This window comes from Lolium perenne, chromosome 2 (genome assembly GCF_019359855.2).
Source record: "Lolium perenne isolate Kyuss_39 chromosome 2, Kyuss_2.0, whole genome shotgun sequence".
Classification (NCBI taxonomy): domain Eukaryota; kingdom Viridiplantae; phylum Streptophyta; class Magnoliopsida; order Poales; family Poaceae; genus Lolium; species Lolium perenne.
The window spans coordinates 3,796,179-3,867,282 of NC_067245.2; the positions used below are offsets into that span (position 1 = coordinate 3,796,179).

General features: G+C 46.8%; 1 protein-coding gene, 1 long non-coding RNA gene and 1 pseudogene across 2 annotated transcripts; all 3 read left to right on the plus strand.

The window, feature by feature from the left end:
- The first annotated feature begins 31,273 nt into the window (after nt 1–31,273).
- LOC139835117 (uncharacterized) lies at nt 31,274–31,860 on the plus strand. Its single transcript, XR_011750822.1, has 4 exons — nt 31,274–31,387; nt 31,476–31,586; nt 31,675–31,744; nt 31,825–31,860. It is a non-coding gene; the product is annotated as an uncharacterized lncRNA (long non-coding RNA).
- A 1,355-nt stretch (nt 31,861–33,215) lies between these two features.
- On the plus strand, nt 33,216–35,797 carry LOC127328166 (chloride channel protein CLC-b-like; annotated as a pseudogene).
- A 788-nt stretch (nt 35,798–36,585) lies between these two features.
- On the plus strand, nt 36,586–38,108 carry LOC139835104 (uncharacterized). The gene is made up of 2 exons (XM_071825083.1): nt 36,586–36,637; nt 37,543–38,108. Exons 1-2 carry the CDS (start codon nt 36,586–36,588, stop codon nt 38,106–38,108), a joined length of 618 nt encoding a protein of 205 aa, XP_071681184.1.
- The last annotated feature ends 32,996 nt before the right edge of the window (nt 38,109–71,104 follow it).

The following is a 71,104-nucleotide window of genomic DNA, read 5'->3' on the forward strand; positions in this document are numbered from 1 at the left end:
TCTCCCTTATCAGTGATCGTCTCAAGGGCGCCGGCAGGAGGATCCGCGAGTGGCAGTGCTCTGCTGCCCGCGCTGGAGCAGACTCCGCCCTCCGCGTCGCTTGCTCCTGGTACCCGGAGCTTGACCTGGACGCCCTTACCGGCGTGCGTGAAGACGCAGAAACCGATTTGGACCCGATCCTTACCGCTAAGCGGCAGGATCGCGCGTATCATATTGCGGAGTATGCCGACATGCGCACCTTCATCCCTCCCCCTCCTGACGTCAAGGACTATCTCGACGAGGAGGAGGATGAAGCCGAAGAAGAGCTCCTGGACGACGCTGATGCTGGCGATGCTCCTCCGGAAGCCCCTGCTGCGTGATGATTCTCTGTGAAATGTTTGCCTGCTATGTCTGTTGGTCCTGCTTGCTTTAAGACAATGTTTGTTAAATTCTGCCCCGGTATGCCGGGGTCTATGATGTAAAACTTTAAATCTGCTTTTGGTTGTGGTACAACATTCTATGCCGGTAAGTTATACCGGTAGCTAAGTATTTCTAAGTTTGCCTTAGCATATTTGCTCTTGGTTTTGATTTTATCCTGCACTGCAAAGATTCCCAAACTGTTTCCGCATCCAATTTGATGCATACCTGGTTCTTTTGCCTTGGCTCTGCCTGCCTTCTCTGGGCGTTCTTTGGCGTATGAGCACAAGGTTCTTTCACCAAACAAGCATCTTCTTGAACTTAGAAATAACTTTGAAATTTTGCAAAAAACCGGTTTAACCGGGGTTAGTTAAACTTTCCGGATTGTTCTTTCCTGCTCTCCCTTCTCGCAGTTCATGTGCTTATCCCCTACCGGTTTATCTTGCTTGCCATGAAGCCGGTTTGCGGACAGCAGCAGAGTCGAAGACTCCGGTAGGATTTAGCACACTACTAAACCGGAAAGAAAAAACATTCAATAAGCAACCGGTAAACTGAAAAAATAAACAAGTTACATGCAACCTTATAGGGGTAGTCCCCGAGATTCATTCAAGGTTCCGGCATCCTTTACTCATAGCATGTAAGGTACAAAAAGGAACTTCTTACACCACCACTTCAAGAGTAGAAAGGACGCAACAGAGCTACGTTCCATGGACGTTTGCTCTCCTCTCCGGACCTGTCCGCCTTTCCTTTCTTCCACTCCTGCGCATCGATTAAGTAGTATGCATCATTGTGAAGCACCTTGCTTACAATGAAGGGACCTTCCCATGGCGGCAAGAGCTTATGCCGGCCTTCAGTGCGCTGCACTAGGCGAAGCACAAGATCTCCTTCCCGGAAAACTCTCGGGTTAACCTTCCGGTTATGATAGCGTCTTAGGTTTTGCTGATAAATGGCTGTTCTTGCCAAAGCTAGCTCTCTTGCTTCTTCTAGCAAGTCCACATCATTTTCTCTGGCCTCTTTGACCTCTTGCTCAGTATAGAGCTGTACCCTTGGTGAATCATGAAAAATGTCGGTTGGTATGACCGCTTCTGCTCCATAAACCATGAAGAAAGGAGTGTATCCGGTAGACCGGTTTGGAGTTGTTCTTATACTCCACAGTACTGATGGTAGCTCATCGAGCCAACATCCCGGTGACTTTTCCACTGCATCAATGAGTCTAGGTTTGATACCGGAAAGTACCAAAGCATTCATTCTTTCCACTTGGCCATTGCCTTGTGGGTGTGCCACTGAGCACAAATCCAACCGGATGTTGTTGTCCTCACAAAACCTTTTGAACTCACCTTGAGCAAAGTTGGTTCCATTATCAGTGATGATGCTATGCGGGTATCCATACCGCAAAATGACATCTTTTAGGAATTTTACCGCTGTATGCCCATCACACTTTGCGATAGGTTTTACTTCTAGCCATTTGGTGAACTTGTCCACCATAACCAAGATGTGAGTCATGCTGCTTCTTGCAGTTTTGAATGGTCCAACCATGTCAAGGCACCAAACGGCGAATGGCCATGTTAACGGTATTGTCTTTAAACCGGACGCTGGGGTATGATTTTGCTTGGCGTACCTCTGGCAGCCGTTGCATTTTCTTACCAAATCCTCAGCATTCTCCAAAGCAGTGGGCCAATAAAACCCATGCCGGAATACTTTTGCTACTAGCGCCCTTGATGAAGCATGGTGCCCACACTCTCCTTGGTGAATTTCCTCAAGCATTTCTTTCCCTTCCTCCGGTTCCACACATCTTTGAAGGACACCGGTAACGCTTCTCTTGTACACCTCACCGTTGATGAATGTGTATGCTTTAGACCTTCTTTGTATTCTTCTTGATTCATTTTCGTCAGCCGGCAAGGTGCCGTTGATCAGGAATTCCTTAATAGGTTTAACCCATGACGGTATCTCTCGAACCAGAAACACCGGTGCATCTATCTCCATGCTATCCACCAGCATCATTTCTTCCGGTATGGGTACAGCAGTCCCCGAGCTTACCGGAGCAGTCCCCGAGCTTGCCGGAGCAGTCCCCGAGCTTGCCGGAGCAGTCCCCGGGTTCCTTTCATCGATATCCATGGGTACTACGTGTGACTCCGGTACAAAAATTGATTCCGATTCCGGGCTTGGTTTGATCGATGGCGCTCTTAAGTGAGCCAAAGCTATTCCGGGAGGAATTTCTTGCCTGGATGAGCCCAGCTTGGACAAAGCATCCGCGGCTTCATTTTCCGCACGTGGCACATGGTGAAACTCACACCCTTCGAAGAATCCGGCAATCTTTTGCACGTGAAACCGGTACGAGGCCATGTTGGCATCTTTTGCATCCCAATCTCCGGAACACTGCTGTACCACAAGGTCTGAATCTCCATAGCAAATGATCCGGTGTGCACCGATTTCTTTTGCGACCTTAAGCCCATGGATCAAAGATTCATACTCAGCGACATTATTCGATGCCCTGAAATGCACTTGCAAAACATACCGGAGGTGATCTCCTTTTGGTGAAGTAAGCACCACACCGGCACCTAGACCCTCCTTGAGCTTGGATCCATCAAAGTGCATTTTCCAGTATTCTATCCTCTGATCTGGCGGTTTGTATTGCATCTCCGCCCAATCAACAAGGAAATCAGCCAAAGCCTGTGATTTTATGGCATCTCTTCTTTCATATACCGGCACGTATGGTGATATTTGGATTGCCCATTTTGCAATCCGGCCGCTGGCGTCTTTGTTGCACATGATGTCGGAAATTGGTGCTTCACTCACCACCTTCATGGGGTGCTCCTCAAAGTAGTGCTTGAGTTTTGTGGCGGCCATGTATACGCCATAAGTCATTTTCTGGAAGTGAGGGTAGTTTTGTTTCGAGAGGGAGAGCACCTCGCTCAGGTAGTATACCGGCCTCTGGACGGTTTTTCCTTCCTCTTCTCTTTCAACCACAACCACTACACTCACAACCCGGTTTGTTGCCGCTATGTATAATAGCATAGGCTCTCTTTCTAGAGGTGAAGCCAGTATAGGTGCTGTGGCTAGCATTGTTTTTAGCTCTTTAAACGCTGCGTCTGCCTGAGGGGTCCAGACGAACGTGTCAGATTTTTTCATCAGAGCATAGAGTGGTAGAGCTTTTTCTCCCAACCTGCTCACGAACCGGCTTAGCGATGCCAAGCTTCCGGTAAACTTTTGCACATCTTTTAACTCTCGAGGGATAGCCATTCTTTCTATTGCCCGGATTTTTACCGGATTAACTTCTATGCCCCGGCTTGATACCAGGAAACCGAGCAGCTTGCCGGCAGGGACACCGAAGGTGCATTTTGCCGGATTGAGTTTCATCCGGAACCGTCTTAGGTTATCGAATGTTTGCCGGATGTCATCGATTAAGGTGTCCTTTACCTTAGTTTTTATCACAATATCATCCACATAGACTTGCACATTCTTTCCAATTTGATCAAACAAGCATTTTTGCATACAGCGCTGGTACGTTGCACCAGCGTTGCGCAAACCGAAAGGCATAGTAACATAGCAATAAGCCCCGTGCGGGGTAATGAACGCAGTTTTTATTTGATCTTCCTTTTTCAAGGGAATCTGGTGGAAACCGGAATACGCATCCAGAAAGGACAACAACTCACACCCAGCTGTTGAATCAATCACTTGATCGATCCGTGGTAAAGGAAAAGGATCTCTTGGGCAAGCCTTGTTTAGGTTGGTGTAGTCGATGCACATGCGCCACACCTTCGGAGCCTTTGCCTCCAGGTTCTCATCTTTCTTCTTTTCAACCATTACAGGATTGGCCAGCCACTCTGTGTGCGTGACCTCCACAATGAATCCGGCAACAAGCAGTTTGGTCACCTCTTCTCCTATGATCTTTCTTCTATCTTCAGCGAACCGGCGCAGTGGTTGCCGCACCGGCTTGGCATCTTTCCGGACGTTCAAGGAGTGCTCAGCCAGCTCCCTCGGAACACCCACCAAGTCATCAGTTGACCAGGCGAAGATATTCCGATTCTCACGGAGGAAGCTGACGAGCGCGCTTTCCTATGCTTGATCAAGTCCGGCACCGATACGAACGGTGCGCTCTGGGTAAGCCGGATCCAGCACGATGTCCTTTGTTTCATTGGTTGGCTTGAATGCCGGTGAGCCCATGTTTTCACTCATTGCCGCTAAGCTCAATTGTGAGGACTGAGCCAGCGCAACATTGTCTCGCATTCTTTTCTTTTCCTCCGCGATCACCAGCGATTCCGCTAGGTTCGATCCGGCAGATGCAGTTTCCAGTGAGACCTTATAATTTCCCACCACAGTCAATGGTCCACGAGGTGCCGGCATCTTCATCTTGAGGTAAGCCGTATGAGTTGTGGCCATGAAGGCTGCCAATGCCGGTCTCCCCAGCAATGCATGGTAGGGACTATCTAGATCCACCACCTCAAACTCAAGATTTTCAACCCGGCAATTGTCACGTCCTCCAAATGCCACGTCCACCCGAACTTTTCCTATCGGGGCACAGGACAAGCCAGGAACGATCCCATGGAACGTTGTGCGCGTTGGCTGAAGCATGTTTTCTGTTATGCCCAACGTACGCATGGTGTGCTTGTACATGATGTTTATGCTGCTGCCATTGTCTATCAGCACCTTGCTGAACTTCACTCGAGTTTGCGGCCCTTTCTGTAGGATAACGTTGCATAGAAAACAAAAATTTTCCTACCGCGAACACGCAATCCAAGCCAAGATGCAATCTAGAAGACGGTAGCAACGAGGGGGTATCGATTCTCACCCTTGAAGAGATTCCAAAGCCTACAAGATGAGGCTCTTGTTGCTGCGGTAGACGATCACTTGCCGCTTGCAAAAGCGCGTAGAAGATCTTGATCACGATCGGTTCCGGCGCCACGAACGGGCAGCACCTCCGTACTCGGTCACACGTTCGGTTGTTGATGAAGACGACGTCCACCTCCCCGTTCCAGCGGGCAGCGGAAGTAGTAGCTCCTCTTGAATCCGACAGCACGACGGCGTGGTGTCGGTGGCGGTGTAGAAGTCCGGCGGAGCTTCGCTAAGCTACGCGGTAAATATGAAGTGGAGGAGCAAAGCTAGGGTTTGGGAGGGGGTGGCCGGCCACTCAAGGGGGGGCGGCCAAGCTATGGTCTTGGGGTGGCCGGCCCCCTCCCTTGGCCCCTCATTATATAGGTGGATCCCAAGTGTTGGTGTCCAAGTCTTCGAATAAGACCCGAAACCAAAACCTTCCATAGGAGGGGGCAAACCTAGCCCAACTAGGACTCCCACCCAAAGGTGGGATTCCCACCTCCCATGTGGGGGGGTGGCCGGCCCCCTATGGTGGAGTCCACTTGGGACTCCACCCCCACTAGGGCTGGCCGGCCATGGAGGTGGAGTCCCTTGTGGACTCCACCTTCCTTGGTGGTTTCTTCCGGACTTTTCTAGAACCTTCTAGAACCTTCCATAGAACCTTCCGCGACATTTTATTTCACATAAAATGACATCCTATATATGAATCTTATTCTCCGGACCATTCCGGAACTCCTCGTGATGTCCGGGATCTCATCCGGGACTCCGAACAAATATTCGAACTCCATTCCATAATTCAAGTGCTACCATTTCAACATCCAACTTTAAGTGTGTCACCCTACGGTTCGAGAACTATGCGGACATGGTTGAGTACTCACTCCGACCAATAACCAATAGCGGGATCTGGAGATCCATAATGGCTCCCACATATTCAACGATGACTTTAGTGATCGAATGAACCATACACATATATTACCAATTCCCTTTGTCTCGCGATATTTTACTTGTCCGAGGTTTGATCTTCGGTATCACTCTATACCTTGTTCAACCTCGTCTCCTGACAAGTACTCTTTACTATTACCGTGGTATTTGGTCTCTTATGAAATAATTCATATGCTTGCAAGACATTAGACGACATTCCACCGAGAGGGCCCAGAGTATATCTATCCGTCATCGGGATGGACAAATCCCACCGTTGATCCATATGCCTCAACTCATACTTTCCGGATACTTAATCCCACCTTTATAGCCACCCATTTACGCAGTGGTGTTTGGTGTAATCAAAGTACCTTTCCGGTATAAGTGATTTACATGATCTCATGGTCATAAGGACTAGGTAACTATGTATCGAAAGCTTATAGCAAATAACTTAATGACGAGATCTTATGCTACGCTTAATTGGGTGTGTCCATTATATCATTCACACAATGACATAACCTTGTTATTAATAACATCCAATGTTCATGATTATGAAACTAATCATCCATTAATCAACAAGCTAGTTTAAGAGGCATACTAGGGACTTCTTGTTTGTCTACATATCACACATGTACTAATGTTTCGGTTAATACAATTCTAGCATGATATATAAACATTTATCATAAACATAAAGATATAAATAATAACCAATTTATTATTGCCTCTAGGGCATATCTCCTTCAGTCTCCCACTTGCACTAGAGTCAATAATCTAGATTACATTGTAATATACCTAACACCCATTGCATTCGGTGTTGGTCATGCTTTGCCCTAGGGAGAGCTTTAGTCAACGGATCTGCTACATTCAGATCGGTGTGTACTTTGCAAATCTTTACTTCTCCATCTTCGATGTACTCGCGAATCGAGTGGTAACGCAGCTTGATATGCTTCAGCCTCTTGTGTGACCTTGGCTCTTGTGCATTGGCGATGGCACCCATGTTATCACGGTAAATGATTAATGGGTCCAATGCACTAGGAACCACACCGAGCTCTACAATGAACCTCTTCATCCATACCGCTTCGATGAAGCCTCCGAAGCCGCTATGTACTCGATTCTGTTGAAGACTTCGCCACCGTGCACCGCTTCGAGCTTGCCCAGCTTCTGCAGCACCATTCAATATAAACACGTACCCAGATTGTGACTTAGAGTCATCGGGATCGGTGTTCCAACTTGCATCGGTGTAACCGTTTACAACGAGCTCTTGGTCACCTCCATAACAAAGAAACATATCCTTAGTTCTTTTCAAGTACTTCAGGATATTCTTGATCGCTGTCCCGGTGTTCCATTCTGGATCACTTTGATATCTGCTAGTCAAACTAACAGCATGTGCTATATCCTGTCTAGTACATAGCATGGCATACATGATATATCCTACTGCCGAGGAATAGGGGATGTTACAGATCCTTTCTCTTTCTTCTGCCGTAGCCGTTCCTTGAGTTTTACTCAATACCTTGCACAGTAACATAGGTAAGAACCCTTTCTTACTTTCGTCCATTCTAAACTTCTTTAGAATCTTGTCCAGATATGTACTCTGTGATAGCCCTATTAGGCGTCTTGATCTATCTCTATAAATCTTGATGCCTAATATATACGATGCTTCACCAAGGTCTTTCATTGAAAAACTATTATTCAAATAACCCTTAACACTTGCTTAATAGTTCTATATCATTTCCGATCAATAATATGTCATCTACATATAATATCAGGAATGCTACAGAGCTCCCACTCACTTTCTTGTAAATACATGCCTCTCCATGACACTGTATAAACCCGAAGTCTTTGATCACCTTATCAAAGCGTCGGTTCCAACTTCTTGATGCTTGCTTCAGTCCATAGATTGAACGCTGAAGTTTGCATACTTTGTCAGCATTTTTAGGATCGACAAAACCTTTGGGTTGTACCATATACAACTCTTCCTCAATATCTCCATTAAGGAACGCCGTTTTGACATCCATACGCCAAATCTCATAATCGAAAAATGCAGCTATTGCTAACAAAATCCTCACAGATTTTAGCTTCGCTACAGGTGAGAAAGTCTCATCGTAGTCAACTCCTTGAATTTGTCGGAAAACCTTTGCGACAAGTCGAGCTTTATAGACAGTAATATTACCATCAGCATCTGTTTTTCTCTTGAAGATCCATTTATTCTCGACAGCCTTTCGGCTATCAGGTAAGTCTACCAAAGTCCATACTTTGTTATCATACATGGATCCCATTTCGGATTTCATGGCTTCTTGCCATTTGTTGGAATCTGAGCTCATCATCGCTTCTTCATACGTCGCAGGGTCCTCATCATTGTTATCTACAATCATGACATTTAGACAAGGATCATACCAATCAGGAGTGGCACGTTCCCTTGTCGATCTGCGAGGTTCAGTAGTTTCCTCGTTCGAAGTTTCATGATCATTATCATTAGCTTCCTCTATTGCCGGTGTAGGCGGTACAGGTACAACTTCCAGATCGCGCTACTACGATCAACGAGTATAGATTCATCAATCTCATCGAGTTCTACTTTTCTTCCAGTCACTTCTTTAGTGAGAAATTCTTTCTCAAGAAAGGTTCCGTTCTTAGCAACAAAGATTTTGCCTTCGGATTTGTGATAGAAAGTGTACCCTATAGTTTCCTTAGGGTATCCTATGAAGACGCATTTCTCCGCTTTGGGTTCTAGCTTGTCCGGTTGTAACTTCTTTACATAGGCTTCGCAACCCCAAACTTTCAGGAACGACAGCTTAGGTTTCTTATTAAACCATAATTCATACGGTGTCGTTTCTACGGATTTTGATGGTGCTCTATTTAAAGTGAATGCGGCTGTCTCTAATGCATAACTCCAAAATGATAACGGCAAATCAGTAAGAGACATCATACTACGAACCATATCTAAGAGAGTTCGACATTCGACGTTCGGACACACCGTTTCGTTGAGGTGTTCCGGCGGTGTCAATTGTGAAAGTATTCCGCATTTCTTTAAATGCATGCCAAACTCATAACTCAGATATTCACCTCCACGATCAGATCGTAGAAATTTGATCTTCTTGTTACGTTGATTTTCTACTTCACTTTGAAATTCCTTAAACTTCTCGAAAGTTTCGGATTTATGTTTCATGAAATAGATATACCCATATCTACTCAGATCATCTGTGAAGGTTAGAACATAACGATAACCACCGCGCGATGCTACGCTCATTGGTCCACATACATCTGTATGTATGATTTCCAATAAGTCGCAGCTCGCTCCATCATACCGAGAAAATGGAGTCTTTGTCATTTTACCCATTAGACATGCTTCGCATCTATCAAGTGACTCAAAGTCAAGTGATTCAAGTAATCCATCAAGGTATGGAGTTTCTTCATGCGTTTCACTCCAATATGACCAAGACGACGATTGCCACATATAAGTAGAATTATCATTAAGTTTAATTCGCTTAGCATCAATGTTATGTATATGCGTATCACTACTATCGAGATCTAATAGAAATAAGCCATTCTTTTGTGGTGCTTGACCATAAAAGATATTATTCATAAAAATAGAACAACCATTATTCTCAGACTTGAATGAATAACCGTCTTGCATTAAACAAGATCCAGATATAATGTTCATGCTCAACGCATGTACATAATAGCAATTATTTAGGCTTAAAACTAATCCCGAAGGTAGATGTAGAGGAAGTGTGCCGACTGCGATCACATTGACCTTGGATCCATTTCCAACGCGCATCGTCACTTCATCTTTCAGCAATTGTCGTTTATTCTTTAGTTCCTGTTTCGAGTTACAAATATGAGCAACCGAACCAGTATCAAATACCTGTGTACTAGAACGAGAACCGGTGAAATGAACATCTATAACATGTATATCAAATATACCTTCTTACTTATTCTTAACAAGGCCGCTCTTCAGATCAGCCAGATACTTGGAGCAATTACGCTTCAGTGTCCCTTCTCCTTGCAAGAATAGCACTCAGCATCAGGCTTAGGGCCGTTCTTAGGTTTCATAGGAGGCGTGGCAGCTTTCTTGCCACCCTTCTTGAATTTTCCCTTAGACTTGCCCTGTTTCTTGAAACTGGTGGTCTTGTTGACCATCAACACTTGGTGCTCTTTCTTGATCTCAATCTCAGCAGCTTTTAGCATGCCAAAAAGTTCAGGTAACTCCTTGTTCATGTTCTGCATATTGTAGTTCATCACAAAGTTCTTGTAACTTGGTGGCAGTGATTGAAGGACACGATTAATCCCCAGTCTGTTAGGAATCACTATTCCCAAGTCACTGAGTTTCTTCGCATGCCCGGTCATGGCGAGCATGTGCTCACTAACGGAGCTGCCTTCTTCCATCATACAGCTGAAGAAATGTTTCGATGCTTCATAGCATTCCACTGCCGCATGAGTCTCGAATATAGCTTTCAGCTCATTCATCAACTCATGAGGATCATGGTGCTCAAAACGTTTTTGAAGATCGGATTCCAGACTGCACAGATGGCACACCGAACTTGAGAGTACCGAGTTTTCCGAGTCGCGTAAACAGCTTTTACTTCATCGGATTCATCTTGCAGGAGGGTCACCTAGCGGTGCATCAAGCACAAATTGCAGATTTCCGCCGAGAGGAAGATCCTCACATGACGGAACCAGTCGGTGAAGTTGCTACCGTTGCTCTTAAGTTTCTCTTTCTCTAGGAACCGATTAAAATTGATTGGGGACGCCATCTCTACAACATATATTTGCAATAGTTTAGACTAAGTTTATGACAAATTGAGTTCAAATTTTAATTCAACATAATTAAAAACCTAAGTGAACTCCCACTCAAAACAATATCCCTCGCATTGTCTTAGTGATCACACGAACCAAATCCACCGCACCTAAACCCGATCATCACGAGAAAAGGTGTGATTTCAATGGCGAACACTCAAAGTGTTCATCATATCAACCATATGATTCATGCTCTACCTTTCGGTATCACGTGTTCCGAGACCATGTCTGTACATGCTAGGCTCGTCAAGGCCACCTTAGTATCCGCATGTGCAAAACTGTCTTGCACCCGTTATATGTACTTATTGAATCTATCACACCCGATCATCACGAGGTGCTTCGAAACGACAAGACTTGGCAACGGTGCTACTAAGGATGAACACTTTATTATCTTGAGATTTTAGTGAGGGATCATCTTATAATGCTACCGTCGCGATCTAAGCAAAATAAGATGCATAAAAAGGATTAACATCACATGCGGTTCATATGTGATATGATATGGCCCTTTTGTTCTTGCGCCTTTGATCTTCATCTCCAAAGCACGGATATGATCTCCATCATCTTCGGGCATGATCTCCATCATCGTCGGCGTAGCGTCAAGGTCAATGGCGCCGTCTTCATGATTGTCCTCCATGTAGCAACTATTACAACTACTTTGAAATACTACTCAACATGAAATTTAAAGACAACCATAAGGCTCCTGCCGGTTGCCACAATACAATAATGATCATCTCATACATATTCATCATCACATTATGGCCATATCACATCACCAAACCCTGCAAAAACAAGTTAGACGTCTCTAATTTGGTTTGCATATTTTACGTGGTTTAGGGTTTTCGAGAGAGATCTAATCTACCTACGAACATGAACCACAACGTTGATACTAATGTTTTCAATAGAAGAGTAAATTGAATCTTTACTATAGTAGGAGAGACAGACACCCGCAAAGCCTCTTATGCAATACAAGTTGCATGTCGAACGAGGAACAAGTCTCATGAACGCGGTCATGTAAAGTTAGTCCGAGCCGCTTCATCCCACTATGCCATAAAGATGCAAAGTACTCAAACTAAAGATAACAAGAGCATCAACGCCCACAAACCATTGTGTTCTACTCGTGCAACCATCTATGCATAGACACGGCTCGATACCACCGTAGGATAACGTTGCATAGAAAACAAAAATTTTCCTACCGCGAACACGCAATCCAAGCCAAGATGCAATCTAGAAGACGGTAGCAACGAGGGGGTATCGAGTCTCACCCTTGAAGAGATTCCAAAGCCTACAAGATGAGGCTCTTGTTGCTGCGGTAGACGATCACTTGCCGCTTGCAAAAGCGCGTAGAAGATCTTGATCACGATCGGTTCCGGCGCCACGAACGGGCAGCACCTCCGTACTCGGTCACACGTTCGGTTGTTGATGAAGACGACGTCCACCTCCCCGTTCCAGCGGGCAGCGGAAGTAGTAGCTCCTCTTGAATCCGACAGCACGACGGCGTGGTGTCGGTGGCGGTGTAGAAGTCCGGCGGAGCTTCGCTAAGCTACGCGGTAAATATGAAGTGGAGGAGCAAAGCTAGGGTTTGGGAGGGGGTGGCCGGCCACTCAAGGGGGGGCGGCCAAGCTATGGTCTTGGGGTGGCCGGCCCCCTCCCTTGGCCCCTCATTATATAGGTGGATCCCAAGTGTTGGTGTCCAAGTCTTCGAATAAGACCCGAAACCAAAACCTTCCATAGGAGGGGGCAAACCTAGCCCAACTAGGACTCCCACCCAAAGGTGGGATTCCCACCTCCCATGTGGGGGGTGGCGGCCCCTATGGTGGAGTCCACTTGGGACTCCACCCCCACTAGGGCTGGCCGGCCATGGAGGTGGAGTCCCTTGTGGACTCCACCTTCCTTGGTGGTTTCTTCCGGACTTTTCTAGAACCTTCTAGAACCTTCCATAGAACCTTCCGCGACATTTTATTTCACATAAAATGACATCCTATATATGAATCTTATTCTCCGGACCATTCCGGAACTCCTCGTGATGTCCGGGATCTCATCCGGGACTCCGAACAAATATTCGAACTCCATTCCATAATTCAAGTGCTACCATTTCAACATCCAACTTTAAGTGTGTCACCCTACGGTTCGAGAACTATGCGGACATGGTTGAGTACTCACTCCGACCAATAACCAATAGCGGGATCTGGAGATCCATAATGGCTCCCACATATTCAACGATGACTTTAGTGATCGAATGAACCATACACATATATTACCAATTCCCTTTGTCTCGCGATATACTTGTCCGAGGTTTGATCTTCGGTATCACTCTATACCTTGTTCAACCTCGTCTCCTGACAAGTACTCTTTACTCGTACCGTGGTATGTGGTCTCTTATGAACTCATTCATATGCTTGCAAGACATTAGACGACATTCCACCGAGAGGGCCCAGAGTATATCTATCCGTCATCGGGATGGACAAATCCCACTGTTGATCCATATGCCTCAACTCATACTTTCCGGATACTTAATCCCACCTTTATAGCCACCCATTTACGCAGCGGTGTTTGGTGTAATCAAAGTACCTTTCCGGTATAAGTGATTTACATGATCTCATGGTCATAAGGACTAGGTAACTATGTATCGAAAGCTTATAGCAAATAACTTAATGACGAGATCTTATGCTACGCTTAATTGGGTGTGTCCATTATATCATTCACACAATGACATAACCTTGTTATTAATAACATCCAATGTTCATGATTATGAAACTAATCATCCATTAATCAACAAGCTAGTTTAAGAGGCATACTAGGGACTTCTTGTTTGTCTACATATCACACATGTACTAATGTTTCGGTTAATACAATTCTAGCATGATATATAAACATTTATCATAAACATAAAGATATAAATAATAACCAATTTATTATTGCCTCTAGGGCATATCTCCTTCACTTTCATGATTGGGTCCACAACAAGAGCATATCCACCCGGATTCGGCATGATCTTAGGGTGATCCTTAGATGACCAGGTAATTTCCTGATTGGACCACATCATGTATTTGGGAACTGCCGGCATCACAGCATTGACCTCCATGGAGCGGCGGTGTACACTTTGCCTGTCTGTTGGCTCAGTGACAAAGACAACACAGCACAGATGCGGGTCTTCGTAAACATTCCGGCCCAAAGGTGCCGGTGGAGATGGTTGGTTATCGTTTTGCTCCACCCGGTTAACTTGCTGGTATTGCTGCCGGTTTGGCTGCACCGGTAAGGCGTTTGCCCCGGTAAGCGGCGGTGGTGGCGGTAGCTGTTGCTGCCGCGGCATGTCTTGTGGTGGCTGCGCATCTTTTACCGTTCCCTTTTGCATCAAGTACTTGGTCCAGGTGCAATCCTTCGTCAGATGGTTTGATGGGTGTGCCGGATTCGGTGTGTGCCACCGGCAAGGTTGATCCATGGCAGCTTCCATGGTGTATTTTGCGGGTTCTTGCCAGTTTCTTTTCTGGAGCCAGGGCTTCTTTTCCACCCATTGTTTCTTAGGACCCGCCCATGGCTGCGATCCGGTTTTTTGCCTCGATCGCGGCGGCCTCGTAGTTTTCCCCGCACTGAAGAACTTGCTGCGGACCATACCTTCGATCCGGAAAATCTTCCCTTCTTTTGTTATTCCGGTTATCCCGGTGTTGTTCGTGGCGCAGCTGTTCCGGCTCCGGTTGCACTGCCGGCTGCGTTGGGTCTCCCAACGCATAGCTATCCGCCACACGTATCATTTCTGCCAACGTTGTCGGCATGTTGCGCTGCAACTTTTGCCACAACGGTGAACCTCTTCTGCATCCACTGCTAAACCAAGCAATGGCCTGTGCCTCGATCACCCCTTCACAGGAGTTCCTTGTAGTGTTCCACCGGGCCAGATAATCCCGGTCTGTTTCGTTCGGGCGCTGCACGCACAGAGCAAGTTGCTGCGGCCTGTTTGGCCTCTGATAGGTGCTGCTGAAATTGCTCACAAAAGCCTCCTCAAAATCCAGCCAGCCATTTATGCTTCCTGCCGGCAAGTTGTTCAGCCAGATTCTTGCCGGTCCAACCAAAAACGATGGTATGATCCTCACGGCCCAACGCCGGTTTCCTCCTCCTGCTACGGTTCCTCCACCGCCTGCGACGTATACCGCGGTCACGTAATCCGCGAGCCAGTCTTCCGGCTTCGTAGTGCCATCGTATGTTTTTGTGTCACGGGGCAACATAAAGTTGCGAACTGGTGGTTTTTCTTTCATGATCCTTGGGCCAAAGCACTTGGGACCTGGAGGACCTTCCTCCTCGATCATTTCTGACAAGTACACTCTGTCCAGACGATGCCTCGCATCCCGTTCCGGTAAGTATCTTTCCCCCAAGCGTTCTCCCAATGGGTTCCGGTATGCTGCCGGTCTTGCAGAGTCAGCTTCATCGTAACATTCCGGTACCGCGGCCCTTGCCTGCCGGTACCTCGGGGGATCTATTTCCTCCTCATCGTACGCTGCCCTTGCAGCTCGATAGTTTTGCCCGGTCTCATATCTACCGGCATGATTGTTTCCGGCATAGCCTCCTCTGGCGTAGCCTCTCTCTGCCCCTTGGCTTTTTCTACCGGCATCATGTTGCCCGGCTTGTTGTTTTCCGGCAAGAACCGGATCATACACAGTCATCTGCTGCGCATTTACTTCTTTTTCTCTTCTTCTGTCCGGATGGGGGGACGAAGCCTGCCCATGGGACTTGCTACCGGCATTCTTTGTTGAACGCGCGGATTTTGAGGCCGCGGCCTTGTTCAGCTTAGCCAGCTGCTCAGCATTTTGCTGCTCAATAGTTTCCAGCAGCTCTCTAACACGCTCTTGCTGTTTTGCCAAAGCATCTCCGGAAAGCGATTCGCATAGCTCTACTGCAGCCTTAGCAGCTTTTATAGTTTTATCCGGGCTGCTATACTTAGGCTTTTCCACGATGCTAACAGATGCAGAGGTACTCTTGCCGGTAAGAATCTCTTTGCGCAAATCTTGATCTAGGTTGCGAGCTTTTAGCCGGTTTTCCGGCATCCTAGCAGCATGTGCGCTAACAGAAGCAAAGCCATGGGCAGCGTTGTACTCACGTAGGGTAAGGTTCAGCTCGCGCTGCGCCCGGAGGATGTCCTTGCCGCTCTCGAGCACCTTCTGGCGCTGCGCCTCCAGCTCCGCCTGAGCCGCTGCCGGATCGACGTTCTGCGCGATGGGGGTGGCGAGGACGTTCATCGCTGCTTGAAGCGGTGTCTCCGGTGGCGCGGATGATGCTCCCGCTGCGCCTGCGCCGCGCTCCAACGGTGGCTTAGCCGCACGGGTCGAGACCGCGCGACCAGCACCTTCAGCCGCAACCTCCTTTCCTGCACCAGCCACACCGGTCATCATTACCTCGACGCTGCCGGCGGCGCGACCAGCACAGAGCCATCTTGGCGGATCCGGTGCCACCAGCACCGGCGAGAGGCGCTGGCGCACGGGGACGGTGCCGAAGTAGACGCGGTGGCTGCCAAACTCGATGATGCGGCCGTTCTTGGGGAAGACGCCGCCGTTGGCGAAGCAGCCCACGTTGTCGTTGATGAAGTCCATGGCGTAGATGCGCTGCACCAACGCGGACACCGTACGCTCGCCGGAGATCTCGAGGACGCCCGCCCGAATATGAACTCCATCAAGCGCCACTTCATGCCCCACGGTGGGCGCCAACTGTCGTCGTGGTGAACGAGCAGATGCCATAGGATGGCTTAGATTGGGGCCGAATGGACGCAAGAGGATTCGGGGGAGGGTTTGCGATTAGATGGGAAGAACTTCCGGATGCTTTCCTCAAGAACACAGCCAGAGACCGGTATACAAGAAGAGAGACAAGAGGAAGAACTCTTTACTAGATCGCTAGCTTCATTGATCACAACATGGTTACAAGTTCGATTGCCTAAACTCTCCTGTGGTCTCGCGCCTGTAAGAGGCAGTGCCCCCTCTCCTTATATAGGGGAGAGGGTGGCTTATAGAACAAGAAACCCTAATGGCATCTTTGACCGGACAAACTACTTTACAAGGCTACTGTACAAAGTTACTTTAATCACAGATGACGCCGGGGTCTTCTTTAATCAGGGCTGCTGATGTCCTCCGGCTTCTTTGGACGTCATCCCTCTCTTCGGCGCCAGGGCTCTGATTAAAGCCACTTTGCTTAGCTCATCCTTGTCTTCTTGCTCAGAAGAGAATCTTTGACCAGTCCTGCCGACAGGCCCTCCTTTCCGGTACCTTCTTTACCGGGTTCCGGCATACCCCTTTGGGGATACCGGCCTAGCTTTGCTTTCCCAAATTCCTACCAGGCTTCCGGTAAGAACATCAAACCGGTATCTTGATGGCTCAAACCATCCGGTTTGGCATGCCTTTGGCATACCGGGGGTTATCCCCCCAACACTTCTGGAACGTCACAGACTGCGGCCACGGCTACCTTCTCCTCCACAACTGGGAACACAGGCAGTTCGCCGCCTACAACCCGCTCGCCGGCGTGCTGCACCGGATCCCCGCGCCGCCGGACGCCGTCCGGGAGCTCTACATCCTGTCCCCCCCGGAACAACCCCACGGGTCGTTCCGCCTCGTCTGCGTCCACGAGGACGGCCTGCAAGTGCGCGCCGTCGTCTTCTCTTCCGACACCGGGGAGTGGCAGGTTCTGCCGTGGGTGCAGGCTGCGGCGATCAACAAAAACCACCCCGAGGACGACAAGCACTGCCTCCCGCCCAGGACTGGTAAGCTCGTGGATGGGCGCATCTACTGGACAAGGCACGACTACGTGATCGTGCTCGACACCGTGATGCTGCAGTTCTCTTCCATGGATCTGCCGCCATACATGTATGGGCAGAAACCTTTTGTGGTTGGTGAGACCAAAGATGATAAGCTCTGCATGGTTTGCGCGATCGATGAGGAGGACACGGTTGCTGTCTGGGTCTGGAGAGCCGATGCTGACCGTGTCGACAAGTGGATGCTGGACAAGGTGATTGAACTAGAGGATCTGTCCGCGCTCAAGCTGGTGGCGGTTAAGCAGGGCTTTGTGCACTTACACTGGATGGCCGTTGAGGAGCCGGGCATTGTTCCTCTTTGCGACTTCTTCTCCCTCTGCCTGGAAAAACAAGAGATGAAAAAGATCTTTTCTCTCTATGAATACGAACTGGAGTGGTCATATCCCTACATCATGCCGTGGCCTTCTTCCTTGGTGTGCAACAAGGTGAACCCTCAAATTTAAGCTGATGGTCGACCAAGAACAAGGATACTCAATCCATATTATTTTGTTGCATTACACTTAATCGGTATGTTATGTGCTCATGGTTTCTTTCTTTGAGCAATAATAATCTGTGAACTTCTGTATGTCCAAAAATAAGTACCCCATTCTTAGCTTCTTTGATCATTGCCAGCTCTGTGCTAGAGCTTTGAGACCTGTTTGGAAGATCAGTCCTATCCTGGGCTAACCATATTGTACTGCTCAGCCTATATTGACCATGTTGCCGTTGCAAAGACAAATTTGATGATCTTTTAGCCGGTTGCTTCACTTGATCACATTGTTTGCATATAAAACTATATCATTCTTGATCCCATTATATTGTATGCATTTGAGCTGGCACAGGAATTATTGTCATCTATTGACCAGAAGGTTTTTAAATTAACCGAGAGATCACTTTTTTCTGATATACTTGTATGAGCAACATTTGTTGTTCTCTTACCTGTCATGCATACACGTGAATAAGTACCATACATTAGTTTTATTTTCTGTATATAAAGTGTTTGACCTGTAGATGTTGGTTCCAACAACATATGCATTCTTCACTGCCTGAATTAAAAATACTACGAATTACAGAGTTCAGTACAAATAAAGTTGGAAAATGATACAAATTACAGGATTGGATTGTTACTCTCCCATTATTTTTTTAATTGCCTTTCTATTAGCTGAGTACTACAAAATGGTTTCTCAAAGCAACAAGACACATTATCTGAGTACAGGACTAAGAATTTTTCATTCTCAGTAAGGACATTTCCATGGTTTTAAAGGCGCCAAGGCAGGCATTTTTCTAAGGCGGAGGGGGAGCGCCTGGACGCTGAGGCGACGCCTTTAAAACCATTTTCATTTCACTAGCTCTCAACGGTATATTCTGTATATTATATTCACACAACAACAAACAGCCAGCACTCCATTCACTTTAGTGTATTCCCCTTCAGAAAAAAACGAAGGTGCATGTTCTTTTTTCAGTATGATTACTACCCTTATAAGCATTACTAGTTCTTCACACCTTCCGGAAATAACCGTCTATTATTTAGCTAACTGACCGTTCAGACACTGGTGATATGTTGGAGTTACACTATGGCTTTCTTTTGGGCATTTGTTTAGCGTCGTCGATGGCTTCTCTCGAGTGCTTATCAGAACCGCAGCAAGAAAACATTGTAGTGGAATATCACAAAACCTTGCACCAAGACCCATGAACAATTTGTGCCTATTTATACACAGTCATGAAAAGCGAAGACACCTTTCCGACCACATTACTTTAACTGCAGCATTTTGATAGGCTTTTATTAAGCTGAAACAACAATACGGAATGATGCTTTTTTTTTGGGCAACTCAAGCAACTAATTATCAAGCAGATCTCACATCTACTTATTATTAAACCGCTGAATTTTCTTCCAGAAATGTGGGGATGGTCGGGCAAGCAAGTAAGAATCTTGCAGTTTAATTACCTGCTTGTCTCATTGGAAAAACACAGCTGTTGTTGTACTCTTTGAATCAAACTGTGCTCTTCATTGCATTCCTTGGTGTTCATCAGTGTAGCATCACAAATTTTAGGCTGCATTACGGAAGATGGCTCATTTTCTCTCTTTTTGTGGATGATGTTTCTGGATCATCGATAATTACAATTTCTTGACAGTTAGATTTGGACTCCTGGTGACTTTGTTTCCTTGATGGGTAACGCTTCGCATGAGAGTGACTGCGTGGAGGGATCGACCACGGAAGAGTGAATTCGAGTAGGAGCTATCCTTTTAGCTCATATCCTTTCAGATCTTAGGGAAAAGCTAATGTCTTTTGGCCTCACAAACTGTTGCCATTCAACAACTAGCATTTTTCTTTAGATATTTCGGGTATTATAGAAATCTCTTGCACATAGAGAGAACATATAGCCAACTAATTGGGCAATTGCTTGTATATATGAACCAGCTAATTAATAAAATTTTGCGAGACTCCTTTGTCCTGAATGTGTCGTCGAGAAAACAACAGGAAGTTCATCTCTCCGTATGTACGGACAAGAGCTATGCCTTTTGTTTGCACCCATGAGACATGAGATGGTTCCGTACATGGGACGCTCCACATGATCACTAGTAGAAAACCTCACATCCATCTAAGCCATTGGTACCGGTTCCCTTACGAACCGGTACCAATGGGGCCATTTGTACCGGTTTGAGGGCTCAGGTGGGCGAGGAGCTTTGGTACCGGTTTGGGAGGGGCTTTCGTACCGGTTCGTGTTAGGAACCGGTACGAAAGGTCTTCGGCCAAAAATCAGACGCGTGGTGGGGCCCGGGCTGGACCTTTGGTACCGGTTCGTAACACGAACCGGTACCAAAGGGTACCCAGCCATATCAAAATCGCCCAGATCGTCCCGAGCCCCCTGCTGGCTCTCATTTTTCTCTTCTTCCTCACACTCTAAATTTTTCTCCACCTCTCACACTCCAATAATCTTTATTTTTCTCCACCATTTTAACAAGATTAACGGCATACATCTATCCAAGGGTTAGCAATATCATCCTTCCTTCCGGCGTTCCTAATTTAGCTCAGTTCTTTGGTAGTTTTAACTCGTACTATTTTTGTAGTGCAATCAAGGTGTTCGATGAAATGCCTAAGTTAGTGATTTTATTTTTTTATATGCAATTTGAGCTAAAATTATGGTATGTTTTGTAGGTTTTAATTAGTATCATCCCCGTCCTCACCGCCGTCGATCGCTAGAGTCGTCCCCTAGCCGGCACGGTACCACCTCGGTGAGCCCCTCTTCTTTTTTATAAAAAACAATTAGTTTTATGTGATGAACTTGAATATTAATTAAGTTGGTCACTCATATATCCATGATGTTGTGTACTTAATGATTTTTGATATACATATAAAATGCAGATGAGTCGACAATGGATGTACGGTGACCGGTGCCATCCCGAGTTCATTACTGGCATGCATTATTTTCTCAACGTGGCTGAGGCAAACAGGCGGTCGAATGGTTTCATGTATTGTCCATGTAGTTCCTGTAAGAATATGAAGGATTACTCTACCTCGAAGACCCTTCACGTCCACCTGCTGGAGAATGGTTTCATGCCCAGCTATAATTGTTGGACCAAGCACGGAGAAAGAGGGGTTATATTGGAAGACAACGAAGAAGAAGAGGATAGTGACAACTATCCCAGCTTATTCACTGAAGACGGTGGTAGTAGAATGGGGGAAGACGAAGCTGAAGAAGAGCTCATTTTCGATGAGCCGATTTTTGATGACCCGGATGACGATTTGGGTCGGGCCATTCTTGATGCGAAGATGAACTGCGGAAATGAAAAGGAGAGGTTGAAGTTGGAGAAAATGTTAGAGGATCACAACAAACTGTTGTACCCAAATTGCGAAAATGGTCAGAAAAAGCTGGGTACCACGCTGGAATTGCTGCAGTGGAAGGCAGAGAATGGTACTTCTGACAAGGGATTTGAAAAGTTGCTGAAAATAATAAAGAAGATGCTTCCAGGGGAGAACGTGTTGCCCTCTAGCACGTACGAAGCAAAGAAGGTTGTCTGCCCTCTAGGATTAGAGGTGCAGAAGATACATGCATGCATCAATGACTGCATCCTCTACCGCGGGGAGTACGAGAATTTGAATGCATGCCCGGTATGTAGTGCATTGAGGTATAAGATCAGGCGAGATGACCCCGGCGATGTTGAGGGTGAGTCCACCCCCAGGAAGAGGGTTCCTGCGAAGGTGATGTGGTATGCTCCTATAATACCACGGTTGAAACGTTTGTTCCAGAACAAAGAGCATGCCAAGTTGTTGCGATGGCACAAAGAGGACCGTAAGAAAGATGTGATGCTGAGACACCCCGCTGACGGGTCGCAGTGGAGAAAAATCGACAGAGAGTTCAAGTCATTTTCAGATGACGCAAGGAACTTAAGATTTGGTCTAAGTACAGATGGCTTTAATCCTTTCGGGAGCAGAGCTCAGTCCATAGCACCTGGCCAGTGACTCTATGTATCTATAACCTTCCTCCTTGGTTGTGCATGAAGCGGAAGTTCATTATGATGCCAGTGCTCATCCAGGGCCCGAAGCAACCCGGCAACGACATTGATGTGTACCTGAGGCCATTGGTTGAAGAACTTTTAGAGTTGTGGCGTGACGAAGGTGTACCTGTGTGGGATGAGCACGAACAAAAGGAATTTAACCTACGAGCGTTGTTATTTGTAACCATCAATGATTGGCCTGCTCTTGGTAACATTTCAGGGCAGTCAAACAAGGGATACAATGCATGCACACACTGTTTAGGTGAGACTGATAGTAATTATTTGGGAAACAAGAATGTGTACTGGGCATCGTCGATTTCTTCCAAAACAACATCACGTAAGAAAGAGAGGAAAGCATTTCGGAGGTGAGGTAGATAACCGAACGAAGCCTACCCGCCCTAATGGGGAAGTTATATATGATATGGTCAAGGATTTAAAAGTGATCTTTGGAAAGGGTCCCGACGGACAATCTGTTCCGCATGATGTTGACGGACACGTACCCATGTGGAAGAAGAAGTCGATATTTTGGGAGCTACCCTACTGGAAATTGTTAGAGGTTCACTCTGCAATCGACGTGATGCACGTGACGAAAAATCTTTGCGTGAACCTGCTAAACTTCTTGGGCGTGTATGGGAAGACAAAAGATACACCGGATGCACGGCAGGACCAGCAAAGTATCCACGAAGGAAACAACCTGAATCCAGAGAAGTATCAAGGTCCTGCCAGCTATGCTCTTACCAAAGAGGAGAAGGAGATCTTTTTTGAAGTCCTGAGTAGCATCAAGGTCCCGTCTGGCTTCTCGTCGAATATAAAGGGAATAATAAACATGTCGGAGAAAAAGTTTCAAAACCTAAAGTCTCATGACTGCCACGTGATTATGACACAATTACTTCCGGTTGCATTGAGGGGCTTCGCCGGAAAATGTTCGAGTACCCATTGTGAAGCTATGTGCGTTCCTCAATGCAATTTCTCGAGAAGGTGATCAATCCACTTACTCTACAAAATTTACAGAAGGATGTGGTCCAATGTCTAGTCAGCTTCGAGTTGGTGTTCCCACCATCCTTCTTCAATATTATGACACATCTCCTAGTTCACCTGGTCGAAGAGATTGGCGTTCTCGGTCTGTATTTCTACACAACATGTTCCCCTTTGAGAGATTCATGGGAGTCTTAAAGAAGTACGTTCATAACCGTGCTAGGCCAGAAGGAAGCATCTCCAAGGGCTATGGAACAGAGGAGGTCATTGAGTTTTGTGTTGACTTTATTCCTGACCTTAAGCCGATCGGTGTTCCTGAATCGCGCTATGAGGGGAGACTGCGTGGAAAAGGCACGCTAGGAAAGAAATCAGCAACGTGTATGGACGGACATTCTTTCACTCAAGCACACTACACAGTTCTACTTAATTCCATCTTGGTGGCTCCGTACAAAGAGGAACACAAGGAGATCTTACGCTCTAAATACCCGGAGCAACGTGAAGATTGGATTGATGGAGAACACATGAAGACTTTCGGCGGTTGGTTGCAAACACGTCTCATGAATGTCACCGATGACGAGCAGCTGTACTTGTTGGCCAAGCAACCATCTTCTACTATATCGACTTTTCAAGGGTATGAGATTAATGGGAACACATTTTACACTTTCGCCCAAGACAAAAAGAGCACCAACCAAAACAGTGGTGTCCGCTTTGATGCAGAAGATGGCAATGGGAACAAGGTCACATATTATGGGTACATAGAGGAGATATGGGAACTTGACTATGGACCTAATTTCAAGGTCCCTTTGTTCCGGTGTAAATGGTTCAACTTTGAAAGACGGGGTACGGGTAGACCCGCGATGCGGAATGACTACAGTGGATTTCAAGAATCTTGGGTACGACACCGAACCATTCGTCCTAGCCAGTGAAGTGGCTCAGGTTTTTTATGTGAAGGATATGTCTAGCAAACCGAAAAAAAGAAAAGAAAGGCAAGAGGACACATCATACGATGAGCCAAAGCGGCACATAGTTCTTTCAGGAAAAAGAAACATCGTGGGAGTAGAGGACAAGACAGACATGTCGAGGAAGATTATAATAAGTTTGATGATATTCCACCCTTCAAGGTAAAAATTGACCCAAGCATCATCTTAAACAATGAAGATTGTCCATGGTTGCGTCGCGATAAGAAGAAAGGGAAACGAGCGAAGAAAACTCAGAAGACTAGCTAGCTACATATAGGGATCATAACCAATATGGAAATCACTTTTGTGTAATGATGTTACTGTATGTAAGATATTAACAATGGAGATGGTTGGCTTGTTTTACTAGTTAAGTCACGGGCTTGCAGGGAAATTTTTCCGAGGCGGAACTTCCGAATATGCCATATATAGGGCATGTGCACCAAGGGCATATTCGAGAAGTTCCGCCACGGGAGATTTCCCAACCCTTTCCGCAACATTGTTAGAGGAGATGGAGTCTTCCACGGGCTTGCGGGAAAAAATTCCGAGGCGGAACTTCCGAAGATGCCATATGGCGTGTGCACCAAGGGCATCTTCGACAAGTTCCGCCACGGGAGATTTCCCAACCCTTTCCCCAACATTTGTTAGAGGAGATGGAGTCTTCCACGGGCTTGCAGGGAAATTTTTCCGAGGCGGAACTTCCGAAGATGCCATAGGGGCGTGTGCACCAAGGGCATCTTCGACAAGTTCCGCCACGGGAGATTTCCCAACCCTTTCCTCCATCCATGGTGATGAAACTCTCCATCCATGTTGGCTTGTTGAGCTGCTTCCCATGGTGTATCGATGCTCCTTTTATAGGCAGAGCGTCCTTATCCTGCCGACAGCTTTAGTACCGGTTGCACCCACCAACCGGTACTAAAGGTTACCCACGCGTCCTTATCCCACCGACAGGGCGACGTGATCTACATACTGAATCTCATCGAGCGGGCGTCCTTATCCTGCCGACAGCTTTAGCACCGGTTGCACCCACCAACCGGTACTAAAGGTTACCCTCGCGTCCTTATCCCACCGACGGGCGTCGTGCGCTACATACTTTATCTCATCGAGCAGGGCGTCCTTATCCTGCCGACAGCTTTAGCACCGGTTGCACCCACCAACCGGTACTAAAGGTTACCCACGCGTCCTTATCCCACCGACAGGGCGTCGTGCGCTACATACTTTATCTCATCGAGCAGGGCGTCCTTATCCTGCCGACAGCTTTAGCACCGGTTGCACCCACCAACCGGTACTAAAGGTTACCCACGCGTCCTTATCCCACCGACAGGGCGTCGTGCGCTACATACTTTATCTCATCGAGCAGGGCATCCTTATCCTGCCGACAGCTTTAGTACCGGTTGCACCCACCAACCGGTACTAAAGGTTTGCCTCTGTCTTCCCGCCTATTTTCTTCCCACGCTTTTCACCGGTTCCCGCCTTTGTCTTCCCGCCATTTTTCCACTATATATATGTAGGCTTGGCCACCATTTACATATCACATCTAGACTCATATCTGCAAACCTCATCATTCTCTCCCATGGCTTCCATCGCATCTCTAACCCCCCGGGAGGCGGAGGCGCTTTGCGCCTCGAACTACCCCTGCCCGCCGGGCTACCGCGTCCCGACCGGCTGGTTGCTAAGCGTCGGAGGCATACCGGTCCCTCCAGTCCCTCTAGGTGTGGCGCGCGAGATGGCCATCACGAACCACTACTACTTCGAGCTCACGCCAGAGCAGCGGAGGAATCCCCAGTGGCATCCCGACTACAGCCCGACTTGGGAAAGCTTCTTCATCAATCGGCGTGAGAGGGCGCTTTCCAGGCATGAGGAGGGCGGTCCGCCTCCTTCGAACTTCAACGAGGCCGGCCGTCGGCTGTGGTGGCGCGGCCGGACTCTCCAGGGCGTCATGGCCTACCGTGGCCCCCGCCTGCGCTACCCTCAGTCCCAGCCCACGCGTGCTCACCCGCCGACCGGAGAGTACCGCGACCCCGATGCCAGCGACGATGATGACGGCGACTACGACGACTACAGTGGCGAGTACTACAGGGCTAGGCACGAGTATGACTGAATGACTCCAACAGTAGAATTTGGCCATGTATCTTTAATTTTCAGTTAAACTATGTATTTTAATTCGAGTTCAATCGTAATAAAATTTTATTCCCGCCCTTTCTTTCCCGCCTTTTTCCGTCGTACGTGGCGGGAAAGTTTCCTGCAGACGGCGTCGTGGCAAGAGTAAAGAATAGAAATAGATAATATATAGAAAAGAATTAGAAAATATGTAGAAAAGAAATATAAAAAAGGATATAGAAAACAAATAGAAAAGAAAACAAACGGAAATAGAAAAAGAAATAGAAAAGAAATAGAGAAGAAAAGAAACAGAAAATAAAAAGAAAAGAAAAGAAACACAAAAGAAAAGAAAAAAAACATAAAAGAAAAGAAAGAAGAAACAGAAAACAAAATAAATAGAAAAGAAATATAAAAGAAAAGAAACACAAAAGAAAGGGGAACGAAAATGAAAAGAAAAGAAATAGAAAATGAAAAGAAATAGAAAATGAAAAGAAAAGAAATAGAAAATGAAAAGAAATAGAAAATGAAAAGAAAAGAAATAGAAAATGAAAAGAAATAGAAAATGAGAAGAAAAGAAAAGAAACACAAAATAAAAGGAAAAAGAAACAGAAAAGAAAGAAGAAAACAGTAAAAGAAAAAAGAAACAGCAAAAGAAAAGAAAACAGTAAAAGAAAAAAGAAAACAAAAAAAAAACCTTTAGTACCGGTTGGTACCACCAACCGGTACGAAAGGTCTTTCGTACCGGTTGGTGGTACCAACCGGTACTAAAGGCCCATCGCCATGTTTTAGACTTAGCCGCGCGACAGCAGAGCCCCAAATCCTCTTCTTCCCCGCGCGACACAGAGCCCCGACGCCGCCGACGACGCCGACGCACCCACGCCGCCGACGCACCCACGCCGCCGCCGACGAAGCCGCCGCCGCCGCCGACGCAGCCGCCGCCGCCCGCAGGTACCTCCCCGGCCCTCTCCTCCTTTTCCGCCGCCCGCATCCACGCCTCCCGCTCGCGACGCCGACCCTTTCGTGGTCAGCCTCGCGCTCAAGGCCTGCGCCGCGGCCGGCGACGCCGGCCACGCCGCGTCGCTGCACGCCTTCGCCGTCAGGTCCTCGGCCGTCTCCTCCGTCTTCGTCGCCACCGCGCTAGCGCACGCGCTACGCCAAGGCCGGCCGCCTCGCGGCGGCGCTCGGGGTGTGTTCGACGAAATGCCAAGCAAGAACGTGGTCTCGTGGACCACGCTCGTGGCGCGGCGACGCGGGCGGGCCGACGCCACGACGCGCTCCGCCGCTTCGCTGAGACCGGCGGAGCCGAGGCAGGTCGCGCAGTCCGCGGGTGTCAGACCGGCGCCGCCGCTCGCGGCGTGGCCGGAGGCGAACGCGTTCGGGTACGGGGTGATGCTGTAGGCGTCGCGGGCGCGGGACGACGGCGTGGCGGCCAGCAGGTCGGCGAGCACGTAGGCGAGACTCTCCGCGAAGGGTCCCCGGCGCCCGTACACCGCGCCGTTGCACCGCACGGACAGCGGCGTCGTGTTGGGCGCGCCACCGGCGGCCCGCGGGGAGGAGAGGACGAGTAGCAGCGCGACGGCGATGAGGACCTGGTCCTCTCTGTTGTGCGAGGACGCCATGGCTTCGTCGGATCTTGGGCTACGGGTGTGTGTGGTTGTTGGTGCTCGCGGTATGTGATTGCGAACAGCATCTATGCGTGTGAAGATAGGACGGTAAGGCCGGCCGGCTGGCCGGCGGATGGTCGTTTTCACGGGAGACTGCTCGTGTGTCTGTTTGCTTGCCTCTTGTATGACTGACCATGGGCGGACACACAGGGTGGGCCGGGTGGGCCGGGCGCTCCGCCGCTTCGCTGAGAGGTGGCTCCAGGCGGTGAGCATGGCGAGCATCATGAGCTTCTGCAGCGTGTCGGCGGCGATGAAGCGCAGGTTCATGGTGTAGGGGTCGTTGGTGGAGATGAAGTGGAAGGAGAGGAGCGGGACGGCGAAGAGCGCCACGAAGTGTGGTGAAGTGTGGGGGAGTGTTTTATTTAGGCGAGATGGCAGCTCTGGTTGGACCATCCCTTGTTCCGTTGCTGTAGTGCTAGGCGTGTATCCATACGGCGAGGGGTGTACGGTCGATATATAGACAGCCGCCGCGACATAGAGAGAAGAGCGAGAGGACGAGCGCCGAGTGTTAGGGTTAGGGTCTGTAGCGGTGCCGAGTCCGTGGCGGTGCCGCCGCGACATAGAGAGAAGAGCGAGAGGAGGAGGGGGAACACCGTGTCCGTGGCCGTGGCGGTCCGTTAGGGTTTTTTTGCTTTCTTCATTTCAATTGTTATCCATCTAGCAATCTGTTATATGATCATTACATGATGAATGAAATACAATTGCTTTCTTAATTTTGCAGTGACATTGAGGTATGGAGGACGGCACCTTCGTCCGAGATGAGGAGGGGGAAGAAGCGGTGCAGCGATTGATCTATGAGAGTGCCCGTGGTCCGGAACCCGACGATGGAGATGACAACGAGTACCCCGACTTTCTGAATGATTTTGGCGAGGGACTTGAGTCTGAACAAGTTAGAAAAGACAATGAAGTGTCCATCACAAACTCCGGCGAGGTGTATATCTATGTATCAATTAGTCTGTGTTCATCCCTAGATGCATTCATTTATTTGTATTGCACTTATTAACGAATAATTTTTTTCTTTTAGCCTTCTGGATCATCGAGCAAGTCTGTTAGAACAAAACGAGGCCCGACGCGGGTGCTAAAGGGCGAGGGCAGGTTAGCCCTCACGGCATTCAAGGCTAATGGTGAACCAGTGGAGCCCAAGGAGTTTTGCCGCAAATTTACAAGTCAATCCGGAGTTATTGTTAGGGACCATGTACCGATCAGCATTCAAGAGTGGCATAAGCCGAAGAACCCGGAGAGTGGTGCTACTTATGTCAACGACAACATGAAAAAATTTCTTTGGGAAACGCCATGCGACAAAGTTCAGCCTACCGGAAGACATGACGGAAGGCCGAAGGATAAAGTCAAGGAATGGACATGGAAGAAGATGGCCATACAATTCCAGTAGCTTCAAGAAAAATTTATGGGACAAATATAAGAATGAAGATCCGGATTCGATGATAATACCGAAAATCTAGTGAAGATAAAAGATCAACGGCCGCATTTAAGGAGTATAAGAAATCGTCTAAGTTTGTGTCCCGATCGAAGAAAAATACCGAAAATGCTGCAAAGAAGAAACTTCCGCATCATTTGGGGTCAGGTGGCTACAAGAGTGCCATTCCGAAGTGGACAGCGTTTGAGAATAAACTGATGGATCATGGAATCACTCCACGAGACATGGGACCGGCCCGAACGGTCCAAGTTCTGGTTGTTCGCTCATGGGGCAGGGTTGGACCCAAAGACAGGGTTGATCGTTGCGAAGGGAAAATGGAAGGAAAAAATTGAGGCAATTGTACCGAAGCTTGTAGATGCAATTGAAAAGGTCAGAAAGGGAGAGTACATTCCCGATCGAGAGAATGACGAGCTGACACTCGCTACGGGAACCCTGAACATGTTGGACGGGTACGAGCTCGCCCAGGTCTCACCATGAAGGAAGCGTGGCCGGACAGCGCTGACACTTATAGAAGCCGTTCGCGAAAGAAGAAGAAGGACGCCGACATTGTAACGGAGTTGTTATCTAGGGTGGAGGCTCTTGAGAGAAATCAGAGGGCACCCGATCAGCCGGCTGTTTCTACAGGATCCACAAGCCGATGCTGCCCCATCTCAGCGAAGAAGCGGTGTCGGTTCCTCGCATCTTGACGGATGTGGAGGAAGCTACCCCGTGGATTATGTCACGGAGAAGACAGATTGCGTAGCTACATATGTTAATCAGGACCGCGTACGTTAAGGTGGTGGTCGGCTATGTGTACCCAAGTGAAGATGGAGCAATGCACCATCATATGCCCATTCCACCTGGTTGTGTTCGTGTCGGGGTGGATGAAGTTGTTTCGGGGTTTGAAAAAGTGGAGCTTGATATTCCTAGAGGTGAAGATGAGAGGACACTGGGCGATGTCAAGCACGGTTTCGCCCTATGGCCGAAGAAGTACGTCGTCCTTTTGCAAAGGCCACCGACTCCTACACATGAGCAGCAAATGCCATCGACTCCTCCTGGTGGCAGTCCTGGTGAGCAGCCAAGTCCACACCTACCTGAGAGGGACCCCAGCGTGAGTCCACCATCTCGAGATCCTCCGCGTAAGACAGCGTCCGTTAAGCGGAACGGTACGCCGCCTAGGAAGAAAGCTAGAAAGGAGAAACAACTGCCGCCTCTGAGAAGTTACCTTGGGAAAAAACTCCAGAGGAAAACGCGGAGGCCGTTCAGGCCGAGGTGAAGAAATTTTTTGCACCGAAAGTGCCAGAGATACCTTTCGAGAAGACACTAGATCGGGAGAAAGTTGTGCGTACCGTTGACAATCTATATGACCCTGTACCATCGCCGCCATCTGACTATGCGCGTTCTATTGAAAGGTCGTATGACAAGATGATCGAGGCGACAAAACCCGTTAAATCGGGTATCAGGGAGATAAAAGTAATACACAAGTGTCTACCAGCTCGGACAACAACCCGTTCAATCGGTCGCCCCTCTCAAGGTGTTTGACGGGAAGACCGTTCAAAGTTCTCGACAAGACGCAACTGATTATGCCTTAGCTGAACGAGCATATCAGTTTGTTCAAGGGAAAGATTTGGTCGAGAATCTCAGGAAGGTACCAACATGTATGCGTAACTTGCATTCGTGGTACCTTAAGGCCTCAAAGGAAGGGATCGAGACTATCATGGTGCGAGTTAGGGAAGAGCACTACTTCCAGGAATCTTGTGTGAACGTTGACTTCGCCGAACTCTTTCAGTTATATAATCTCCGGGCCCTCGACAAATCAATCATCAGTTGCTATTGTCTGTAAGTGATTTATTTATTTAATTTGAGAAGTCGTTCATTGTCTGCAGATTATAATCTTTTGTGCGCTATATTATGCAGATCGAAGATGCTCGAATGCAAAAGGGACGATATCACTGACATTGGGTTCATTGACCCGAACACAATGCATGTCAAAACCATAGATGATCCCCTCTATAACAAGGATACACCGCAGACTTTGCTAAGGTTTTTGAAGCGACAACGTGACAAAAAGCTAATACTTTGGCCTTACAACTTCGAGTGAGTCTTACTTGTCTTATAACACATTATATTTTGCTCACCGTATGTCAAAATTTTAACTAATGACTACATATTGAAACGTGCGTAGGTTTCACTTTATTCTTCTCGTCATCAATTTGGAAATTGGAGAAGTTGAAGTCTTGGACTCACTAAGCAAAGAAAAGGATCTATACGTGTCTTGTTTTTTAATGCTCAGAAGGTAATTTTAATTCTTATCGGTTTGTTTCGTTAATTTCCTGCTTTGAACTAATTGATGACTCTTTTATGCATTTTCTTTTGTCGAGCAGCGTATGGCAAACTTTCATCAAGGAAGATACGTCCCGTGAATGGCCACCGAAGCTGCGATGGCGTGCGAAAGTAAGTAGTACTACCTAGGTCCACACACCTTTCAATTATCATACTTGACTATTGTTTGATTGAATTATATTCTTGTAAAGAAATGCCCGCAACAACCTCCGGGGACCGATCTCTGTGGATTCTTCGTTTGCGAGTTCATCCGCAGAATTGTCAACGAGAGAACGAATAATGAGAGAAATAAAGAGGTACAAAAACAATCTTCACAAATTTGTTTTGTTATCATAAGTTGTGCTGAGTTTCAGTAATAGTTGTTTCATGTATTCATTTGTATCTTATTCTTTTATAGTTGGCAAGAAAGCGGAACAAGCTCTCAATCGATGACCGCTTCATAGCAATAGGCGAGGAATTGGCGGGATTTTTCCTTCGGGACGTCATACCACCACTCGCAGAGCACCACAATGAATGAAGATGTACATGTTACATATATCGTTGACTCGAAGAGTACCACTATGCTACATGTAATAGACATATATAGAGTACGCCTCGGAGAGCACCACTATGCATGAAGATCGATCTTCATGCATAGTGCTACTTAATTTGCGATCTCATGCAATAACATGTGTGTTATATTATATGCACCAACTTGCTATGCATCATCTTGATCTTCATGTACTACCTAAACCCAAACGCGTTTCTGGTGCATCGACGCGATATGAATCAAACCGATATCCCTAAACCTCTCCAAAACCCTAAAAAGCCAATTCTCTGCCGCGGCAGAGATTTGGGAAAATTCCCTGCCGCGGGGGGAACCTTTGGTACCGGTTCGTATTACCAACCGGTACCAAAGATCCTTAGCCCTGAGCTCTCCTGGTGGCCCACGTGGAGGCCCGTTTTATACCGGTTCGTAAGCAACCGGTACGAAAGAGGGGGGGGCTTTAGTGCCGAATAATTTGTACCGGTTGCAAAACCGGTACGAATGGCCCTCTGGAACCGGTATAGATGAGCGTTTTTCTACTAGTGGATTCTATTTGTCCTTGGCAAAAGAACTGTTTCATTATGAGCTGTAGGCATCCAGAAAAGCAACGGTACTAGCGGCCGAAAAGGCAAGACCAGGATCAATTCTTCAGAGCTGCGATAAATCGGTTATTCAGATTAATATTATTTCCCTTTCCAGAGAAGAGTTCGTAAGAAAGATAATTGGTCCATATGGAGTGGCAACTATATGTGTAATGTCAACGGAATATGAAATCAAATAAATAAATAAAAGAGGAAAAGTATACTTGTGCTCTTTGCATTGACAAATGACTTGCAAAATTGCATCTAAATAAGATCCATGCGGGGAGTATGAATCTTGAAAAAACTACGGGAGAAGAGCAAGGGGGGCCAAAGTGTTCTGCCCTGCCAATGCCACCCGTCCATTTATATGTACACGCATAGACATGCCAATCCCAGCCTTGACATCCCTTGTTGTTTCCAAACTTGAAGAAACAGAGGCATCAAAAACTGTCTCTGTGCCAAGGAAGAAACGGGCATGGAGGACGAGCAGAGCGCCAGAGCTACGGCTACGACGTCTGGTCTAGGCAAACACGATAATGGTGTCCACGACAACCGGGAGGATCTAGGGAGCACCAGCAATGGCATCAGCTCCCTAGAGCAACCCCTGCTGAGGAGAAACACTACCCTGACAGCGAACCACCTCGCCATCGTCGGCGCCAAGGTCTCGCACATCGAGAGCCTCGACTACGAGTGAGTGAGCGAGCATTCCATTTCTCTGTTGCAGCCACCTTTGATTCATTGCGTATTGCCATTGCCGTATGATGCAGGATCATCGAGAACGATCTGTTCAAACACGACTGGAGGAGCCGGTCCAACGTGGAGGTGCTGCAGTACATCTTCCTCAAGTGGGCCTTGGCGTTCCTCGTCGGCCTCCTCACCGGCGCCATCGCCTCGCTCATCAACCTCGCCATCGAGAACATCTCCGGCTTCAAGATGATCCACATGGTGCAGCTCGTCCGAGATAAAAGATACTGGACTCACCTTCGTGGCCGCCGTGCTTTGTGTGGTCTTTGCGCCCACCGCCGCTGGCCCGGGCATCCCCGAGATCAAGGCCTACCTCAACGGCGTCGACACGCCCAACATGTTTGGTGCGCCACAGCTTATTGTCAAGGTCCGTCCACCTCTCGAAATGCAACTGGATCGTAGCTGCTAAAGTGAATGAAAATGAACAACTGAACTAATAGGTTGCTCCATGCTCAGATCATCGGCAGCATTTGTGCGGTCTCGTCGGGGCTCGATCTCGGCAAGGAAGGCCCGCTTGTGCACATCGGCGCGTGCCTCGCCAACCTGCTCAGCCAGGGCGGCGCCGGCCGGTTCCGCCTCCGCTGGAAGTGGCTGCATTACTTCAACAACGACCGTGACAGGCGTGACCTCATCACCTGCGGCGCCTCGTCTGGGGTGTGCGCGGCGTTCCGCTCCCCCGTCGGCGGCGTCCTGTTCGCGCTGGAAGAGGTGGCCACCTGGTGGCGGAGCACGCTGCTGTGGCGCACTTTCTTCAGCACGGCCACCGTGGTGGTGGTTTTGCGGGGCTTCATCGAGGTATGCCGCAACGGATGATGCGCGCTGTTTGGCGAGGGCGGGCTCATCATCTTCGACGTCGGAGACGTCACCGTCAACTACCACCTCAACGACCTCATTATCGTCACTCTCGTTGGCGTCATCGGCGGACTCCTCGGCGCCCTCTACAACTACCTTCTCCACAAGGTGCTCCGCCTCTACAGCCTCATCAACGGGAAGGGCCGGATGGCGAAGCTGGCACTGGCTCTGACCGTGTGCGTGTTCACGTCGGCGGGGCTGTACGTGCTCCCCTTCGCTGTGCCGTGCACCCCGTGCGACCCGGCGTTGGGCGCCGCGTGCCCGACCAACGGGATGAGCGGCAACTTCAAGCAGTTCAACTGCCCTGCCGGCCACTACAACGACCTGGCCAGCCTCCTGCAAGCCACCAACATGGACGCGACGCGCAACATCTTCTCCACGGGCACCTCCGGCGAGTTCCGCCTCGACTCGCTCCTCGTCTTCTTCGCCATCTATTGTGTGCTGGGGCTCTTCACCTTCGGCATTGCTGTTCCGTCGGGGCTCTTCCTCCCCATCATCCTCATGGGCTCCGCCTACGGCCGCATCGTCGCGCTCGTGCTACAGGACGTCGCCCACATTGACCACGGCCTCTACGCCGTTCTCGGCGCCGCGGCGCTCATGTCGGGCTCCATGAGGATGACTGTCTCCCTCTGCGTCATCTTCCTCGAGCTCACCAACAACCTCCTCCTGCTCCCGATGACCATGTTCGTGCTGCTCATCGCCAAGACCGTCGGCGACGCTTTCAACCCTAGCATCTATGAGATCATTCTGGATCTCAAGGGACTGCCCTTCCTGGAGCCCAATCCGGAACCATGGATGAAGGACATCACCGTCGGTGAGCTCGCGGCCGCCAAGCCACGCGCTATCAGCCTCCAGGTCGTCGAGAGGGTGTCCACCATCGTCCATGTACTTCGGAACACCGGCCACAACGGGTTCCCGGTGGTCGATCGGCCGAGACCCGGCTTGTCGGAGTTGCACGGGCTCATGCTCCGATCGCATCTCGTCGCCGTTCTCAACAAGCGGTGGTTTCTCACGGAGAAGAGGAAGACGGAGGAGTGGGAGGCCAGGGAGCGGTTCTCGGCGGTGGAGCTCGCTGACAAGAGCTGTAAGCTCGACGACGCCAAGCTCACGCAAGAGGAGATGGACATGTACGTTGACCTCCATCCATTCACCAACACCACGCCCTACACTGTCGTGGAGACCATGTCGGTGGCCAAGGCCGTCGTGCTCTTCCGAAGCGTCGCGCTCCGCCACATGCTCATCGTGCCCAAGTACCAAGGCCCTGAGGTGAGCTCAGTTAATCTCAGCGAAGTAAAATGTTTTCATTCCATCCAAATGTACCTGCAAAATTTGATTGACACATGAGTTTTTTTCCCGCTTCAGATAACTCCAATTGTGGGGATCTTGACAAGGCAGGACCTGAGGGCGCACAACATCCTGGATGCATTTCCGAACCTGGCAAACAAAAAGATGGCACAATAAGACTGATGCTAGCACCATTTTTGTCAATAACATGACTCATTTCTTACTTCTACCTTTTTGTGTGTATAAGTAGATTCATGTTTGTTTGCTTGCCTTCTCCAACAACTGATAATTGCAGCCAATAAATGTGAAATCACACATGCGCACGTGCACTCTACACACCAACACCAATGCTGAATACAGAGATTTCTTTTTCTCGTGAGATGTTTCTACTTACCTCAGGTTTTCGCTCGTTTTCCTCCTTTTTTTCCTGCTTTTGTCTAGTAGTTATGAGCTTTTAATTTCACGCACAAACACAAGATCGGATGTAAGACGACAAACTTTGACTCGGTTAAAGATCGGTGCTGCGCTCTATCGTGGGAGTCGATGGAAGGCGGCACTGAGGGACTATCTTCATTAGTCTTGCTATCTTCTTGGGAAATATGGAACGAGTGCAATGCTAGAGTTTGTAGAAATATGTCCACCATTTTGGTTTTGGTTTTACTCTAAACTTTTGCCTTTTTCAAAGTAAAATTATTACTACTACCATAGAGCCTATGTGTTGCTACGGTGCCGCATTAAATGAAATGGACAACATTTCATATTTTTGAATCCACACTTGGTACATCACCGAATACAAATGACAGAAAGTCGTTGATTGAACTGTCTTTTGTACCATCCAATAGTACATATCACATAACCTTGGGGATTTCTGATGGGATAGAAATTCTAGTACTGGAACTGGAAATCTTGAATCTCACCTGCTCCCTCCGGTGGATCTCACTTGCTCCCTACGGTGGTCGAAAGACATGATCTTCTCCTTGGACCCCCTCCGTGGCCCATTAGATGTCCCTGTTGACGGTGAGAAGGCCGGCATCAAGTCTGCACCTAGCGACACGGGCCGGAACCTCCCTCCAGGACGCCTCCCCCAGCATGAACACCTAGAGCATCTCTTTAGTCTTGAATAAGCACATGACGTGCATGACCGTGTACTTGCCCCGTCACATGGTGGTAGCCGAGATTGTAAGTCTGGTGCCAGCTCCGGCCAAGACGACACGTGTTGTGGAGCCTAAACAGGTTGGCACACGGGAAGTCTATATGGGCTCAAGGACGTGTGACAGAGGGTTGAGTATCCATGAGATACACATTAGCTCGAAATGAAGGTTGTTCTCTCTGATTGTGGATGACAACATAGTACTGGAAATCTTGTTAGTGATGTTCAGCTTTGATTTTGCGCTTTAGTTTCTATTGTCCTCTCTCTGCTTTCTGGAACGGTTGTGTGCACTTTGCTATGCATGCAGAGGCCAGGTGTATGCTCTCTTTTGTATCGCCTTAACGCCAAACATTGAGTTTAATAAAAACGTCCTTTATAAGAAAACATAGGCAATAATCAAGCAGCAGTTATCTTGGTTTGGTTCCCTGAAATTGTTTCGGAGCATTCGTTGTCTATGCAAGTAATTGGCGACCACAAAGACAAAAAAAAAGGACCAGTGATGTTTAATAGTTGATCGAAATACTAACTCAAGATCAATCCATTCACAAACTAACAATAAAAGGATAGAAGAATTTGTCTTAAAAAAGATAGAGAATTTGAATAGATAAAGAATAGACTAGCAGGGCAACTTTAAATTATGATATGATCCATTCATAGTCGGTCACCAACGCCTATAAACACTCAGTAACTCTGTGGTCTTGATGTACTCGAGTGTCCGACAAACATCGCCTTTCATATCGGAAACTAGTGGATTCTGGAAACAATAGTTAAGATCGCTCCCTCGACACCTCCTCGGCCCCGCCGTTCAGCTCGCGTGCCGCCTACCGCCTGCTCTCCCCGGCGCTGCCGGTTGACGCTTCAGCTTGTATTGCGTGGGGATCTCGACTCCCCGCAAAGCTGAAGATCTTCGCCTACCTCGCCGACATCGACAGGCTCAGCACCCGCGCCAACCTCTTCTTCAAGAACTGTGCTCCCTCGGCGATCTGCGCCGCCTGTCCTACCGAGGAGACCGGACGTCATATCTTCTTCGACTGCACGCTTGCCTCTGGTGTTTGGGCTCGCCTTGGGGTCGATATCCCTGCTGACCGTTTCTCCTTCTGGGACCTTGCTCAGCCTCGCGACTTCCCTGTGGATGTGTGGCGGGTTGGAATGGCTGTGCTGCTTTGGTCTCTCTGGAAGGCCAGGAACGATTTGGTTTTCAACAATAGAAACTGCACTGCCCAGCTGGTCATTCGTAGGGCCTGTGAGGACCTGGCTGTTTGGAGATGGCGCTTCAAAGAGGAAGACCGGCTACCTCTAGACTCCCTCCGATCCTTCTTTCTTTCCTGTAACATGTAATTGAGATGTGCTTCTTTTTTATTCTCTCCCCACCCCCTGCTGATCCCTGTCGCATTGTAAATCTTTGTATGGACTGACTGCCTAGTCACTTCGAGGGTAATAAAATCACAAACGGTGGGGAGTAATCCCCCCCGTCATTCTCGAAAAAAAAAATAGTTAAGAACCATGCACTCCAGTGGTCTCACATAACTGGTTGGCTTATGCCGCCACCCATATAGTTTCAGCAACACTTCATCACAACTACATTACACAACCTTTACATAGGAATAAAATAGGAAAAAACATCTCTGTTTGTTATCACATAAAGTACTACTATCAGTTTCACTAGTTGAAGAGTAAGGCTTTGCCGCAGCACACCAACTGTAAGCTTAGTTTTTCATTGTGCTTTAGATCCTTCTTGGTCAGGCACTTCAAGTACCTAAGAACATAACATTATTTCATATTACAACTTCCTGGTCAGTAACACAAACTGTAAGTTGTAAACTCTAGGAGAACTAAAATGTAGTATATTGCAGGGAACAAAAAGAGCAAACACAACCAAACAGTACCAGCTTCAATGACAAACAAGGAATCGTGAAAAGGACAACTTCAACTTGGACTTTCAAGAATGGCTTGCCACGAGTAGCAAGATTGACAGTACAAACTGAAAGGGCAAGAGCGCAAACTAGTCTACTCACACCACAGACGAGTAGTAAAATTGTTCACCTAGAAACTAGTCATGTGTGGCCATACATGCGAGCACGCCGTTGAACTATTTAAGCAGTATAGGAAGTCAATTGAAGTTGTCACCACTTGCTCTTCCAAAAACTAGTAGACTGGTAGTGTAATTGCTTAAATAGCTTCTGAACTCGTATACTGGTATAGTGTAATTGCTTAAATAGTATGGATAACATATGTAGCCAAATAAATGCATTACCTAGCAAACAAAGGCATAGCATGGAGCAACAAGACTGAATGCTGAAACACTAGATATCATATTGCAGTTCCCGTATATGGTTCAGTACACTAGATATCAAAACATATCTTATTGGAATCAGTTATATAAACGCATTTCCGACAGCTGCATGAGTTGGTTTGTGCATTACTAAGACAAAGCAAGAAACTAACAAACTAAAGGAAAAAATATATATGACATTTACATTTGTGGACCTTAAGCATACTTAACAGTAAGAATACTGCCAATGATTTTTTTGAACTGGGCAATAATAAGATTTTCCTATTGATATACATTCATTATATTGTGTATTAAGATACATATTTTCATGTAGTTCTACTATATCATTGTTTATCACATAAATATCTATTCTAACCTAACAATTGGTTTATCACATAAATGTTGTGTATTGAAAATTTATTTGCATTGTTTAAGATTCTTTTCTTGCAAGACATTTCACGACATATATTATCAATAAATATTGTACTACTGAAAAACAAATAAATTCATCGTCCTTAATGCATTAGGTGTTTATCTGAGCTTGCTCATTGTATCATTCCTATTTATTTGTCTAGATAATTTGGCAGATTAAGTTATGGGGTATTAATCTAGCAAAGAACTTTCGATAGCCTCATATGGAATGAGATTATTAAGTTTAGATATATTCATAGAGAATTCTAGAGTTTGTGACGTACCTCAAGTTGTTGTGCTTGTCAAAGTAGATGAATTCCTAATTTATGTTGATCTAGAGGTTCATGGACGTAGGACATAGACTTGGAGTAGCACAAGACACTACTAGGAAAAGGCCTATAGCTGACAGCGCACCATGTTTGTTTTGACCACGCCAGTCGTACCGGCGCACCATGTTTCGACCGCGCCGGTGATGGCCCAATACCCCCGGCGCAGAAAAAATTTAGTGTGCCGGGAATCTTCTTTTTCTTAATAGATGACCCCATTTTGCTGCTCCCACAGTGAGCCACGTCACCCGATAAAAATTTACAATGTAGTCACCAGCCGCACACCCGATGGCGGCAGACGAACGACACGCCCGTCGTCGCGACGCACACACGCACACGACGCGAGCACATGGCCCGATGTCCAAAAATAAGTACCCCATTCTTAGCTTCTTTGATCATTGCCAGCTCTGTGCTAGAGCTTTGAGTAAATGACCTGTTTGGAAGATCAGTCCTATCCTGGGCTAACCATATTGTACTGCTCAGCCTATATTGACCATGTTGCCGTTGCAAAGACAAATTTGATGATCTTTTAGCCGGTTGCTTCACTTGATCACATTGTTTGCATATAAAACTATATCATTCTTGATCCCATTATATTGTATGCATTTGAGCTGGCACAGGAATTATTGTCATCTATTGACCAGAAGGTTTTTAAATTAAGCGAGAGATCACTTCTTTCTGATATACTTGTATGAGCAACATTTGTTGTTCTCTTGCCTGTCATGCATACACGTGAATAAGTACCATACATTAGTTTTATTTTCTGTATGTTTTCTGTATAATAAGTACCATACATGGAAATACAAAGGGAAAAAGCTAAAAAGGAAGTCCCGCCCAATTTTTTGAAAACGTACAGCGCGCGTAAACGGAAAAAGAAGCGTAACGGTCCGCATATTGTTAACGGGTCTACCGGAGCGTAAAGGGAAAAAACCAAACCCGGAAAACGATTCGCGTCTTTTCCCGGGGACACGTTCCGCGTGTGACAGGTGTAGTCGCGAGAGCGCGCGCGGGATGGGTTTTTCCCTTCTCAAAGGTTGGTCTTCGTGTAGTGGCACCCGAATCTGATCCATTCACGTTCCGTACGCGCGCCCCGGATCGATCACGTTCCGTTCCCTACGCGCGAGGCCCTTTCATTTTGTACACTCGATGCCGTTTCCCTGCGTTTCCTACGTCGTCGTCGATGCCTGTCTCCAAACTTAATTGCGCAGTATCGCGCGGACGGAACACAGCTCTTGCCGCTGCTAGTTTTTTCTTGAGTAAAATGCATGAACGGTCACTGTAATTGTTGGAGCTGCTCGGTACGGTCATCGTACTGATGGAATACGCCGTGGAGGTCACTCAACTTGTCATAGCTGATTTGTACGGTCACTGTTGATGTACGCGCGCATATATTTGGTGGAGGTCACTGAACTTGGCGATGAAATTCAGTAATGGTCGCTGCGTCGGCTGGATGGTTCCGTGGAAGAAATTCAGTAAGGGGTGTTGACTGAAAAAACGCATCGTGTGGGCCCCAGCTATGTATTGCCTCCCATGCAACGAAGATCACGCATCACGCAGAAGAGTCGTTCGACGTAAACAGAAGATCGTGCTGTTCGGTTGGAGGCCGACATTACCGGCGAGACAAAATCGGCCTGACGAGGGAAGGAAACAGAGGAAGTTCGGAGGAGATTGTTGCGGTCAGAAACCCACCGGCGAGCAGCGACGGGCAACACAGGAGAGCCGGGAGCAACTTAGGGCTGCGGCTGGCCCTGGTCCCTCCGAGCGACGGCCCGCAAAGACTCCGGCACGCACGTCCGATGCTAGTGCAAGGGCGTGCCACCTGACCTATACCTGGTCAGGAAGGTGATGGAGATGCCTCGCTTAGTTTCCTGCATGGCATACACGTAAACATTAAATACGAGCTTCGATCGGCTCTCAGGTTGTCCTGTGAATCGGCTCAAGGAGCCGATCCACCCATGATTCGTACGAGGTGCACGAATATATGGTGGTCCTGCTTGATCAAGATAAAGCTAAAACGATCTACGACGATTTGGGTTTTCACCGCATAATCGGAACGTCCTACTCACGATTGGGCCTCGCGGCCGCGCACGGTGATCGTAAGCCGATCCTAGATAGGGCCTAAAAACCAACACGAGGTTGATCCCCGGAACATCCTGTCTAGGGCTAGCAAACTACACCCTACACGTCGCTGGATCCTCCAACCCTTTATAAGGCCTAACTATGCAGATATTAAACTAATCCTTGAAGAACAAGGAGCAATCATAACGGATCGGATCTACTAAATAATGATCAAGCGGGGTGCCGCCCCTACGCCTAAGATAGGCGTAAGGGCGGCTAGATGTCTACGGGTTGCACTACGACAGCATATGATACGAAGAACAATGCTAACCCTAACACATCTAAGATAACTACGTTGCTCGCCCTCAAAAAGGCTTCAGTACGAGCAACGCATGAACGACGAATAAACTTGTACTGCCTAGATCGCAAGATGCGATCTAGGCAGCATGATGCTTACCCGGAAGAAACCCTCGAGACGAAGGAGTTGGCGATGCGCCTAGATTGATTTGTGGTGAACGATGATTGTTGTTTATTTCATAAACCCTAGATACATATTTATAGTCCGTAGACTTTCTAACGTGGGAATAATCCCCACCGTGCACGAGACAAACTCTAACTAACCGACACGTATCCTACTATGTTACAGATACACGGGCAGACTAGCCCAAACTTTGCGTATAAGGCCGATTCACGTAAATTCTTCCATATATATTCTTCAAGCCCATCTTGATCGCGGCCCACCTCTGACTCGGTTAAATTCTGGTGATAACACATGCCCCCCTGGTTTTGGAATTGATAATTCCAAAATCACTCTGCTTTTTCTTCGTCGGGTCATGTCGTGGCAGAACCGTCGCAGTATCCTTCATCATGATGCCTTGCCTTCTCAACTTCTCCGCGTGACCTGGCAGTTTTTTTTCTTTTAGGCACCACTTCCTCGGAAACTGCTGTGGCATTGAATTTCCACTATATCCCCTTTTATTTAACCGCTCAAACAGTTTGCTTCCGCATCCCCTTCGCATTAGCACTCCAAAAGCCCTCCTGCGCCACCATGCCTTCTTCCTTGTAACAACCCAAAAATTTCAAAACAAATAAAATGATTTTTCCCTAGTTCCAAATTTTGGAACCAACAAAAACTTTTATTAAAATAAGATTGATACATATAGATCTTGTTTAAATCTTGTGTTTTGCCCTGATGAGTGTTATTATGCTTATGTGCTAAACCCTAAAACCCTAAAGTGATCAAGTGAAGATCACCCACCCAATAAAATAAAAGAGAAAGAAATCAAATAAGAAAAACCTCAAACCCTAATCTTCTCCAATAATCATTTGGATCTGTTTTGAGAAACCAAAATAAAGTAGAAGACATATAGGGGCATATAACCCTAATAGGTAAATCTTGAACCCTACCTTTGTTATATATACTAAATGGTGGTGAACCATTGTGAACCTCACTAAACCCTAAACCTCACCCCTCTCTTCACCACCCTAGTGAAATTATAATAAAAGGAAAATAAATAAGAGAAAGGCATATGTGCCTATGGCTATTTTTATAAAACTTTACCCTAAGACTTTCTACTTTGCTTAGAGGTTTGGAAAACCTTCATCCACCTTATCTAGTACTTCTCAAACCAATTCCAAGTTGAAACCAAAGAAAATAAAAAGAAACTAAAAATGCCATAGAGGCATATGAGAGAAAAATGCAAATTTGTGAATTTGAGAAGATTGACCCTAGGACTTGTTTTGAATGGTTGGATCACTTCCATATGCCATTTCAACACCCAACAACATCAAATGGGCCAAGAACACTCAAATCAAAAATCAAATGCAATATATGCATAGAAGCATATGTGGCACATAGCCATATTACCAAACTTTGACCTATGGCTTTAAACCTTGACCAAATGATGGGACACCATCTCTCAACCTAATATAACACTAAATTGACCCTAACCCATGCCCAAGTAAAGCAAGGTGAACAATTTACAAAAATAATAAATTTTAACACATCACCTCTTATGTGTTATGGCCATATTTGCAAATCTTCACCCAAGGCCACTTTGGCTTGTGCCATTGCTTGTAAAACCCTTATATATGAATAACAAACACAAATGCATCAAAGAAACCCAATTCCAATCAAAGAAATTTGCAAATGCAACTTACATGTGATAATGGTCATGTGACCCATTTATAAAATCTTACCCACTTTGCACCCCTGGCTTTGACTTTTCCCAAACTAACCTTGACCAACTCTTGCCATGTCATCCAAGACCTCATCAAGGTGAGCAACTTTTGTGTTGACCACTTTGACCAGATCTTTGACCATTGACTAATAAAGTCAAGCCAAGTGGCAACTTTGAAACCAATTCTAGTTTCTCTCAAAATTTAGAAATTTTGCAAAACAACTTCAAACCTCCAACCAAGACCACCAATAAGTGTCAAACCTTACCTAGAACCCCTCCATGCAGAAATTTGGTCAAAAGTCATCACACAAGAGACCTTGTTAAACAATCAAAGATGATTCCATAGAGGTACAACCACTATTCCACCCACTCTCCATCACTTCAACTCTCTCTCCCTTGTGCTCATCCACACTACCTGGTGCCCAAAACCCTCTAGCATGACCTCACCAAGTGCATGGTCACCTCCCATCACCACCATGCTCTAAAAATCTTGTCTCATGTCACATACACTTTGAATTGTATTAAATGTACAAACCCTAGACCTCTCCAACCTGGGCCACCATGTCAACTACCCTGGACTCACCTCACACACCAGTGCCAAGCCCTCAGAGACCAAAAGAAAGGCTTAAACAACCCTAGAACATGCCATGCCGGCCACCCTAGTCACCCCCATGTCACCCCTCTCTCCCTTCACCTCAGCCCTGCCCAACCATGTCCTGGCGAACCCTCATCTCACCCTGCATCTGCTGGCGCAAGCCACAGCCCGGGAGAGGACCACACAGGCCAGTCCCCGACGTGATCACCGCGTCCAGACGCGCCAGCGCGCGCACGAGCACGGTCACGGGCGCGCCCCGTGCGCTGCTCGACCCGTCGCCTCAGACCACCTCGCGACCCCTCCTTTCACCCACTTGCTCGCCAGGATCCCAGCTCCCTCCTGGACATCGCCATTGGCTCGCCAGAGCCCTGTCACCGTCGTCGAGGACGACGACCGTCCGCCAATACCGCGCCAGTGCATCTCCTCGTGTGACCCGCTCAGTCCTTCCCTGTCCTCGCCACGTCACGCTTCCGAACCGCCACGACGTCGCCTACAGGACGCCCCCATCCCTTGCCCCTTCTCCGCCTTGAAACGACGACGCCGTCGACGACCTCACCCGCAGCCACGGCCACCACCTCGCGCTATAAATAAGAGGCCACCCCAGCCGTCGTTCTGCACCCCCACTCTCCTCCCTCACCTCACAACTCCTCCTCGAGCAGCGCCGCCCCTCAATTTAAGCCGTAGCCGCCCAATTGCAAGCCGGAGTTCCGCAGCACCGCCGCAGAAGCCGCCGGCGATTGCGTCCTCCTCAAGCCCTCCCTCGACCACCGTTCGACGCGCCGTCCTCGACAACGTCGAACGCCGCCGACACCCAGCCTCGCCGGAGCTCAGGTGAGCCGCCAACCCCCGCCTAGTGCCGCCAGTAACCCTGCCCCTCGTCGTCGACGACGACGACTGTGGACCGTCGATCCCAAATCTAATCCTATGGCTCACATCGCTGCATACCGGTTCGGCGTGTTAAGCCCGCTGACAAGCGGGGGCCACCGTCAGGCGGCCCGCTGCGTGCGTGGCACGCTAGCTGGGCTGGCCCAACTTTTTTTCCCCTCTGCGGCCCAAACCCTTTCCCGCCAGCCCACAGTTTAAATTCAAAAATTCCAGATTAGATTAAATATTACAAACTGGTGTCAACTTCAAAAATAAATAGGGACAAATCTACTTGGCCATTTTTTTGTGAATTTCATATTTTTGGAAAGCTTAGAGTTTTCTCTATCAAATGCCACTGGATTCAAACCTAGATCTGTTATAGAATTAAAGTAGCAAAATAAACAAGACAGGGACTTTTCTGCCTTAGAAAAATTATTAAAAATCAACCCTTTTGAATTTTGAGGTGATTCCACCTCTCATAATTCACATTTCACAAACTCTAATTGTTTATGTAAAAATATGATATAGGTTCTGTGTATGATCATGGCCTAGTTTAAAGATTGGCCCTATGGCTAGTTCTAGATCATTTAAATTAGACAAGATAATTTATTAAAATGTATGAGAGCCTCCCTCTCATTTAAATCTTGTCTCAACTAATTCAACATGAGGTAGATACCATGGTTAGTTAAATCTCATATTGAATTAGTTGATGATATTAAATCATTACTATGTGTTAATAAAATGCATGAGGTGCACCACCTCATTTAAATTATGTTCAAAATTAGGATTTAAATCTATGAGGTGTAGCACCCCATTTAAATCTTTCTCACAAGTGATATGAAGTAATGTGTTGACCCTTAAATGCTTAGGTTCATGCTTGCTCACTTGTAGATTTTAAATCAACATAGTATTTAAATTGCTTTAGTTATTTAAATCACATGAGATGATGAATCTCAATTAAATCACTTTGCTCAAATAATAAATGTGAAGTGTTGACCTTGGTCAACATGGTATCATTCCTGTTATTTGAGAATATTAAATCAACTCAATAGTAGTTTCTATTAAATTAGTTACAACTATGTGTTAAATCATATGAGAGGTAATCCTCTCATTTAAACCTTGTTCTCAAGTAATTTAACATGAGGTAATAACTATTCTATATAATCTCATGTTGAGTTATTTAGTGACATTAAATCACTACCCTGTTAGTATTAAATTGCATGAGGTATGGAACCTCATTTAAATCATTTTTCTCAAATAATGAGTATGAAGAGGTTGACTTTGGTCAACCTAGGTCATATATTGTTCATGAGAGAATTTAAATCTTAATAAGACAATGAGAGGAAATTATTTCTCTAAGTAATTAAAAGTAACACCTTATTTAGTATGAGAGGAAATTATTTTTCCTAAATAAGAAAACAACACATTTACCCACTTAATAGTAATGAGTGATGCTAGTTACTGGTGTAAATTATATGAGGTGTATCACTTCATTTAAATCTTGTCTCAAGTATTTTCATATGAAGTTTGAACCTCTGGTCAAATACTCTCACATGAAATACTTGGAGATTTTAAATCATAATAGGCATTATTAAAGGGTATGAGGTATCTCTACCTCATTTAAGTCATTTTCTCAAATGATGATGATGAATGGTTGACTTAGGTCAACATAAACTCATGTGCGATGGTTTGAGAAATTAAATCTTAAGAAGATTCAATGAGAGGAAATTATTCCTCAAGAATTTAAAAGGAAACTATCATTTACATATATAACGAGAGGAAATTATTTTTTCTTAAAAATAAAACCATATCAACCCACATGATGACAATGTGATAATGCTAGAATAGTTGGTGTGATTTATGTGTGTGCTTTTTATAGCTCTTGAACTTGTGTGGTGATTGTATACCCCGTATTCGTATTTATAGACGCTAGTGCCGAAGGCTACGAAGGAGACGACGAGAACATCTACGGAGAAGAAGGAGGAACATTTTGATCAATACACCAACCAAGGCAAGCTAATATTCTTGCAAGATAATATTCTTGCTAAGTGCAAAGCTCTACAAGAGCAAGGCACTACCACAATTTACTTTATGCTTCATGATCCCATCCCAAGTTTTATTCTTACCAGATTTTATTTTGATGATTATAGCTTGCTTTTATAGTTAACTTTGGTCTAGAGATAGAATACTACAAGAGCATCAAACTTAGCCTAGAAAGCTATAAGCTAAGTTAGCACCCCTCATGACTAGTGCTAGCGCTAACAAATAAAATTGACTACTCTAGATGGGAACTTGTGAAATGAAATGACTTTGAAAACCTTGGAATGATTATTCATTCTATTGAAAGATTTTGAAGGTGAATATGACTTGTGAATGACTTGGTGAATTTTACGAAAACTGATGGTTGGGTTCGGATGCGATACCATTCCAATTTACAAGTACCCCCACAATACCTGATTATGGGTAGGGCTTAACTGGAAGTTTATGTGTCTTAGTATGGGTTCCCTCTAAAACAAGCGTCATCGGGGTTATGCCGAAAGCTGCCTCCACCACAAAAGAAACGACGTTAAAGATGAGGTGAATGTCCGGCCCAAGCCTGTGCGGTTCCCAGGTTGTGAGTTGGTCTTCTTGGGAGGCCAAGCTCATGGGGAGAGGTACCTATACTAGGAAATGTAAGTGAAAGGTTTTGGTTGATGATCCGCGTACTGAGTTACGATTATTCAGGGTTACTCCTGACGGATGTAATCAAAAGTTGTGGCACAAGCGTACAACCTCTGCAGAGTGTAAACCTATTCGAATAGCCGCGTCCACGGTTAAGGACGGTTGGAAAGGCCATACTGTTCCGTCATCAGACCATTTTTCAAAAAGGTGACATATGACTTGTGATTTTTTTACTTTTGAAAGGTGGATGGTGAATTTGACTTGTATTACAACCAATGTTGTGGGAATGACACTAATGTTCCCACTTGAGTTAGTTAGCATATGAAAGGTCTTGATTTCAAATACTTGTGAACTAAAATTGGCTTTATGCAAAAGAAACTAGAGCTTAGCACCCCCTTACCAGAAATGTTCGTACTTACATTAGTATTTAGTTTGCGAGTACTTTAAAGTACTCACGGCTGTGTCCCTGGCTATTCAAATGGCCAGACTATGAAGAGGAGCAGCAGTATGAAGAGGATGGACAGCAGGACGTCTACGACAACTAGGACTACTCCTGACGTCAAGCGTTGGCCTGTGGACTATAGAGTCCCCTTCTATCTACGCTTCCGCTATGTATTTGTGATGTGTGTTGAAACAATAGTTCAACTATTATTGTAATATTGGATCATGTGATCTATTTGTAAGACGACTATGATATGTAATGAATGATGACTTATGATATTCAACTGTTATGTCTCGCAACAACAATATTCCTGGGATTGCGATGTATGGCATAACAGGCATCTGGACTTAAAAATCCGGGTGTTGACATTCCTCCTCTGCTTCATCGGATCTTTCCACCCAGTCCTCCTCTTCCCGCGAGCCGACGCCGGAGCCGAACCCGGCGGAGGTCCATGCGGCCAACACCCGCCGTGCCATCGAGGCCGGGGAGGAATCCAGCCATGATTTCTCCGTCTGGTCAGAGGACGACAAGTCCTTGACCAACGGGGAAAGACGGGGAAACGGAGGAGGAGAGCGATGACGATCGCTTCTCCTGCGATGACTTCACCTCTCCCGAGGAGGAGGAGGAGGAGAAGGAGGAGGAAGAGGAGGAGGACGACACCTCCTCCGACGAGCCGCCGGCCAAACGGTTCTGCCCCTGGCCGGGGAACCTCAGCGACTTCGACAGCGACGACGACGACGCTGACGAGGAGGATGAGGACAATGAGGGCCCGGCCGGCGGCCGCTGGAGCAGCGACGGCAGGCCCGCGGGAGTAGCGCCGACAGCGCGGCAGCGACGGCGACGACGAGGGCAGCGACGGCCCATAGATAGGACCATTAGCATAGGATCAGTAGTAGTAGACGGGGCAATGTATCCCCTAGTACTTCCTTTTGGGAGCAATCAGCTCTTTATGTAAGAAATCTTGCTTATCAATGAAGAATTTCCCCAATTTGATTTTGCCGATTTCCCTTGAGCCAATTTAGCCGATTTCCCCTCATACTGATTTTGCCGATTTGTCCACTTAGCCAATGCTTAATGAGCCGATAGCAACGCATCGGTCCTTTACAATCCATCCTTTAATTCTTCAACTGATGTCCTCGAGATCAGGTGGATAATGCAGAGTTTTCAAGAGAGCCCTTAACTTTCTCCCACCAGCTCAAGCGATCCTCTTCTGCGAGCACTCATCATTTGTGAAGAAGGTTGCGACGAAGGATCAACCGATGGTACACCAATCGGCCCCTAAACAGAGTATCCACCAGGCCAGCTGCCCCCCGAGCCTTAATCAAGGCGAGAATATCGGTGAGGATGCACAGATCAGACCAAGGGCCTTGAACTCAGGCAATTGAGACAGCCACTATGCAGAGGCCCTACAAGCGCAGCTGAGACAGTGTCCAACTTAGCCAGGCCGACGGTAGATGCACCAGAGCTGATCACCTTTCTTCCCTTGAAAGCCGATATATTTCTTCTGACAGCACTGCTGAACTGGCACAAAGGGTTGAAAATCCTTGACGAGAAGGTTCAGGCACCAGCATCGGCTCGCCTCACAGCTGAACTGGACTTGGTGAAGATCCGTGTCTTGAACAAGCCGCAGGTAGATCCTGTGTAATTGTACTAGAGTCGATGGCTGTGCATCGGCTTCGTTTCTTAGTTCTAAAGTCGATGTCCTTGCATCGGCTGTGTATATATTTTTTTTTACTGGCCGATTTTTCTACCGGCCTCCAACATTTTACTGCACGCATGTTCAACTGCACATGTTCATCTGATTAGGTGCCCCCCGAGCCGAATACGTCGGAATCGCAGATATCGGCTCTGTAGTTAGCCAAGACAACTTTGTATTTGCACGTCGGCTCCGGTAGGACCAATGTTGATTTTTCCTAACTCATCAGCCGACGTAAAACCGCTGCCCAGTAGATCGATGTTGAACACAAGCAGAACATGTGGTGAGGATAATTTTGGCCGATTGCTGGAATCGGCCTCCATATTGATCGAAGCGCCTAATGAAGGTTCTGCAATGTCCCTCCATATATCTCTGGATCGGCCTCGCCACCTTTGCTCATCGGTTTTTTCTTGCTACACGGTCAGGCCTGTGGATAGGACCAGCCTAACCCCGTTCTTCGTCAGGACGATGCGCTCGCAGTCGTCCAAATTGATGCCTGAGAGTGGTTCTTGTCCTGCTGTTTCCCAAACATTCATGTCAGCCGTTGAAATTTCGGCTGAGTCATCAGCCTGGACGACCTCTACCTCATCTCCATCACACTGTATTACGCATTGGTGCATCATGGAGGGAATGCAACAGTTGGCGTGGATCCAATCTCTTCCTAGCAGAACAGCATAGGTGCTCTTGCTATCGACGATGAAGAACATCGTAGGGATGGTTTTCCTTCCTACGGTCAGATCCACATTCAGAACACCTTGTGCGTCAGACGCTTGGCCGCTGAAATCGCTCAATGTCACGTTGGTCTTGATCAGATCCGAGCTAGAGCGTCCCAACCGACGTAGCATAGAGTATGGCATAATGTTGACTGCCGCTCCGGTGTCTACCAGTATCTTGTTGACAGGCCTCCCATCGATATAACCTCGCAAATACAGGGCCTTCAGATGTCTGTAGCTTCTTTCTCGTGGCTTCTCAAAGATAACCGGCCGTGGGCCGCAGTCAAGTTGTGCCACAGGTGCCTCGTCTAATCCTGGAGCACTGAACTCCGTAGGAAGGATGAACACCATGTTTGTGCCATGCGATGTCTCATCATCGGCTTTCCTTTGCTTGGGGCGCCACACCATTTTTTGTGGTCGATCTTCATCCATGGTTCGCTGAATTCTCGCGGCCAGATCAGGCCGCGCCTTTCTTAGCGTGTGCAGGTATAACCTTTCGGCTTCTTCCAAGCCGCGCAGCCGCTGAACCCTACGCTTTTGGGAACGGCTGAGTCCATCAGGGCACCACCTTGGCCGGTGGTACCTGTCTTCTTCTTCTTCTTCATCGTCTTCCAAATCCTCGAGATCTTCCACCCGAGGGGACTCAGCGCGTTTGCTTCGAGGCGGGAGAGGCCCTAGACGTTTGAACACGGACACGTTAGCTGCATCCTTCCTCTTCTGTCTACATTCTGGGCAGTTGCCGATTGTAGGCAATCGGTTCATTCCTGAATCCCAGCAGTGTCTGAAGAAGGGGCAGTCCCAGTGCCTATCCTCGTCGTCTTGCTCCCTCGACTTTTCCTTGGCACGGCGCTCGTACTCCTCCTCATCGCGATCATGCCGACGATGTCTCCTGGCGTCCCTAGCCAGACGATCTCTATCATCATCGTCGCTGGATAGTCGGCGTTGGCTATATTGACTCACGTACTTGTTGAGGAGGTGCTCGGAGAGAGGTCGCTGATATCTTACATTCCTCACTTCTCCCTCTGTGATGTAGCGCTTGCCATCGTGACGGAGCCGATCGCGTGGAGCGGCCTCCTCCGTGTCCTTGCTACGAGAGCAGCTGCCCTCGTCTCCATCCTTGCCAGAGTGGTGCCCAGGTCCTACCATGTTGATGCTGAACGAGAATCCTGGCTGGCAACCTTCAGGGTAAGTGCACTCCACCATGTTAACGGCGGGGAAGGGGTGGGTGTCGACCTTCATGGCGTACTGGTTAAAAATCAGACGTCCTTGTTCTATCGCCATTTGGATCTGCTGACGCCACACCCTGCAGTCGTTGGTGGCATGGGAGAACGAGTTATGCCATTTGCAGTATGGCTTTCCGTTCAGCTCCTGTGCCGTGGGGAGTTTGAGGCCTTCGGGTAACTTCAACTGCTTCTCCTTGAGTAGGAGGTCGAAGATTTGCTCAGTTTTAGTCACGTCAAAGTCGAACCCTCTAGGCGGACCTGGTGGCTTCACCCATTTGCAGGACACGGGGGTTGCCCCCCGAGTCCATTCAGCCACTGCTACCTCTTGATCTCCCGCAGAGCCTTCGTCTTCATCTGCCTCAACCAGGACTACCGCACGCTTGAATTTGTCCTGGTACAAGTCCGGGTGGCGCTGTTCATATGCCGACAGTTTCTGAACCATGTGCGCCAGTGAAGGGTAGTCTGCTTGGGAGGCCATGTCCTTGATTGGTGACGCAAGGCCCACCACTGCCAACTCGACTGCTTCCTTTTTAGTCACACGAGCCGAATAACATCGGTTCCTAAGATTTCTGAAGCGCTGGACGTACTCTGCCACGGTTTCTCCACGCTTCTGGCGTATTTGAGCTAGATCGGCAAGGCCAGACTCGGAAGCTTCTGAGTGATACTGCATGTGGAACTGTTCTTCCAACTGCTTCCAAGTCCGGATCGAGTCTGGTGGCAACGAAGTGTACCACCCGAAAGCCGATCCCGTGAGGGACTGTGCGAAGAACCTCACGCGTAGTGGATCCGACGCTGAGGCCGTTCCTAGCTGCGCCAAATATCAGCTCACATGCTCGATGGAGCTGGAACCATCTGATCCATTGAATTTGGAGAAATCAGGGAGCCGATATTTAGGTGGTAGCGGGACCAACTCGTACTCGTTGGGGTACGGCTTGGAATAGCCGATTGTCCTCCTTTTCGGCACCATGCCGAACTGGTCTCTCAGGATCGTACTGATTTGATCCGCGGTGCTGGCTGCAGGAGTCGAACTCGGAAGATTTGCCGGAGTGGCATACTTAGCCAGCCATGCTTGTTTTTCCAACTCTGAGCCAACTGCAGGAGCTGAGCTCTGGAGGTTTGTCGGAGTGGCATACTTAGCTAGCCACGTCTGCTTCTCAAGATCTGTTCCCGAAGTTCCTCCTGTTGTTCCAGAAGTCCCTGCTGTTGCGGCCTGGTTTGTGAGCGCCCAGTTACCGCAGTCTGGCACGTATGTGCACATGTACCCGTGAGGGATCTCCTTAGGCGCCTCATGCAAAGAACTGGCAATCACTAGGGTCACCACCGATCTTGTAGACGACGAATGCCGGTGAATTCGGCACTTCTGGTGCTGCCAACGCAAATGGCAGCGGTGGACGGGACTGGAGTGGCATCTCTCCTTGGTGTGTCCCGAGAGCTGGTCCTGACGGAGAGTACTGGTGTCTCATGATTTCCTGGATCACCCGAAGAGCGACACGCTCCAAAGTGGTCACCAGGTTCTCAGAGTGGCGGTGCAGCGAGTGAGCCACCAGGTAGTTGATCTCCTGACGCAGGGACCTGGTGCGTTCTTCTGACGGGGCGGACAGGTCTATCCCATCGAGCGCACCTTCCGGCGAGAACCCTTTCCACCTGATGCCATGTGAACGGGTTCTGTGAAAAGAGCCGATGAGGTCGGCTTCGAGGATCGCTTTGACCTCGTCATACTTCTTCTTGAGCTCCTCGGTCAGATCCTCGTACGTGATCGGAGTGCCGTCCGCCATCTCAGATGTAGATGGCGATGTGGTTGATGTCGAAGATTGTCCCACCGGGCGCGCCAGAATGTGTTGCGGTCAGAAACCCACCGGCGAGCAGCGACGGGCAACACAGGAGAGCCGGGAGCAACTTAGGGCTGCGGCTAGCCCTGGTCCCTTGATACGTCTCCGACGTATCGATAATTTCTTATGTTCCATGCCACATTATTGATGTTATCTACATGTTTTATGCACACTTTATGTCATATTCGTGCATTTTCTGGAACTAACCTATTAACAAGATGCCGAAGTGCCGATTCTTTGTTTCTGCTGTTTTTGGTTTCAGAAATCCTAGTAAGGAAATATTCTCGGAATTGGACGAAATCAAAGCCCGGGGGCCTATTTTTCCACGAAGCTTCCAGAAGTCCGAAGGAGAGACGAAGAGGGGCGACGAGGGGCCACACCCTAGGCGGCGCGGCCCCCCTTGGCCGCGCGGCCCTGTGGTGTGGGGCCCCGTGCCGCCTCTTGACCTGCCCTTCCGCCTACAAATAGCCTCCGTGACGAAACCCCCGGTCACCGAGAGCCACGATACGGAAAACCTTCCAGAGACGCCGCCACCGCTGATCCCATCTCGGGGGATCCAGGGAGATCGCCTCCGGCACCCTGCCGGAGAGGGGAATCATCTCCGGAGGACTCTACGCCGCCATGGTCGCCTCCGGTGTGATGTGTGAGTAGTCTACCCCTGGACTATGGGTCCATAGCAGTAGCTAGATGGTTGTCTTCTCCCCATTGTGCTATCATTGTCGGATCTTGTGAGCTGCCTAACATGATCAAGATCATCTATCTGTAATTCTATATGTTGCGTTTGTTGGGATCCGATGAATAGAGAATACTTGTTATGTTGATTATCAAAGTTATGCTTATGTGTTGTTTATGATCTTGCATGCTCTCCGTTACTAGTAGATGCTCTGGCCAAGTAGATGCTTGTAACTCCAAGAGGGAGTACTTATGCTCGATAGTGGGTTCATGCCTGCATTGACACAGGGACGTGTGAGAAAGTTCTAAGGTTGTGTTGTGCTGTTGCCACTAGGGATAAAACATTGATGCTATGTCTAAGGATGTAGTTGTTGATTACATTACGCACCATACTTAATGCAATTGTCTGTTGCTTTGCAACTTAATACTGAAGGGGTTCGGATGATAACCTGAAGGTGGACTTTTTAGGCATAGATGCAGTTGGATGGCGGTCTATGTACTTTGTCGTAATGCCCAATTAAATCTCACTATACTCATCATGATATGTATGTGCATGGTCATGCTCTCTTTATTTGTCAATTGCCCAACTGTAATTTGTTCACCCAACATGCTGTTTGTCTTATGGGAGAGACACCTCTAGTGAGCTGTGGACCCCGGTCCAATTCTCTTTCTTGAAATACAATCTTGCAATACTTGTTCTACTGTTTTCTGCAAACAATCATCTTCCACACAATACGGTTAATCCTTTGTTACAGCAAGCCGGTGAGATTGACAACCTCACTGTTTCGTTGGGGCAAAGTACTTTGGTTGTGTTGTGCAGGTTCCACGTTGGCGCCGGAATCCCTGGTGTTGCGCCGCACTACATCCCGCCGCCATCAACCTTCAACGTGCTTCTTGGCTCCTCCTGCTTCGATAAACCTTGGTTTCTTTCTGAGGGAAAACTTGCTGCTGTGCGCATCATACCTTCCTCTTGGGGTTGCCCAACGAACGTGTGAAATACACGCCATCAAGCACATTTTCTGGCGCCGTTGCCGGGGAGATCAAGACACGCTGCAAGGGGAGTCTCCACTTCTCAATCTCTTTACTTTGTTTTTGTCTTGCTTAGTTTTATTTACTACTTTGTTTGCTGCACTAAATCAAAATACAAAAAAATTAGTTGCTAGTTTTACTTTACTTGTTATCTTGTTTGCTATATCAAAAACACAAAAAAATTAGTTACTTGCATTTACCTTACTTATTTCATCATGTTTCCTTTTAATTTTACCACAAAAGACATACCGGTAGGACGTGGGTCTATAGTTGGGAGCAATAATATAGAAGAATTCTTCAACCATGTTAGTACCATTGACGATTTTGAGGATAGACACTTGGTAGACCTTGCGCCTACTTATGAAATTGCTGCTGCTGCTTTAGTTCGCATGATAGAAACTAAATTTGTTAATCTCAATCCTATAATCCAACACATGTTTCTCACGCTAGGTGATATGGAAGAAGGGGAAAAGAAAGATTTTGTATTAGAAACCCTTCTTAGAGAATTTGGAGGTCTAGCAAGAGAAGCTAGAAAGGTGTTTGCTAAATTTAATATGCTTGGTTCTCCTACTAATTTTGTTAGTCTCCTTGAAAAGATGGATATGGATAGAATAAGATACACTAATAATATTGATGATGGAGGGGAGATCAAAGCACCAATACCATGTAAACTCCTAGCTATGAATGATGCACTAGAAAATAACTATGCTTGGCTTGTTCCTGAAAATTTGTTTGATGAGAGTAGCACGCCTAAGACTAATGAAAAGGGAGATGCTAAAACTTATGTATCTAATATACTATGCCTGGTTGAGAAAAGCCCACACCCCGCTGTAGAAGTACCACCCTTCGATAATACTTGATACACACTTTCTGCGCCTAGCTGAAAGGCGTTAAAGAAAAGCGCTTATGGGAGACAACCCATGTTTTTACCTACAGTACTTTGTTTTTATTTTGTGTCTTGGAAGTTGTTTACTACTGTAGCAACCTCTCCTTATCTTAGTTTTGTGTTTTGTTGTGCCAAGTTAAGCCGTTGATAGAAAAGTAAGTACTAGATTTGGATTACTGCACAGTTCCAGATTTCTTTGCTGTTACGAATCTGGGTCCACCTCCCTGTAGGTAGCTCAGAAAATTAAGCCAATTTACGTGCATGATCCTCAGATATGTACGCAACTTTCATTCAATTTGAGCATTTTCATTTGAGCAAGTCTGGTGCCATTTTAAAATTCGTCAATACGAACTGTTCTGTTTTGACAGATTCTGCCTTTTATTTCGCATTGCCTCTTTTGCTATGTTGGATGAATTTCTTTGATCCACTAATGTCCAGTAGCATTATGCAATGTCCAGAAGTGTTAAGAATGATTGTGTCACCTCTGAATATGTCAATTTATATTGTGCACTAACCCTCTAATGAGTTGTTTCAAGTTTGGTGTGGAGGAAGTTTTCAAGGATCAAGAGAGGAGTATGATGCAACATGATCAAGGAGAGTGAAAGCTCTAAGCTTGGGGATGCCCCGGTGGTTCACCCCTGCATATATCAAGAAGACTCAAGCGTCTAAGCTTGGGGATGCCCAAGGCATCCCCTTCTTCATCGACAACATTATCAGGTTCCTCCCCTGAAACTATATTTTTATTCCATCACATCTTATGTGCTTTTTCTTGGAGCGTCGGTTTGTTTTTGTTTTTTTGTTTTGTTTGAATAAAATGGATCCTAGCATTCACTTTATGGGAGAGAGACAAGCTCCGCTGTAGCATATGGACAAGTATGTCCTTGGTTTCTACTCATAGTATTCATGGCGAAGTTTCTCCTTCGTTAAATTGTTATATGGTTGGAATTGGAAAATGATACATGTAGTAATTGCTATTAATGTCTTGGGTAATGTGATACTTGGCAATTGTTGTGCTCATGTTTAAGCTCTTGCATCATATGCTTTGCACCCATTAATGAAGAAATACATAGAGCATGCTAAAATTTGGTTTGCATATTTGGTTTCTCTAAGGTCTAGATAATTTCTAGTATTGAGTTTGAACAACAAGGAAGACGGTGTAGAGTCTTATAATGTTTTCAATATGTCTTTTATGTGAGTTTTGCTGCACCGGTTCATCCTTGTGTTTGTTTCAAATAAGCCTTGCTAGCCTAAACCTTGTATCGAGAGGGAATACTTCTCATGCATCCAAAAAACTTGAGCCAACCACTATGCCATTTGTGTCCACCATACCTACCTACTACATGGTATTTTCCGCCATTCCAAAGTAAATTGCTTGAGTGCTACCTTTAAAGTTCCATCATTCACCTTTGCAATATATAGCTCATGGGACAAATAGCTTAAAAACTATTGTGCTATTGAATATGTAATTATGCACTTTATCTCTTATTAAGTTGCTTGTTGTGCGATAACCATGTTCACTGGGGACGCCATCAACTACTCATTGTTGAATTTCATGTGAGTTGCTATGCATGTCCGTCTTGTCTGAAGTAAGAGAGATCTACCACCATATGGTTAAGCATGCATATGTTAGAGAAGAACATTGGGCCGCTAACTAAAGCCATGATCCATGGTGGAAGTTTCAGTTTTGGACATATATCCTCAATCTCAAATGAGAAAATTATTAATTGTTGTTACATGCTTATGCATAAAAGAGGAGTCCATTATCTGTTGTCTATGTTGTCCCGGTATGGATGTCTAAGTTGAAGAATAATCAATAGCGAGAAATCCAATGCGAGCTTTCTCCTTAGACCTTTGTACAGGCGGCATAGAGGTACCCCTTTGTGACACTTGGTAAAAACAATGCATTGTGATGATCCGGTAGTCCAAGCTAATTAGGACAAGGTGCGGGCACTATTAGTACACTATGCATGAGGCTTGCAACTTATAAGATATAATTTACATGATGCATATGCTTTATTACTACCGTTGACAAAATTGTTTCATGTTTTCAAAATCAAAGCTCTAGCACAAATATAGCAATCGATGCTTTTCCTCTATGAGGACCATTCTTTTACTTTCAATGTTGAGTCAGTTCACCTATTTCTCTCCACCTCAAGAAGCAAACACTTGTGTGAACTGTGCATTGATTCCTACATACTTGCTTATTGCACTTATTATATTACTCTATGTTGACAATATCCATGAGATATACATGTTACAAGTTGAAAGCAATCGCTGAAACTTAATCTTCTTTTGTGTTGCTTCAATGCCTTTACTTTGAATTATTGCTTTATGAGTTAACTCTTATGCAAGACTAATTGATGCTTGTCTTGAAGTGCTATTCATGAAAAGTCTTTGCTTTATGATTCACTTGTTTACTCATGTCATATATATTGTTTTGATCGCTGCATTCACTACATATGCTTTACAAATAGTATGATCAAGATTATGATGGCATGTCACTCCAGAAATTATATGTGTTATCGTTTCACCTGCTCGGGACGAGCAGAACTAAGCTTGGGGATGCTGATACGTCTCCGACGTATCGATAATTTCTTATGTTCCATGCCACATTATTGATGTTATCTACATGTTTTATGCACACTTTATGTCATATTCGTGCATTTTCTGGAACTAACCTATTAACAAGATGCCGAAGTGCCAGTTGTTGTTTTCTGCTGTTTTTGGTTTCAGAAATCCTAGTAAGGAAATATTCTCGGAATTGGACGAAATCAAAGCCCAGGGGCCTATTTTTCCACGAAGCTTCCAGAAGTCCGAAGGAGAGACGAAGAGGGGCGACGAGGGGGCCACACCCTAGGGCGGCGCGGCCCCCCCTGGCCACGCGGCCCTGTGGTGTGGGGCCCCCGTGCCGCCTCTTGACCTGCCCTTCCGCCTACAAATAGCCTCCGTGACGAAACCCCCAGTACCGAGAGCCACGATACGGAAAACCTTCCAGAGACGCCGCCGCCGCCGATCCCATCTCGGGGGATCCAGGAGATCGCCTCCGGCACCCTGCCGGAGAGGGGAATCATCTCCCGGAGGACTCTACGCCGCCATGGTCGCCTCCGGTGTGATGTGTGAGTAGTCTACCCCTGGACTATGGGTCCATAGCAGTAGCTAGATGGTTGTCTTCTCCCCATTGTGCTATCATTGTCGGATCTTGTGAGCTGCCTAACATGATCAAGATCATCTATATGTAATTCTATATGTTGCGTTTGTTGGGATCCGATGAATAGAGAATACTTGTTATGTTGATTATCAAAGTTATGCTTATGTGTTGTTTATGATCTTGCATGCTCTCCGTTACTAGTAGATGCTCTGGCCAAGTAGATGCTTGTAACTCCAAGAGGGAGTACTTATGCTCGATAGTGGGTTCATGCTGCATTGACACCGGGACAGTGATGAGAAAGTTCTAAGGTTGTGTTGTCTTGTTGCCACTAGGGATAAAACATTGATGCTATGTCTAAGGATGTAGTTGTTGATTACATTACGCACCATACTTAATGCAATTGTCTGTTGCTTTGCAACTTAATACGGAGGGGTTCGGATGATAACCTGAAGGTGGACTTTTTAGGCATAGATGCAGTTGGATGGCGGTCTATGTACTTTGTCGTAATGCCCAATTAAATCTCACTATACTCATCATGATATGTATGTGCATGGTCATGCTCTCTTTATTTGTCAATTGCCCAACTGTAATTTGTTCACCCAACATGCTGTTTGTCTTATGGGAGAGACACCTCTAGTGAACTGTGGACCCCGGTCCAATTCTCTTTCTTGAAATACAATCTACTGCAATACTTGTTCTACTGTTTTCTGCAAACAATCATCTTCCACACAATACGGTTAATCCTTTGTTACAGCAAGCCGGTGAGATTGACAACCTCACTGTTTCGTTGGGGCAAAGTACTTTGGTTGTGTTGTGCAGGTTCCACGTTGGCGCCGGAATCCCTGGTGTTGCGCCGCACTACATCCCGCCGCCATCAACCTTCAACGTGCTTCTTGGCTCCTCCTGCTTCGATAAACCTTGGTTTCTTTCTGAGGGAAAACTTGCTGCTGTGCGCATCATACCTTCCTCTTGGGGTTGCCCAACGAACGTGTGAAATACACGCCATCATCCCTCCGAGCGACGGCCCGCAAAGACTCCGGCACGCACGTCCGATGCTGGTGCAAGGGCGTGCCACCTGACCTATACCTGGTCAGGAAGGTGATGGAGATGCCTCGCTTAGTTTCCTGCATGGCATACACGTAAACATTAAATACGAGCCTCGATCGGCTCTCAGGTTGTCCTGTGAATCGGCTCAAGGAGCCGATCCACCCATGATTCGTACGAGGTGCACGAATATATGGTGGTCCTGCTTGATCAAGATAAAGCTAAAACGATCTACGACGATTTGGGGTTTTCACCGCATAATCGGAACGTCCTACTCACGATTGGGCCTCGCGGCCGCGCACGGTGATCGTAAGCCGATCCTAGATAGGGCCTAAAAACCAACACGAGGTTGATCCCCGGAACATCCTGTCTAGGGCTAGCAAACTACACCCTACACGTCGCTGGATCCTCCAACCCTTTGTAAGGCCTAACTATGCAGATATTAAACTAATCCTTGAAGAACAAGGAGCAATCATAACGGATCGGATCTACTAAATAATGATCAAGCGGGGTGCCGCCCCTACGCCTAAGATAGGCGTAAGGGCGGCTAGATGTCTACGGGTTGCACTACGACAGCATATGATACGAAGAACAATGCTAACCCTAACACATCTAAGATAACTACGTTGCTCGCCATCAAAAAGGCTTCAGTACGAGCAACGCATGAACGACGAATAAACTTGTACTGCCTAGATCGCAAGATGCGATCTAGGCAGCATGATGCTTACCCGGAAGAAACCCTCGAGACGAAGGAGTTGGCGATGCGCCTAGATTGATTTGTGGTGAACGATGATTGTTGTTTATTTCATAAACCCTAGATACATATTTATAGTCCGTAGACTTTCTAACGTGGGAATAATCCCCACCGTGCACGAGACAAACTCTAACTAACCGACACGTATCCTACTATGTTACAGATACATGGGCAAACTAGCCCAAACTTTGCGCATAAGACCGATTCACGTAAATTCTTCCATATATATTCTTCAAGCCCATCTTGATCGCGGCCCACCTCTGACTCGGTTAAATTCTGGTGATAACAGAGATCTCAGCGGGAGAGGTGATCTCGGCGGCGTCTCCATCCACGGAGAGGCGGCGATGGCGGCTCGGCGTCGTGAGGAAGGAAGTCCCCCTCCTGTGTACGGTAAGGCCCAGCTCGAGTTGATTAAGGGAAAGGTTGATCTTGTTTAGGGTTGTGATCTTGGTAGATGTAGGGAAAGATCTTGACATGCATTGATTTGCATATCTGAATTTGCATACTTGGGTGGGTTTAGGGGAGGGTTTGTGGAGGCAGTCATATCTGAATTTGCATATTTGGGTGTGTTTAGGGGAGTGTTTACTGAATTTGCATATTTGGGTGGGTTTAGGGGAGGGTTTGTGCGGGCTTTCAAATCTGAATTTGCATATTTGGATGGGTTTAGGGGAGGGTTTACTGAATTTGCATATTTGGGTGGGTTTAGGGGAGGGTTTGTGCAGGCTTTCATATCTGAATTTGCATATTTGGGTGGGTTTAGGGGAGGGTTTACTGAATTTGCATATTTGGGTGGGTTGAGGGGAGGGTTTGTGGAGGCTTTCAAATCTGAATTTGCATATTTGGGTGGGTTTAGGGGAGGGTTTAGTGAATTTGCAAAACTGAATCTCGAAGCATGGCATATACTAAATTTGTCCCTGAAATATGTTGAACGGTTATGAATTGATACATCAATTGTTGTCACAGGTAATCGTAGCAGTTATTTCTCAGTGCAAATCAACCATGGAGGGTTTTTTATTGGCTCAGGTAGAACAAAAATTATGTCAGTGGACACACAATTTGGTTTGATCATGTCGACAGTGTGACATGGTCACCACTGATCATTGAGAAACTAGTGGAGGATATGGGCTATGAGATGTGTGGAAGAATAAAAGTTTACTTCTGCTTGCCTCACTTGGATGTTAATACAAATGGACTGATAGAAATTACAGATGATGCACAAACACAAGCAATGTTGCAGTTTTTAGGAAAGGGCCAGCATTTGTACAAACTGATGACATGTATAAATTGAAACTAGTTGATTTATATTTCATCATAGCATAGCTTCCAACATTACAAACCTACTGCATCTCCAAAAGGTTACTGCATTACATAGCATTGCTTGCAAACTCTAACTTTGGTTAACTTACATAGCTACTGCATTACATAGCTACTGCATCTCCATCTACCACTACACATGTACAACACAAACTACTTCAAAAGCTAGCAGTACACATGTACTGCTCATATTCTCCAAAAGCATACTTCTCCATCATCTTCTGGGTGTTAAGCATGGACTTCTTCTTCTTCTGCATCTACAATTAGCTTCCACTAGCAGGGGGTTCCATGCAATCGGCACCCCAAGCGGAGCAGCTGCGTGCTCTATCGATTTCATCAACAATCGAGCCATTTCGATCTTCGAAATGTACCTCAAACCAACCCCTGGAACATCCGCATACTTGCAAACCTCAATGATCTCGAACGTGTGCTCCGGTTCACCGCCGGCCTTGGCAGCACCGGATCTGTATGCAGCAATGATATGCAGCGGCATCTCCACCAAATGGCGCACCTTGAAGTCGGAATCCCAGCGGATGAGAAGCTCCATACCTCTGCGCCTGCACGCCACCCCCAGACGCTTCATATCGACCATGGACCGAGGAGCAAAGACCTCCTCCTGCTCCAGCCCCGCCATATCCATCAGAGCCGCCACCGCTTCCTCCTCCTCTTGCCCTTCTTTGGTACAGGACGACGGCTGCAGGTACATGTGAAGAAGAAGCTCCATCACTGGGCCGACGGGCTGCTGTGGCGATGAAGGAGAGGACGTGCCGGCGGGCTTCTGTGGCGACGAAGGAGAGGATGTGCCGCCGGGCTTCTGTGGCGACGAATCGGAGAGGTTGTGCCGGCCGGCTGCTGTGGGGTCGAATCGGCCGGCGGGCTACTGTGGGGGACGAATCGGACCGGATGTGCCGCCGGGCACCTGTGGCGACGAATCGGCGGCTGCCGTGGCCGAATCGGCCGACGGTGCCCACGAATCGACGAGGAGGTGGACGATTTTCGCCGGCGGCGGGTGGAGGAAGAACTCGGGGGAGTGCGGGGTCGACGCGGCGGGTGGAGTGCGGGGTGGACGCGGTGCGGCTCAACCTGCTGCCAGCGGGGAGAATGGGGGCGGGTCAACGCGGGGGGATTATTTACACCTCTACCGACCTAGCCTTTGCATTCCTGTCCCCATGCGTTGTTTTGCAATTTCGCCCCTACGCTTTTTGTCTTCTGCACGACGGCCAGCCGACGCAGTGACCTTTGATTCAATTCATGGACAAGTTCAGTGACCTACACGTCCACGTCACCAAATACACGCGCGCGTACATCAACAGTGACCGTACAGATCAGCTATGACAAGTTGAGTGACCTCCGTGGCGTATTCCAGCAGTACGGTGACCGTACCGAGCAGCTCCAACAATTACAGTGACCATTGGTGCATTTTACTCTTTTTTCTTTCAGCGAGAAAAGAAGATTTCAGATTCTTCAGAGCGTAGCAGCAATACAATACGATGTACTCCTCCTACTTATGTACGTGGGCTGCCTAAATCCATCCCAAAAATTCCAATCGTTTTTTCTCTACCTCCTACTCCTCCTGCTAAGAAATACTACTAGCTTCGCTCAAAAAAAAAGTACTAACTCTGCCCAAGGAATACTGTCGAAAAACAGAGGACGTACGGAGCTGCAGGTACACATGTACTATATGGGATGGATTACCTGATGCGATCTCGACAAGAGCTCGACGTGCGCCACGAATTGAAACGATAAACGCGGCCACCATCACTCCGATCCTCGCGTCCGTCCTCAGCTGCAGTCGCCCATCAAGTCTCGACGGACGGAGATCAAAGTCGGCGGCGGCGGTAGAGTGCCTTCTCTTCTCTCCTCTCTGAGCAAGAGTCAAAAGTCTAAGTCGTCACACACGACGCACGCGTACACTACACCCCTTCCTATATTTATAGAGTAAAGTTTAAGAGCGGGACGATTTGAAAGTGTTTCGTTTTTTAGAGAGGGAAAAGGCGTACGTACAAAACAGGGCGGGAACTCGAAATTATTTCATTTGCTTCTCTCTTCAATCCTAATACTTCTCGATTCAGATGATGGAGAGGATGGACGGTCCAGGCGGCTAGTGCCGCGGATCGGTGATGTGTTAGCGAGGAGGATTCAGGGAATTAATTAATGCGGAGAGTGCATGCATGGCAGGCCCGGTGGTTGATACGTAATATTCTCATAATGACAGCCACCAATTGTTCCCTAGTAATGAGTGATTTGTTTCCATGAATCGTTTCGTAATTCAAGGAGGGATCTCTGGGTCTCCCTCATGCATGATTCATTCCAATGGTAACCACTAATCCCTCTTCATCCGTGACTTTCCTTCCTTCCCAACTGAACCAAATTTAGGAATTCGCAACAAAAAAAAAGTGAACTAAACTTAATTTCTTTTTTTCAATAATAGTTCGGCTGGAGAAACGTTTAGCACAAGTTGCAGGACGCCGACGTGTTTCATCAATCTTGTGACTAGAAGCAATTCCTTCCAAATGAACTGGCAAACGTCAACCGAACCAGGCTTCTTTTTTTTTTACCTGGAAATGCATTCCATTAACCAGGTAGCACAGCTTTGTCGCTGGCTAGAAACACACATACAAAATTAACGTGGCCATACAGCTTGGGAAAGATGTTCCACATTCGCATCATAGGTCGCGTAAGCATCCTCTAATTTATTGCATTCCCTTGGGCAGTAGGAAACAGAAATCGAAATATTTGGATTTCGAGGGAGAGAAAAGAGGTGCGTGCAAACTAGGGCGGGAACGCCTAAGTTATTTTTGCTTCTCTCTTCAATCCTAGTACTTCTCTATTCAGATGATGGAGAGGATGGACGGTCCAGATGGCTAGTGCCGCGGATCGGTGATGTGTTAACCATGATTCAGAGAATTAATTAATGTGGGGAATGCATGCATGGCTGGCACGATGTTGATAGTATTCTAATAATGACCGTCACCAATTTTTTCCTAATACAGAGCTCCCACTCACTTTCTTGTAAATATAGGCCTCTCCATGACACTGTATAAACCCGAAGTCTTTGATCACCTTATCAAAGCATCGGTTCCAACTTCTCGATGCTTGCTTCAGTCCATAAACTGAACGCTGAAGTTTGCATACTTTGTCAGCATTTTTAGGATCGACAAAACCTTTGGGTTGTACCATATACAACTCTTCCTCAATGTCTCCATTAAGGAACGCCGTTTTGACATTCATCTGCCAAATCTCATAATCGAAAAATACAGCTATTGCTAATAAAATCCTCACAGATTTTAGCTTCGCTACAGGTGAGAAAGTCTCATCGTAGTCAACACCTTGAATTTGTCGGAAACCCTTTGCGACAAGTCGAGCTTTATAGACGGTAATATTACCATCAGCATCTGTTTTTCTCTTGAAGATCCATTTATTCTCGACAGCCTTGCGGCTATCAGGTAAGTCTACCAAAGTCCACACTTTGTTATCATACATGGATCCCATTTCGGATTTCATGGCTTCTTGCCATTTGTTTGAATCTGGGCTCATCATCGCTTCTTCATACGTCGCAGGGTCTTCATCATTGTTGTCCACAATCATGACATTTAGACAAGGATCATACCAATCAGGAGTGGCACGTTCCCTTGTCGATCTGCGAGGTTCAGTAGCTATCTCATTTGAAGTTTCATGATCATTATTGAAGGAGATATGCCCTAGAGGCAATAATAAAGTGGTTATTATTTATATCTTTATGTTTATGATAAATGTTTATATATCATGCTAGAATTGTATTAACCGAAACATTAGTACATGTGTGATATGTAGACAAACAAGAAGTCCCTAGTATGCCTCTTAAACTAGCTTGTTGATTAATGGATGATTAGTTTCATAATCATGAACATTGGATGTTATTAATAACAAGGTTATGTCATTGTGTGAATGATATAATGGACACACCCAATTAAGCGTAGCATAAGATCTCGTCATTAAGTTATTTGCTATAAGCTTTCGATACATAGTTACCTAGTCCTTATGACCATGAGATCATGTAAATCACTTATACCGGAAAGGTACTTTGATTACACCAAACACCACTGCGTAAATGGGTGGCTATAAAGGTGGGATTAAGTATCCGGAAAGTATGAGTTGAGGCATATGAATCAACAGTGGGATTTGTCCATCCCGATGACGGATAGATATACTCTGGGCCCTCTCGGTGGAATGTCGTCTAATGTCTTGCAAGCATATGAATGAGTTCATAAAAGACCACATACCACGGTACGAGTAAAGAGTACTTGTCAGGAGACGAGGTTGAACAAAGGTATAGAGTGATACCGAAGATCAAACCTCGGACAAGTAAAATATCGCGAGACAAAGGGAATTGGTAATATATGTGTATGGTTCATTCGATCACTAAAGTCATCGTTGAATATGTGGGAGCCATTATGGATCTCCAGATCCCACTATTGGTTATTGGTCGGAGTGAGTACTCAACCATGTCCGCATAGTTCTCGAACCGTAGGGTGACACACTTAAAGTTGGATGTTGAAATGGTAGCACTTGAATTATGGAATGGAGTTCGAATATTTGTTCGGAGTCCCGGATGAGATCCCGGACATCACGAGGAGTTCCGGAATGGTCCGGAGAATAAGATTCATATATAGGATGTCATTTTATGTGAAATAAAATGTCGCGGAAGGTTCTATGGAAGGTTCTAGAAGGTTCTAGAAAAGTCCGGAAGAAACCACCAAGGAAGGTGGAGTCCACAAGGGACTCCACCTCCATGGCCGGCCAGCCCTAGTGGGGGTGGAGTCCCAAGTGGACTCCACCATAGGGGGCCGGCCACCCCCCCACATGGGAGGTGGGAATCCCACCTTTGGGTGGGAGTCCTAGTTGGGCTAGGTTTGCCCCCTCCTATGGAAGGTTTTGGTTTCGGGTCTTATTCGAAGACTTGGACACCAACACTTGGGATCCACCTATATAATGAGGGGCCAAGGGAGGGGGCCGGCCACCCCAAGACCATAGCTTGGCCGCCCCCTTGAGTGGCCGGCCACCCCCTCCCAAACCCTAGCTTTGCTCCTCCACTTCATATTTACCGCGTAGCTTAGCGAAGCTCCGCCGGACTTCTACACCGCCACCGACACCACGCCGTCGTGCTGTCGGATTCAAGAGGAGCTACTACTTCCGCTGCCCGCTGGAACGGGGAGGTGGACGTCGTCTTCATCAACAACCGAACGTGTGACCGAGTACGGAGGTGCTGCCCGTTCGTGGCGCCGGAACCGATCGTGATCAAGATCTTCTACGCGCTTTTGCAAGCGGCAAGTGATCGTCTACCGCAGCAACAAGAGCCTCATCTTGTAGGCTTTGGAATCTCTTCAAGGGTGAGACTCGATACCCCCTCGTTGCTACCGTCTTCTAGATTGCATCTTGGCTTGGATTGCGTGTTCGCGGTAGGAAAATTTTTGTTTTCTATGCAACGTTATCCTACAGGTGGTATCGAGCCGTGTCTATGCATAGATGGTTGCACGAGTAGAACACAATGGTTTGTGGGCGTTGATGCTCTTGTTATCTTTAGTTTGAGTACTTTGCATCTTTATGGCATAGTGGGATGAAGCGGCTCGGACTAACTTTACATGACCGCGTTCATGAGACTTGTTCCTCGTTCGACATGCAACTTGTATTGCATAAGAGGCTTTGCGGGTGTCTGTCTCTCCTACTATAGTAAAGATTCAATTTACTCTTCTATTGAAAACATTAGTATCAACGTTGTGGTTCATGTTCGTAGGTAGATTAGATCTCTCTCGAAAACCCTAAACCACGTAAAATATGCAAACCAAATTAGAGACGTCTAACTTGTTTTTGCAGGGTTTGGTGATGTGATATGGCCATAATGTGATGATGAATATGTATGAGATGATCATTATTGTATTGTGGCAACCGCAGGAGCCTTATGGTTGTCTTTAAATTTCATGTTGAGTAGTATTTCAAAGTAGTTGTAATAGTTGCTACATGGAGGACAATCATGAAGACGGCGCCATTGACCTTGACGCTACGCCGACGATGATGGAGATCATGCCCGAAGATGATGGAGATCATATCCGTGCTTTGGAGATGAAGATCAAAGGCGCAAGAACAAAAGGGCCATATCATATCACATATGAACCGCATGTGATGTTAATCCTTTTTATGCATCTTATTTTGCTTAGATCGCGACGGTAGCATTATAAGATGATCCCTCACTAAAATCTCAAGATAATAAAGTGTTCATCCTTAGTAGCACCGTTGCCAAGTCTTGTCGTTTGAAGCACCTCGTGATGATCGGGTGTGATAGATTCAATAAGTACATATAACGGGTGCAAGACAGTTTTGCACATGCGGATACTAAGGTGGCCTTGACGAGCCTAGCATGTACGTACATGGTCTCGGAACACGTGATACCGAAAGGTAGAGCATGAATCATATGGTTGATATGATGAACACTTTGAGTGTTCGCCATTGAAATCACACCTTTTCTCGTGATGATCGGGTTTAGGTGCGGTGGATTTGGTTCGTGTGATCACTAAGACAATGCGAGGGATATTGTTTTGAGTGGGAGTTCACTTAGGTTTTTAATTATGTTGAATTAAAATTTGAACTCAATTTGTCATAAACTTAGTCTAAACTATTGCAAATATATGTTGTAGAGATGGCGTCCCCAATCAATTTTAATCGGTTCCTAGAGAAAGAGAAACTTAAGAGCAACGGTAGCAACTTCACCGGCGGTTCCGTCATGTGAGGATCTTCCTCTCGCGGAAATCTGCAATTTGTGCTTGATGCACCGCTAGGTGACCCTCCTGCAGAAGATGAATCCGATGAAGTAAAAGCTGTTTACGCGACTCGGAAAACTCGGTACTCTCAAGTTCGGTGTGCCATCTGTGCGATCTGGAATCCGATCTTCAAAAACGTTTTGAGCACCATGATCCTCATGAGTTGATGAATGAGCTGAAAGCTATATTCGAGACTCATGCGGCGATGGAATGCTATGAAGCATCGAAACATTTCTTCAGCTGTATGATGGAAGAAGGCAGCTCCGTTAGTGAGCACATGCTCGCCATGACCGGCATGCGAAGAAACTCGGTGACTTGGGAATAGTGATTCCTAACAGTGGGGATTAATCGTGTCCTTCAATCATCGCCACCAAGTTACAAGAACTTTGTGATGAACTACAATATGCGTAACATGAACAAGGAGTTACCTGAACTTTTTGGCATGCTAAAAGCTGCCGAGATTGAGATCAAGAAAGAGCACCAAGTGTTGATGGTCAACAAGACCACCAGTTTCAAGAAACGGGCAAGTCTAAGGGAAAATTCAAGAAGGGTGGCAAGAAAGCTGCCACGCCTCCTATGAAACCTAAGAACGGCCCTAAGCCTCGATGCTTGAGTGCTATTATCGCAAGGAGAAGGGACACTGGAAGCGTAATTGCTCCAAGTATCGGCTGATCCGAAGAGCGGCCTTGTCAAGAAGAAGAAAGAAGGTATATTTGATATACATGTTATAGATGTTCATTTCACTGGTTCTCGTTCTAGTACACGGGTATTTGATACTGGTTCGGTTGCTCATATTTGTAACTCGAAACAGGAACTAAAGAATAAACGACAAGCTGAAAGATGAAGTGACGATGCACGTTGGAAACGGATCCAAGGTCAATGTGATCGCAATCGGCACACTTCCTCTACATCTACCTTCGGGATTAGTTTTAAGCCTAAATAATTGCTATTATGTACCTGCGTTGAGCATGAACATTATATCTGGATCTTGTTTAATGCAAGACGGTTATTCATTCAAGTCTCGAGAATAATGGTTGTTCTATTTTTATGAATAATATCTTTTATGGTCAAGCACCACAAAAGAATGGCTTATTTCTATTAGATCTCGATAGTAGTGATACGCATATACATAACATTGATGCTAAGCGAATTAAACTTAATGATAATTCTACTTATATGTGGCACTTGTCGTCTTGGTCATATTGGAGTGAAACGCATGAAGAAACTCCATACTGATGGATTACTTGAATCACTTGACTTTGAGTCACTTGATAGATGCGAAGCATGTCTAATGGGTAAAATGACAAAGACTCCATTTTCTGGTATGATGGAGCGAGCTGCGACTTATTGGAAATCATACATACGAGATGTATGTGGACCAATGAGCGTAGCATCGCGCGGTGGTTATCGTTATGTTCTAACC

Excerpts from the sequence above, each read along its gene's own strand:
- LOC139835104 (XM_071825083.1), top strand. The coding sequence starts at position 36,586 with ATGATCTTCTCCTTGGACCCCCTCCGTGGCCCATTAGATGTCCCTGTT. Across the intron at positions 36,638-37,542 it reads ATTAGATGTCCCTGTTGACG|ATCGCTCCCTCGACACCTCC; the intron begins GTGAGAAGGCCG and ends ACAATAGTTAAG.